At 40.4% G+C, this 72089-nt stretch overlaps 1 protein-coding gene across 2 annotated transcripts; it reads left to right on the forward strand.

The window, feature by feature from the left end:
• The first annotated feature begins 14753 nt into the window (after positions 1-14753).
• Positions 14754-48414, forward strand: SLAMF1 (signaling lymphocytic activation molecule family member 1). Of its 2 annotated transcripts, XM_029226787.1 has the most exons (7): positions 14754-14941; positions 22810-23151; positions 25120-25404; positions 35838-35936; positions 40683-40756; positions 45330-45422; positions 46838-47511. In XM_029226787.1, exons 1-7 carry the CDS (start codon positions 14866-14868, stop codon positions 46886-46888), a joined length of 1020 nt encoding a protein of 339 aa, XP_029082620.1. In that variant the 5' UTR covers positions 14754-14865; the 3' UTR covers positions 46889-47511. The 2 variants fall into 2 exon arrangements, with proteins under 2 accessions (XP_029082620.1, XP_029082622.1); XM_029226789.1 differs by lacking the exons at positions 40683-40756; positions 45330-45422 and having other exon boundaries at positions 14817-14941; positions 46838-48414.
• Positions 48415-72089: the final 23675 nt, after the last annotated feature.

Raw genomic sequence — 72089 nt, forward strand, 5'->3', positions numbered from 1 at the left:
TCGCAGACCTGGACCAGTGGCCAGAAATGTCCTGGGAGATGGAGAGCTCAAAGGGCTAATGGGAGTGGGACAGAGGGAGGGGGAGAAAGAGGGAGCCTAAGGTCAAAATGGAGGCAGTTCCTAAGAAAAGGACAGGAAGTACTAAGGAAGTCAAGAGTCATAGATACTTATGGATAAATATATAGAATACAGGGTACAGAGTCCAGAAAGAATGTGATAGAATGACGGCATAGGGTCATAGCCGTTCTCTTCCCCTGATCTCTCCTTATGTGGCCTTCTTGTCCCTAGACATTAAGGGCTTTGATAATGGCTTTGCTAGGAAGCATGTATTCCAAGCCAGTGTGGCAGGAGGTGGTAGAACTTATATTCAAGTGCTATACTTGTCACTTATTTACTGTGTGACCTCAAGCAAGTTATTTAACTCTCTAAGCTTCAATTTCCTCATCTGTCAATTGGGGATAATAATTGTAATGTCTAGGCCTGGTGCAGAGCTCATGGGAGAAATAAGCTGTTTCTATTTTAGAATTCTCATATTCTTCCACGCCCATGACCTAACACACCTGTGTGGACAAACCAAATTTAGAACCCAGGCTCTTAAAGTAGATTCTTGCATTTTAAAGAGTTCAGTAAACAACACAGGAAGCAATATGATTGCCTGTCTTTCTCCCAGCCTTCTGTCCCAGTGTGGGTCTCCCCAAGGGGGAAGAGTGGACACTTTGGGATTCAGGGGGGAACATTTGCAGAAGTTCCTGCTGTCGGCTCTAGCTGGTGGGAAATTTGAGAAGGACAGCCGGAGCTCAAGTTGCCATCTGAGCAAGTAGGACTTAATATCTCAGCCACTTGAGGCCCAATGAGACTAAGATTCAGCATTTTAATGTCTGTTTCCCTGCTCTGTCATCAGAACTGGGAGCTATGAGCCATGCTTCAAGTTTAGAAACAGAAAAACTAAAGAAGGCAACCTCTGTCTTCGGGTACAGTCTGTACTTCTTTTACCCCATAGAATGCCTTCCAAAACCTAACAATTTAAACAATCCTTTGCTCTTCCTTTGCTCTCTTTTCAAGGCAAGATAATTAACATGAAATTCTTTAAGAAGTCTCTGTTCACAAACTAAGCAACACATATAAAAATACATTTTATGTATTATGTTAAATTAAAAAAACACAAAACTGTTTGCACACCAGTCGTTTTAGTTACATATGTGCTTATAGAATAAGTAGTCCACTGAGGCAAGAAAGTACTTGACTTAAGTCACTGCACAGTAAGGAGTATTCCTTCCACTGTCTCCACCCTGTCTTGATTGTAATTATTTGGAAGTAGCCCAACTATCAGACGTTTACTTGTGATGATACCCAAAGGCATTTTTGACTTGAAATTGCTTAATACAGCAAAAGAATAAATTGAGCTGACCAACCCACACTACAATGAGAACCCTATAGGTATTTTATACAGTTACAGTTAAAATAAAAAATAAATGCAATTATTATACTGTGTGATTTTGATACTGACTTCAAATCCTCCCACACATGAATTTTGCAAAACTGAATCAGGTGTGGCTATGGGTTCAGTTCATATTTTCATTCTGCTTTACATTTTCAGTTCTGATTCATATTTTATTTTATTGTTCTTATTCTGTTTTATACACTGATATTTTTCTTTATCAAATGTGATGGTCTGTGCTGAGAATTTTCAACTGTTTTATAACAGGGCTTTTAAATACTGATTGCAGAAGATCTACACTTCTGTCTTCAATTGCTAAAAGTTCTTAATGGTCCATGATGTGCTTTGTCTCTAATTTATGCTGCAGATTTACCATTGGTCTTATGAAGAAACCCAGGAATGACATCCCTTTCTGGGGTGCCTGAGGCATTCTGTTCCAGGTGTCTGAGTATTGCCCTTGATCTTGACCACAAATAGTACTTCCTGTGCATCACCTGCTGCAGCTACATGAGGTTTGTCATTTAATCACTTATGCCTACTTTCCAGAAATAATGAAAATGACAGATGCCAAATGCAGTATGGCCACCATACTCCAGACACTGCACTGAACACCTTACTTGCATTAGTGTCATTTAGTTCTCCCAACAGCCCTATGAGATGGTTCATCTTAACTCTGTTACTGCTGAAGAAAGAAAGGCTTAGAGAGATTAAACAGCTTGCCAAGGTCACATGATCTATAACTAACAGACTGGGGACTTAACCCCAGGTCTCCCTGACCACAGAGCCAGAGTTCTGAACCAGTCACTCTAGTACCTTATAAACAAAGATTTACATGAGATTTGCAAACTTGAAAACAGTTGTGACAAGATTGGAAAACTATGGAAGATTTTATTTTCTTTCTTTTAAAATTTTCTTCACTGCTGTGAAGAATTTTCTTCACTGCTTCTTCATTTGCAATTTTTAAAAGAGGAGACAGAACCCTAATATTTAAAAATCCCATATTCTAAATGTCCTGCTCTTAACTAGAAATGATATCTGATAAAGTAATTTGAGTGGTGGATAATTAAATGTGTTAGTCCTTGTATGATTACATCATTAAAGGATGTTTGGAGTCATTATGTTTTAAGCCAACGGAATGGTTTTCTCAGGGTAGTGTTGGGGCAGGCAAGTGGATGGAGAAAAGGAAGTTACTGGACACTTCCTCTACCATGTTTCATCTGGGGCTGTCCCCACAATTCATTGCACTCTCCAGTGATCCCAGCTAGAGTTCTTCACTGAAGCTTATTAGTCTATAGCTTGTTTTGTTTTTGTTTGTTTGTTTTTTTGCCTTTAAGAGCCCTTCTTTTATTGGGAAATAAATACAGAGTCAAATAGGTGGGCCAGCCAACATCTGTATTTCTGGGGGCTAAGAGGAAGGAGTCTGACTTCCTCAGAACTCAGTATCCTAGTTTCCCTATCCCTCTTGCCTGGACTCACTTCAAGTCAGCCCCCTTCTTTGGCATGGCAGCACAGGAATCCCTGTTCTGGGCTGCATACATGACCCATGAGCATCTCAGAGGATCATTGAATGACTTCGTGGAGCATGCAGCCCTCATTCCCCAGCTGTCTCTGTCTCCCAGGGAAGGCTTGGTTGGTTGGGGACTGGAACTATTCAGAGACAAAGGAGAATCCAGCTCTGTGCCAGCCTTTTCAGGAAGAGTGTTCAGTGGATATACCAAAGAGTCTTCTAGAATGGCCAAAGATGCAGCCTTGGTTTGAGCTTTGTACAGAGGGAAGAACAAGGCTGAATGTGGTTAGTTAGGGTTTCTAGGGTACTTTGCAAATTATTGCCATATTTACCACTCTTGTCTAAGAAGGTAGATCAGAGTTACGGGAGGTAGTTTATGGTACACAGAAATGGTTTGAGGTTGGTGACTCAACAGTCATGGTTACTGGTCCCTAAATGCTGTTCCTTCCTAGAAGGTGTGGAATGGTAAGGACACTTCCCTCTCTCAAGTGGCTTATGGCAGCAGAAAGCAAGCTAGCAAACTATGTGGCTTGCCATGTAGGGTAATTTGAGGGACATTAAAAAGTACCCCCAACCCTACCAAGAATGTTTCTCAAAGAGCTGTGGAGACTGTGGGGACATGAGAAGTTCAGGGTCAAGTCCCAGGAAGGCCCCAGAAGGGGAGAGATTCCACATATTGGCTCTGGGGTCTGGAAGGATGGCAGGAGCATCAGGAAAGTGACAAGGGTTCGGGGAGAAAATCCTCAGATTACAGATGCTCATGAATCTCTCTCCTCAACCTCCAAACTCCAGTGCTCTGAACCAGATCTGAACCCTGGAGGAGGCACTGATGTGGGAAACCTGGTAAAAGCCTTGGAGTGGGCTTTCTGAGTAGTACAGATTGGGTAAGGTCTGGAAGGCACTGCCAGTGGGCATCATCACAGGCCATACTGGGCTATGTCCCCAGCTCCCTTCCTTGAGCCTGGGCACAGCTATCTGCTCAGGAAGGTGACTTCCTGAATTCTCAGGGGAAAGATGCTGGATAAAACCTGGGCCTAGATCTGAGAGAGAGCCACCTCGTAGTCTCATTTTCGCCCCCATCTCCTCTCAACCTTACAACCCCAGCCCACGGCAGGGCTGTTTGGTACACTCGTCTGCTCAGCCTCCATATCAGACACCTGTCCCCATGGGCTTCCTCATCTCACCCAGCAGGGCTGACCCCAGGGTATTTTTCCTAGTGCTTTCCCCAGGCCAGTTTCAGACCCTGCAATCAGATCTCCTAGGAGATGTTTCAGAGTTTGGGGGAATTTTATACTTTCATTTTGTTTTTGTGGGGTTTTTGTTTTTTGATTTTCTTGTACTTATCCAGATAAGTGTGCTCATCATGGGCTCCACGTGGCCAGGTGGTCTGTGCTGCTTCTCAGTGACCCTTCACTGTGGGGCTGGCTTATATTATAGGGACCTCTGGTCGGAGACCGTGATGAGAACCGTCATTGGCTGGGAAGGTGGGATGCTCAGGGGCAGCCCAGACCCAGGCACCTTCAGGCAGGTCACTTTGCCATCCTAGGCTTTAAAATGTCAGAAGAGAGAGCAACAAGTCTCAGGGGGATATTTAGACTCTCTTGTTCAAGAACAGGAGGTGACCTCATTGTGCAGCTCACCTGAGATTGTTTAGGGAGGGGTTTTTCCCACAGACACATGTCCTCTTTGCTCTCAGGAAGGGGTTCCACATAGCCAAAGGGAAGGAAGTGGTGCTTTGTCACAAGTGATGAAGGTGTAGGTCAGGAAATAGTGCTCACCCGGGATGCTCTTGTTGCCTATACATTTCTCTGTGCCAGATGGAATGTTCCACGGATAATGGGTTATTGACCAACACAAGTTTGAAGATTGGTTAAGGTTCTTGCCAGTGTAATAAGTGGTATGGTGAGTGGATAGAGCACTAACTCTGGAGTCAAATTAGGATTAAATCCAATCCTCCCATTTTTTGGGCTATGAGCCATTAGATAAATTATTTAGCAGCTCTGTTCCTCAATCTGTAAAATAGTGATAAATATGCCTGCTTTTTACTATCACAAAGATTAATGGAATAATGTATGTGGAGGCCCTGGACATTTAGGAAGTTGAGTTAGCAGAAGTTTCCTCTTCCTACCCTCTTGAATATTCAGGGGGGAAATTAGTACACTCCAGGGGAAGAGAAAGACGTTCTTGACCCAGAGTCAGGATTCCCAAGTTTGGTTCAGACCCTGCCTTATACCACCACCAGCACTGCCTCCTTCATTGGGCTGCTGTAAAGATCAAATAAGCCTTTGAAAACAGCTTTGTAAATTCAAGGCATTGTCACCTGTGTATCTTTTGCTGTTGGTCTGCCAAAGTCTGTTCTTTATAGCTGATGAAGCAGCTTGATGTACCAAGTATAATAACTGCAAACCTCAGGTTAGTCACCTTGCCTCTTAGGTCCTGTAACTGTTCCCTGTGGCTGCGATAACAAATTACCACAAACTTGATGGCTTAACTGTAGGATTTTGTGGATATTCTTTATCAAATTGAGAAGTTCCCCACTATTTCTAGCTGGTCAAGAGTTTTTATCAAGAAAAACTGTTCAGTTGGTAAATGATCTACCTGGGTGCTCTGGAAGTTTAATCTTCTGTGATCTCTAAGAGTAAAGGAGAAAAAAGAGCTTCTAGATTTGTGCAGGAGGACCTTCAAGATGGCGGAGGAGTAAGACAGGGAGATCACTTCCTCCCCACAAATACATCAAAAATACATCGACATGTGGAACAACTCCTACAGAACACCTACTGAATGCTGGCAGAAGACCTCAGACTTCCCAAAAGGCAAGAAACGGCCCACGTACCTGGCCATGTGGCTGACAGGGTCTTGGTGCTCCAGCCGGGTGTGAGGCATGAGCCTCAGAGGTGGGAAAGCTGAGATAAGGACATTGGTTCACCAGAGACCTCCCGGCACCATGTAATATCATCGGTGAGAGCTCTCCTGGAGATCTCCATCTCAATGCTAAGACCCAGCTCAACTCAATGACCAGCAAGTTACAGTGCTGGACACCCCATGAGACAGGAACACAACCACACCATTAGCAGAGAGGCTGCCTAAAATCATAACAAGGTCACAGGCACCCCAAAACACACCACCAGATGCAGTCCGGCCCACCAGAAAGACAAGATCCAGACTCATCCACCAGAACACAGGTACCAGTCCCCTCCACCAGGAAGCCTATACAATCCACTGAACCAACCTTAGCCATTGGGGGCAGACACAAAAAACAACGGGAACTATGAACCTGCAGCCTGCAAAAAGGAGACCCCAAACACAGTAAGTTAAGCAAAATGAGAAGACAGAAAAACGCAGCAGGTGAAGGAGCAAAGTAAAAACCCACCAGACCAAACAAATGAAGAGGAAGTAGGAAGTCTACCTGAAAAAGAATTAAGAGTAATGATAGTAAAGATGATCCAAAATCTTGGAAATAGAATGCAGAAAATACAAGAAACGTTTAACAAGGACCTAGAAGAACTAAAGAGCAAACAAACAATGATGAACAGCACAGTAAATGAAATTAAAAATTCTCTAGAACGAAAAAATAGCAGAAAAATTGAGGCAGAAGAATGGAGAAGTGACCTGGAAGATAAAATAGTGGAAATAACTACCAAAGAGCAGAAAAAAGAATGAAAAGAATTGAGAACAGTCTCAGAGGCTTCTGGGACAACATTAAATGCACCAACATATGAATTATAGGGGGCCCAGAAGAAGAAGAGAAAAAAAAAGAGATTGAGAAAATATTTGAAGAGTATATAGTTGAAAACTTCCCTATTATGGGAAAGGAAATAGTCAGTCAAGTCCAGGAAGCACAGAGAGTCCCATACAAGATAAATCCAAGGAGAAACATGCCAACACACAAATTAATCAAACTATCAAAAATTAAATACAAAGAAAAAGTATTAAAAGCAGCAAGGGAAAAGCAACAAATAACATGCAAGAGAATCTCCATAAGGTTAAGAGCTGATCTTTCAGCAGAAACTCTGCAAGCCAGAAGGGACTGGCAGGACATATTTAAACTGATGAAAGGGAAAAACCTACAACCAAGTTTACTCTACCCAGCAAGGATCTCATTCAGATTTGACAGATACATTAAAATCTTTACAGAGAAGCAAAAACTAAGAGAATTCAGCACCGCTAAACCAGCTTTACAACAAATGCTAAAGGAACTTCTCTAGGCAGGAAACACAAGAGAAGGAAAAGACCTACAAAAACAAACCCCAAACAAGAAACTGATAATAGGAACATACGTATCGATAATTACCTTAAATGTAAATGAATTAAATGCTCCAACCAAAAGACATAGAATAGCTGAATGGTACAAAAACAAGACCCGTATATATGCTGTCTACAAGAGACCCACTCCAGACCTAGGGACACAAACACACTGAAAGTGAGGGGATGGAAAAAGATATTCCATGCAAATGGAAATCAAAGAAAGCTGGAGTAGCAATTCTCATATCAGACAAAATAGACTTTAAAATAAAGACTATTACAAGAGACAAAGAAGGACACTACATAATGATCAAGGGATAAACCCAAGAAGAAAATATAACAATTGTAAATATTTATTCACCCAACACAGGGGCACCTCAATACATAAGGCAACTGCTAACAGCCATAAGAGGGTAAATCAACAGTAACACAATCATAGTAGGGGACTTTAACACCCCACTTTTACCAATGGAGAGATCAACCAAAATGAAAATAAATAAGGAACCACAAGCTTTAAATGACACATTAAACAAGAAGGACTTAATTGATATTTATAGGACATGCCATCCAAAAACAACAGAATACACTTTCTTCTCAAGTGCTCATGGAACATTCTCCAGGATAGATCATATCTTGGGTCACAAATCAAGCGTTGGTAAATTTAAGAAAATTGAAAGTATATCAGTTATCTTTTCAGACCACAATGCTAGGAGACTAGATATCAATTACAGGAGAAGAAAACTGTAAAAAATACAAACGCATGGAGGTTAAACAATAGCTAAAAATAACCAAGACATCACTGAAGAAATCAAGAGGAAATCAAAAAATACCTAGAAACAAATGACAATGAAAACACGATGGCCCAAAACCTATGGGATGCAGCAAAAACGGTTATAAGAGGGAAGTTTATAGCAATAAAATCCTACCTCAAGAAACATCTCAAACAAACAACCTAAGCTTACACCTAAAGCAATTAGAGAAAGAAGAACAAAAAACCGCAAAGTTAGCAGAAGGAAAGAAATCATAAAGATCAGATCAGAAATAAATGAAAAAGAAATGAAGGAAACAGTAGCAAAGATCAATAAAACTAAAAGCTGGTTCTTTGAAAGATAAACAAAATTGATAAACCGTTAGCCAGACTCACCAGGAAAAAAGGGAGAAGACTCAAATGTACAGAGTTAGAAATGAAAAAGAAGTAACAACTGACACTGTAGAAATACAAAGGATCATGAGAGATTACTACAAGCAACTATATGCCAATAATATGGACAACCTGGAAGAAATGGACAAATTTTTAGAAAAGCACCACCTTCAGGCACTGAACCAGGAAGAAATAGAAAATATAAACAGACCAATCACAATCACTGAAATTGAAACTGTGATTAAAAATCTTCCAACAAACAAAAGCCCAGGACCAGATGGCTTCACAGGCGAATTCTATCAAACATTTAGAGAAGAGCTAACACCTATCTTCTCAAACTCTTCCAAAATCCAGCAGAGGGAGGAACACTCCTAAACTCATTCTACGAGGCCACCATCATCCTGATACCGAAACCAGACAAAGATGTCACAAAGAAAGAAAACTACAGGCCAATATCACTGATGAACATAGGTGCAAAAATCCTCAGCAAAGTACTAGCAAACAGAATCCAGCAGCACATTAAAAGGACCATACAACATGATCACGGGGGGTTTATTCCAGGAATACAAGGATTCTTCAATATATGCAAATCAATCAATGTGATACACCATATTAACAAATTGAAGGAGAAAAACCATATGATAATCTCAGTAGATGCAGAAAAAGCTTCAGACAGAATTCAACACCCATTTATGATAAAAACGCTCCAGAAAGTAGGCATAGAGGGAACTTACCTCAACATAATAAAGGCCACGTATGACAAACCCACAGTCAACATCATTTTCAATGGTGAAAAACTGAAACCATTTCCACTAAGATCAGGAACAAGACAAGGATGTCCACTCCCACCAATATTATTCAACATAGCTTTAGAAGGTTTAGCCACAGCAATCAGAGATAAAAAAGAAATAAAAGGAGTCCAAATCAGAAAAGAAGTAAAGCTGTCACTGTTTGCAGATGACATGATACTATACATAGAGAATCCTAAAGATGCTACCAGAAAACTACTAGAGCTAATCAATGAATTTGGTAAAGTAGCAGGATACAAAATTAATGCACAGAAATCTCTTGCATTCCGGTACACTATTGATGAAAAATCTGAAAGAGAAATTAAGGAAACACTCCCATTTACCATTGCAACAAAAAGAATAAAATACCTAGGAATAAACCTACCCAGGGAGACAAAAGACCTGTATACAGAAAACTATAAGACACTGATGAAAGAAATTAAAGATGATACAAACAGATGGAGAGATATACCATGTTCTTGGATTGGAAGAATCAACATTGTGAAAATGACTCTACTACCCAAAGCAATCTACAGATTCAATGCAATCCCTATCAAACTACCAATGGCATTTTTCAAAGACCTAGAACAAAGAATTTCACGATTTGTATGGAAACACAAAACACCCCGAATAGCTAACGCAATCTTGAGAAAAGAAAAACGGAGCTAGAGGAATCACGCTCTCTGATTCAGACTATACTACAAAGCTACAGTAATCAAGAAAGTGTGGTACTGGCACAAAAACAGAAATATAGATCAATGGAACAGGATAGAAAGCCCAGAGATAAACCCACGCACGTATGGTCATCTTATCTTTGATAAAGGAGGCAAGAATATAGAATGGAGCAAAGACATCCTCTTCAATAAGTGATGCTGGGAAAACTGGACAGCTACATGTAAAAGAATGAAATTGGAACACTTCCTAACACCAAACACAAAAATAAACTCAAAATGGATTAAATACCTAAATGTAAGGCCAGGCACTATAAAACTCTTAGAGGAAAACATAGGCAGAACACTCCATGACATAAATCACAGCAAGATCCTTTTTGACCCACCTCCTAGAGTAATGGAAATAAAAACAAAAATAAACAAATGGGACGTAATGAAACTTCAAAGCTTTTACAATGCAAAGGAAACCATAAACAAGACGAAAAGACAATCCTCAGAATGGGAGAAATATTTGCAAATGAAGCAACTGACAAAGTATTAATCTCCAAAATTTCCAAGCAGCTCATGCAGCTCAATATCAAAAAAACAAACAACCCAATCCAAAAATGGGCAGAAGACTTAAATAGACATTTCTCCAAAGAAGATATACAGATTGCCAACAGATACATGAAAGGATGCTCAACATCACTAATCATTAGAGAAATGCAAATCAAATCTACATTGAGGTATCACCTCACAGTGGTCAGAATGGCCATCATCAAAAATTGCAAACAATAGAGTAAGCTGTGACAAAGTGAGAGAGTGGCATGGACATATATACACTACCAAACGTAAAATAGATAGCTGGTGGGAAGCAGCCACATAGCACAGGGAGATCAACTCGGTGCTTTGTGACCACCTAGAGGGGTGGGATAGGGAGGGTGGGAGGGAGGGAGACGCAAGAGGGAAGAGATATGGGAACATATGTATATATGTAACTGATTCACTTTGTTATAAAGCAGAAACTAACACACCATTGTAAAGCAATTATACTGCAATAAAGATGTAAAAAAAATTACAAACAATAAATGCTGGAGAGGGTGGGTAGAAAAGGGAAACCTCTTGCACTGTTGGTGGGAATGTAAACTGATACAGCCACTATGGAGAACAATATGGAGGTTCCTTTAAAAAGTAAAGTTAGAACTCCCATATGACCCAGCAATCCCACTACTGGGCATATACCCTGAGAAAACCATATTTCAAAAAGAGTCATGTACCACAATGTTCATTGCAGCACTATTTACAATAGCCAGGACATGGAAGCAACCTAAGTGTCCATTGACAGATGAATGGATAAAGAAGATGTGGCACAGATATACAATGGAATGTTACTCAGCCATAAAAGGAAATGAAATTGAATTATTTGTAGTGAGGCCGATGGACCTAGAGACTGTCATACAGAGTGAAGAAAGTCAGAAAGAGAAAAACAAATACTGTATGCTAACACTTATATATGGAATAAAAAAAAATGGTTCTGAGGAACCTAAGGGCAGGACAGGAATAAAGACGCAAACATAGAGAATGGACTTGAGGACACGGGGTGGGGGAAGGGTATGATGGGACGAAGTGAGAGAGTGGAATGGACATATATACACTACCAAATATAAAATAGATAGCTAGTGGGAAGCAGCTGCATAGCACAGGGAGATCAGCTTGGTGCTTTGTGTCCACCTAGAGAGGTGGGATAGGGAGAGTGGGAGGGAGACGCAAGAGGGAGGGGATATGGGGATATATGTATTCATATAGCTGATTCATTTTGTTATACCGCAGAAACTAACACAATAATGTAAAGCAATTATACTCCAATAAAGATGTTAAAAAAAATAAAAGATTTGTGTAGAGGGAAGAAAAAATCTGTTCAGTTTTGTCAAATTATTTTTCTGTGTCTATTAATGTGATCATGTGATTCTTCTTCTTTAGCCTGTTGGTATGATGGATTGTTTTTCAAATGTTAAACCAGTCTTGCATACCTGAGATAAATCCCACTTTGTTGTAGTATATAATTCTTTTTGTACATTGTTGGATTGGAGTTGCTAATGTTTTGTTGAAGAGTTTTCTGCCTATGCACATGAGAGTTATTTGTCCGTGGGGTTTCTTTCCTTGTATAGTCTTTGTCTGGTTTTGTTATTAGAATGAGTTAGAATATGGAAAATAATGAGTTCAGAAGAATTCCCTTTACTTCTATCTTCTGAAAGAGATTCTAGAGAACTGGTATGATTTCTTCCATTAAATGTTTGGTAGAATTCACCAGTAAGCCCATCTGGAACTGATGCTTTCTGCTTTGGAAGGTAATTAATTATTGATTCAATATATTTAATAGATGTAGACCTATTCAGATTGTCTATTTCATCCTGTGTGAGTTTTGGCAGGTTGTGTCTTTCAAGGAGTTGGTCCATTTCATTTAGATTTTCAAATTTGTGGGCATAGAGATGTTCATAGCATTTCTTTATTATCCTTTTAATGTTTATGAGGTTGGTAGTGATGTCCCCTCTTTCATTTCTAATATTAGTAATTTGCATCCTCTTTTTTTCCTTATTTAGCCTGGCTACAGATTTATAGATTTTGCTGACCTTTTCAGAGAACCACATTTTGGTTTCATTGATTTTCTCTATTGATTTCCTGTTTTCAATTTCATTTCTTACTGTTCTAATATTATTATTTCTCTTCTTCTGCTAACTTTGGATTTAATATGCTCTTCTTTTTCTAGTTTGATGAACTGGAAGCTTCAGTTACTGACTTTAGTCCTTTATTCTTTTCTAATACATGCATTCAATGCTATAAATTTCTTTCTAAGCACTACTATTGCTATATCCCCCACATTTTGATAAGTAGTGTTTTCATTTTGTTCAAAATATTCAAAAATTTCTCTTGAGATTTCCTCTTTAATCTATCTTATTTAGAAGTGTGTTGTCTAATCTCCATATATATTGAAGTTTTCCATTTTTTTCTGTTGATTTCCAGTTTTATTCCATTGTGGTCTAAGAGCAGACATTGTATGACTTGTATTCTTTTAAATTTGTTAAGGTGTGTTTTATGGCCCCAAAGGTGGTCTACGTTGGTGAATGTTCCATGTGAGCTTGAGAAGAATGTGTGTTCTGCTGTCGTTGGATGAAGTAATCTATAGATGTACATTTATACAGTTGATTGGTGGTGGAATTGAGGTCAATGATGTCCTTATTGATTTTCTGCCTGTTGGATTCGTCTGTTTCTGCTAGAGGGGTGTTGAAGTCTCCAATTATGACAGAGGATTTATCTCTTCCTCCTTGTAGTTCAAACAGCTTTGCCACACATATTTGAAGCTCTGTTGTTAGGCACATACATGTTAAGGGTTGTTATGTCTTCTTGGAGAATTGACCCCTTTGTCATTATGTAACATCTTTCTTTATCCTGATAACTTTCCTTGCTTTGATGTCGGTAGATCTGAGTTTCTGACCTTTATTATTTTCCTTCTCTATAAAGAACTTCTTTTAACATTTCTTACAAGTCAGAACTACTGGCAACAAATTCCCTCCATTTTTGTTTGTCTGAAAAAGTCCTTATGTCTCCTTCACTTTTGAAGGGTAATTTCACAGGGTACAGAAAATTATAGGTTGGTGGTTTTTCCCTCAACACTTTAAATATTTTACTCCACTCTCAATTCTTGCTTGCAGTTCATTTTTTTAAGTTAAATAAATGTGGAGACATTTTGAAGACATATATCGTGACCTCACTTGCTCTTCAGCGACACTACTGACTTTACGCTGAATAAGATGACAGTTTTTAAGTGCTAGAAAATATTTCCTCAATTTTTTGTGCATTTCACAGTGACCTGATATCTTATTTCCACCACAGAGATACAATAGATGTAAATGTTCTCAAGAGCATAGAGAATAGTAAAATGTAAAATAATTAAGAAGTAATGAGTTTTTATTCCCTTAGTTTTTGATATAATTTATTTAATTGTAAGTTTATATAACTCAATTTTTAATAATGTAATATTTATCAATAACCAGCTCATAAGGTTTCTGAAAATTTAACAATTGGCTCTCATGAGTTGGTAGGTGCTGGCTCCAGCACACCGCTGGGTAGTGCTGTGGGGAGGGTAGTTGGGTGTCAGGTGTTTGAGTGTGTGTGTGGGGGGTGATGAGAATAAAGAGCTCTTTCGCATATATCACCAGTTCTTATTACCCTTGTCCTCTTAGGGAGGCCCATTGGAAAGTGCTTTTGACCTGTTAAAATGGACTTTCAGTTTCCTTGTGAGCCAATAATAGCATCTTTCCCATGTTTCATATTTATAGCTTAACTTATGGAAAAGCACAAGATCTCTCTTCTGTCAACTCTAGTCCCTTCTCCTCAACAAAAAATTAGTTACAAATTCTAAAATAAGGCAGCCCCTCCAAACACAGCACAGGGCTCACTAAATTCTACCACAATATACCCAGCAGGGAAACTGGGTTTCTGCCAGCTGACCCACCCTTGCCCACCCCCATCTCTCTGTGACTTTGGCACCAGGACCTGACTGCATGGAGAGGTGTTCTCTGAAATTATGGAACAAATCAGAAGTAAAAGGTCCATCAGCTCATTAAAGGTCAGTCATCCAAGTTCAACTTTGAACTAACACATCCAAATTTGGGGTGGCCTGACATGACTACATCTTTTTCTTTGTATAATAAGAGTTACCAGACAGAACCGCCCAGAGAGTCTTAACATCCCTTTCCAGAAGACAGCTAAGAAAGGGAGTGGGGAGCACATTTCTGCCCAAGGCTGGGGTTTGACCACAGCCTTGGGTGATTACACAGCTCCCTTCTCGGCTCTTGCAGTCTAAGCACCTGATTTTGACTTCTTGGGAACAGCAGAGTGACTTAAAGCCTGAAAGGAGATGAGCAATCCTCGAGGCACAGGCAGAAAAAGTCCCAGTGAGACAGGAAGCCTACTGGTTCCTGATGCATAAACTAGAAAGTAGAGGCAGCACTGGCCCGACAAAGAGCTCACTCTGTCGTGGCGTCTGCGAGCAGCTGCCGGGCTCCTCACCGGGCTCCCTTCCCTCTCCTCACTGGCTGATGGATCCCAAGGGGCTCCTCTCCTTGAACGTCCTGCTGTTTCTCTCCCTAGCTTTTGAGCTGAGCTGCAGAACAGGTGAGTGCTCATCTGTCTGAGGGCTTGGGTCCCATGATTACCTGCCAGGAATCAGCTGTAGCCCATGGATGGAGAGAAGATGCAGGGGTGGCGGGTTGTTTTTCGGCTGCCTCTTCCTCAGAGACTGACTCTGAGTTCTTCCTGCCTCTTTTAAAGAGGAAGGAACATTGTGAGTTACTGGGGTCCTGGCTTCTGAGGCTAAGCCCCACCAGTCCTAGTTTCCAAGGAAACCAGGAGCTCTAAGCCAAAGGCACTGGTCACATTCTAGACCAGCCTCTCTGGGTGAGAGGCTCCAGTCAAAGTCCTGGCTGAGTGGTTGGTTTTGCATGAGTATCCTTCTGGCAAAGACCCAGGCTAAGGGAATGAGCTGTAGGGATGGAGCTCTGGGAGAATATTACTCCTACAACCCTGTCCTGGATGGGGATCCTCACACATGCAAGCAGACAAACGAAAAACATGATCCACCTACATGAAAAGGCTGTAGTGCGAAGAGAGGGTAGAAGTGAAAACACCAGGCACTGGTTGAGAACAGATAGTGGCCACAGTGTTGTCATAATGGTGGCTACTTTCCTGGAAGAGAAGGCTCCAAGGCAGCAAGAGGGGGAGAGGCCAGGATTTTTGGAGCCCAGGGCTGATTACAGTAAGTGAGAAATGCAAATCAGAAATGCTCAGGGTCAGGGCAGCTCCAGTGTAGGGCCAGACACAAGACAAAGTGTTTGGAGCTGGGCTCTACTCCTGTCTTTCTGGTTTGCTGGTATTCTCTGTTTAGTAATAGCTGAGCTATGAGAAAAGGTGTTTGAGAAAGAAAAAGCCAAGCAAGGGGCAGACTTTGGGCTCACTGTGGAGTGGGTGAGAATCTCCTTTCTGCTTAAATGCCTTGGGACTGTGGGAAGCAGTCTGGAGTAGAAGCGGCATTAAGGAAGGGGGGACGTCCTGAGGCTCCGGATGTTCTGTTCTTGGGGTTTTCAAGACCACAAATCCATTATGGACTTTTCCAGGAGAAGCCCAGAGATATGCTAGGATTGTCAGAGGGGCTGCACTTGGGATCTGTCTTTTGTCAGATTCCCAGATGAATAGGCCTTCCTTGGCCCCACTTTTCCTCAGAATCAGGCAGACCCATGGCTCTTGCTACCCAAGGTCTCAGAGAGCAATAATTGAACTGAGGGCTCAGAAAGCCAAACGAAACCACTTTAAGCCATCACAGGGAGAGTCAAACTTTCCTGGGTGCACCCCATTTGTGACTCCACCATTTTTGGAATTCTTCTTAGTGACTATCAGGCGTGATGGGTTTGAACAGTGAGCTGGACTTTTCTATCTCTGTGCTGGCTTGCCTCCTGGCCAGTCTGGCCCTGGCATTTCAGGTTCTGCTGACAGCTGCTGCACGGAAAGCTTTGGAGGTCACTGGTCAGTGAGAAACAGCCCAGCCCCACAGGCATGGCTACCCAATCAGTAGTGTCTCCCTTCCTTGCCTTTGTCTTCTCTGAAATATGTACAAAAATTTTAGTGTTTTTATTTTAAAATATGCACCCTTTTGTGAAACCCCAATAAAACCCAGAAGGAAATGCTTTGCAAATGGGACAGGTCATTCATGACAGATTCACCCAACCAAGAAGCCCCATTCTTGTAAAATCAGTACCTACTCCCTTTCCCATCTCTACTCAGCTCGGCTTCCAATTCCCAGTCAAAACTATAAAAATCAAGAAGTCCACATGTCCCTCCCCCAAGTAAAGTGAATTTTCCATTTCCCCCAATGATACATTTTTTAATAGACTTCAGTTTTTTAGAGCTGTTTTGGGTTCACAGCAAAAGTGAGCAGAAGGTACAGAGATTTCCAACTACCTCCACACATGCACAGCCCCCCCCATTAACAACATCCCCCACCAGAGTGGTGCATCTCTTACAACTGATGAATCTACCCCAGTGGGATTTTTTATTCCTTCATTCAGGTCCTCCTCACATCCTTCACACACATGAGGGGAGAGGTGAGGGACAAGTGGGGGCATCCTAGATTTGGCCCAACCTTGTTGTTCACTGGCCCATTGTACCCCAAGATGCAGATCTAGGCACTTCCATCTCTCAAAAGCTTTAATACTGTGATATAATGCCACTACCTTCACTGTCTCCAGTGTTGGACTGGAAATCAGAACCTCAATGCTATTTGGTTTTATCCATAGATTGCCTTTGAACAATGCCATTCAGCAACGGTCTACTAAGGACACACGATGTGGCTAGCACTATGTGAGGTGTGGGGGAAGTAAAATGAACAACCACAGCCTCTGCCTAGCACTTGACACAGTATCTGTGAGAGCCCTTCCATGAATGTTTGTTGAATGAATAATAATAGTATGTACAGCATCCTTGCTGTATACCAAGCACTGTTGTAAGTGCTTTGTGTCTGTTATTCATTTAATTATCATACCAACCCTATGAGATATGTGTAGTTATTGTTACATTATGATTTTATAAAAGAGGAAAAAGAGTCACTGAGCAGTTAGCAATTTCTCTTTAATCACCCAGCCTGACTCCCGAGGCCTGAATGAATGAAACTAGATAAGCTTATGTTTAGGGAGGAGGAGAATCCTAAAATTTGTTTCCAGGTCCCATGGTAAAAATTAGAATATGCTGTCTATAATTGAAGGATATGAGTTGATTTTAATTGAACTGAAATGAAGTATAGGAATTTTCAAAAGGTGAGAGAGGTTGACAAAACCAAAGAAGGAAGTGCAAGGCATATGGAGGTATTTGATATGGAATTTGAAAAGTGGATAGAAACATCTTTCATCATGTAGCTTTCATTTAATTTTTTGTTAACTAGTTTGTTTATTGGAAGAGTATCACATGTATGTCTATAAAACTTCAACAGTGTAAAAGGGTACAGAATTGAGACAAATCTCCCTTCTATACCCCTCCCTACTGTTACCAGTTTCTTGCATGTCCTTTTTAATGTATACATCAGGTAGGTTGGATTTTTATATAATTTGAAAAGAGTACTCTAGATGAAGGCACAGATGCAGAGGTAAAGTGCTGTGACTTTTCAGGGGGAACTGTAAGTGGCCTGCTGCACCTGAAACAGAGGTTTCATAGCTAAGGCACTTCTAGCTCCTCACCTGGCAAATAGGGATAAGGGTCCCCTTCATCTCCCTACATAAACAACTCTTATGGATGTTATAAAGATAAAGGAGAGTACATTCAGATTTTGGAGAGAGAAGAAATTAGACTCTGCTTTGTCATTTGTTCATTCATTCATTCATCTCATTCAGTTTTTTCATTCTCTCGGGCAAAAAGGATTTATTGAGTTCCTACCATGTCCCAGGTGGGTATTAAGATTACAGCAGTGAACAAAACAGACACAGTCCCTACTCTTGGAAACTTATAACTGAATAAGGATGACAAGCATTGAACGAGAGTTAAAAATGTGTTGAGTGATATGAAAGGAGAGACGCAAAGTGAACTGGAAGCATATGGCAGAGAAACCGAATCTAAGCCGAGGGTCAAGGGCAGAGGCCTGAAGGACAGAAGGAGTTAACCTGGCAAATAAAGAGCAGTGACAGGCTTTCAGGCTGGGGAACAGTGAGTGCAAATATTCTAAGATAGAAAGACCCAGCAGCGTCAAGGAATGGGACTAGGAGGACAGCTGGTAGGACTTCTCTTTAAAAATGAGACTTATTAAAGACACATTATCTTTTCTTTGTAAGCCTAGATTTCCCATAAGAACTGTGAAGGCTCTGAGTCCTACCTGAAAGAAATGTTGTAGCAAGATGCCCAGTAACAGGGCTGGGCCAAAAAAAATGTTATCATTAGGTAGAATTCCATTTTGTGAAAAGTTTGGCTAAATGCTACTGATTTCAGGAAAATATCCACGGGCCCATGTGAATCACTCTACTTTCTAAGTAGAATTGCCCTGGAAGGAAAGTGAGTTGGTGTTAACAGCTACAAATGTTTCCTCCAGACTCTCTTAGTAACCAGGGGCTGACTGAATCACAGACTTGCTGGAAAACACTCATCAAGCAGTAGGATGTTTCAGGAGCTGGGACTCTACTTGAAGTGTTTTATGAACCACTTTAAAGTCCCCACTTACTTTTCCACTCTTGCTTAGGTGACAATGAGTTCACGTACCCCCTGCAGACCTGACCACGGACACGCTTAGTCGTTACAGCATCATTCTTTATGTGGGTTGTAACGTGTGAGGGTCTCTTCCTGATGAAGTTTTGATTCCACTCCCCATGACTGAGTCTGCCTAAACCACTCAGCCTTTTCTTCTCATCTGCCCTCTCTTTCTTTCCCTCTTTACCCTCTTCTTTTCTTTTTTCAAAAATTTTTTTCTTTGATTTTTTTTTTTTTGACTACTTTCTGCCCCATCCTTTATTTCCTCTTCCCCCGACTCCCTTCCAATTCCAAGTTCTGAAAACAGCCATGGTGTAAAGAGTTTGTTGAGTTACAGGGACAGAAGGGGCACACAGGAGACATGGCAGGGTGGAGACTTATGGTCTATAAATGGGTATAATTTCCATTTCTTTTTTCTCTATATTAAAACTGATCCAAAAAAATCAACAGTATGATGGCAATTCTCAACCTTGATTTGAAGCCCAGACTCCTTTGAGAGATGACATTTATGGCTATGCTCCCAGAAAAATGTACATATGCTTATTTATTCCGCTTTTGTACACAATTTCAGGGGGCCTATGTACCACATGATGTTTCTCCTTGCATGGATGGTTCTAGTTTTCTGTCATCCCTTTATTGGTAGAAGTTTAAGTTCAGGATTCAAGAGGTTACTCTCTTGGGTACTGTACCTACCACATTATCTGGGCAGTCAGGCATCCATAAGTGTGGCTGGAAGGAATTCCAACATGCCCTGCAGTTTATCTTTATAAAAACAGCAACACCAGCACCATGAACAGCAGGCCTTATTGAATCAATTGAGCAACAAGGGAGAGCACTCTGTTTCAAGAGTTGATGTATTGGCAATAGGTAAAAGAGCAAATGCCTAATTGTCTTTCTCACTATTCCTTAATAATTATAAGTGTCAGGAATTCTCTGGCAGTCCAGTGGTTAGAACTCGGGGCTTTCATTACCGGGGCCCAGAGTTCAATACCTGTTTGGGGGACTAAGATCCTGCAAGCTACATGGCATGGAAAAAGAAAAAAAATGTGTCCACCACTCAAATCCTGATTTTTCTTTTTTCCCAACCTCTGAATCTCTAGTCTGATATCAGCTGGGCCCTTTACAGGATCTCAGAGCATGTTGGTATCAAGAACATCTGAATCAGTTTGCCCAAATTTCCAACATCCATCTTAACCACGAGTTATTGTGTCTTTTCTAGATGGCTGCGCTACTCAGGCAGACAGTTTTATTGTACTCTTCTGACTTTCTTATCAACTAGAACAATTTGTGCTCTCTCTGACTCATGGGCTCCTTCTTTTACAAACATTAGCTTATGGTTAAGTTCAATTATTAAGTTCAGTCACATATTGGGCAGAGCTAAATAAGAGAGGTTTTAGTCAGGTAGCATGGCTTTCAGCATTCATAAATTGAACAGATATTTATTTAAAGCCTACTATGTGCCAACCACAATTGTGAGTCCTAGGGACAAAACAGTGAACAAGATCAAATTCTTCCTCTTGAGAAGTTGGCATTCTAGTGTTAAAAAATAAAATGAATAATATATACAGTATAACGTCAGACAGTGATAAGCACAACAAGAAGGGATAGGATAGGTTAGGTAGGGTAGTCAGAGCAGGTCTCTCAGAGAAGATGATTTTTTGAGCAGAAATCTAAAATAAAATGAGGGAATGAGCTCTTCAGATATGTACGGGAAGAGATTGCCAGAAAGAGAGAGAGAGAACAGCAAATGCAAAAGCTCTGAGATGAGAATGTTCTGGATGAGTTACAGACCAGCCGGAGCCAGTGTGGCCATAGTGCAGTGAGGACAGAAGAAGGAGTTGGAGAGGTACCAGGGATTGGGTTATTCAGTCTTTGAAGCAATAACAGGGACTATGGATTTTATTCTATGGGTGCTTAGAAAGCCCTGGAAGATTAAAAGCAGGAGAGAGACAAAATCTGATATAGTTTTAAAAGGTTACACTGTCCATTGCATGGATGCAGGGAGATTAGTTGGAAGACAATGGCAGGGCCAGGCTGGTGATGATGGTTGTTGAAAGTCCTGAGATGCCAGATATATTTTTAGGGCAGAGTCAACAGGATTGCTGATAGATTGAATGTGGAGTATCAGAGGAAGAAAGGAGTCAAAGATGATACCAGTGTTTTGGCCTAGGAATTGTAATGTTGTTTGCAGAAGGGGCTATAGAATCAAGAGTTCATTTGCTAAGTTTGAGATGCCCTTTAGACCTCCAAATACCAATACCAATCAGTGTAGGCAATTTGCAGTACTGTGAAGGGTTTGGGTAAGAGATATATCTCTGTAAGCATTCCAGAAACATGTAAAACTATGCGACTAGATGAGTGTGACTGAGAAAGAGAAGAGGCCTGAGTACTGAGTCCTGGGATGCTCCAGTCTTTAAGAGCAGAAAGTTTCAGGCAAGGAGACTGAGAAAGGGCAGCCAGTGAAATAGGAAGAAAACCAGGAGAGTGTGTTGTTCCCCAGGCTAAATGAAGGCAGTGTTTCAAAGGGGGAATGTGAACAATGCCAAGTGAAAGCAAGATGAGAAAGCAAGGATGAAGATGGAGAAGTGACTTAGTATCATGGAATATACGGTGACCTTGACAAGAGTGGTTCCAATGAGTAGTAAGGAGAAGGCCTGTCTGGAGTGGGTACAAGGAAAAATAAGTCAGGAAATGGGGACAGAAGGTATAAACACATATTAAGGGACTTTGGGATAAAAGAAAACAGAGAAATGGGGAGGTGTCTGGGGATGGACCTGGCACCAGGGGAGGGGTTTTTAAGATGAGGGAAATTACATGTTGGTATGTTGTGTGTTAGTAAAAATAACCCACAACATACCACAACAATAACAAAGTTGATGACACAAGGGGTGGGGGAAGTTGCAGAAGCAAAGCCTTGAAGTGAGTGAGTGCTCCGTGAAGGAAGAGGTTAGCCTTATCTGGGAGCAGAGACCATCCATCCAAGTAGGTAGGTTGACTTGGTGGTAGAAACAAATGGAAGTCCTCTTTTGTTTCTTCTCCTTTTTCAGTGAAATGAGAAGCAGGGTCATCAACTGAGGTTGTGGGTTTTTGTTTTTTTTTTTGGTTGTTGTTGCCTCAGCTTTTTTGAAAAAGAGAAGTAAAATAATTTCTCACCCTTGACATTGTTAAATATCTTAGCTTTTTGGGGAGTTAGGATTCCACAGTTTGAATATGAGGCTCATCTCCTCCTGGACTCCACATCCCTCAGACTTTTCTCTTTCCTCCTCATCTGAAATGATGCTTCTTAACCTTGGTCTCTTGGGCTCACAAGCTCAGAATTAGTTTCAGTTACTCCCCATTCTTCATGCTATATATACAATGGTGATGGGAAGTCTGGCTGAGGAATTAATCCAGTTACTAGTTATATGACTTTAGGCAAGTCATTTAACTTCTCTATGCCTTAGGTGCCTTAACTATAAATCTGAGTTGATAGAATTCCCTCCTAGATCAAAGAAACCCAGAGTCCTAATTAGTCTATACAGCTCTATCATAAGTGATTTTAAGATTTCCACTGCAATTTTTGAATACTGAGAATATAGTGGGAAATACTGAGAATATAGTGGGATCCTCATGACAGTCCTTATAAACTACTAAGGACCTGGCAACCCCAGGGACTGGCCAAGAGGAAGAGGGAGATCATCCAGTCTATTATTCCTGATCCACAGACAGGATGTGAGTCTCAAAGGCTTCCATAATAAGGGACTTCGTTCTCCTTCCTCCTGCAGGTGAGGGCTCAACGAATTGCCCAGTGATGATCCTTGGGCGGCTGGGAAGCAGTGTGCTGCTGCCCCTGACATCTGACGGGATAAGTAAGAGCATGAATAAGAGTATTCACATCCTTGTCACAATGGCAGAATCACCCGGAGACACCATCAAGAAGAAAATAGTGTCTCTGGATCTGCGGAAAGGTGACTCTCCACGCCATCTGGAGAATGGCTATGAGTTTCATCCAGAAAACCTGAGCCTGAGGATCCTGAAAAGCAGGAAGGAGGATGAGGGCTGGTACTTTATGAGCCTGGAGGAAAACATTTCAGTCCAGCAATTTTGCCTGCAGCTGAAGCTCTATGGTAATGACGGTGGCTTCCCCAGTCCCCACTGGAGGGATGAGATAGTTCCTTGCCTAAGAATTTAGGCCTCTCTCAAAAGCAAAGGGTATTCAGAGTTGGAAGCAACTTGAAAGACATCTCAGTCCAGGGGCAAACCGTCCTTCAGGAAGAAGTTTTAGAAGTTCACAAATCTTTTTTTCGTCCAAATTGCACGTTAGTGATAGCTGATTAGCACAAGTTACCTTTAACCCCATTTTCTTGGGGCTCCAGGCCCTCTTGCCTACAGCCCCTCTGCCTGTTGACAAGAGGGCCTGGAGCCCCAAGAGTCTCAATTTACAAATAAGATTTTATTTGAAAAAAGGTGTTTTTTTAATTTAAAAAAATTTTGAATACCACTGATCAAGCTCAATCTCGCTTTCATAGATGAGGACACTGAAATCTAGAGATAAGTGGTTTGCACGTTCCTACTCACATCTGCGTAGGTGGGTTCGCTGCACTAGGAGTCCTGGGAGAAGGAGGGCTGAAATTCAGCCCACACATCACTCACCAAGCCCCGCATCCTGACAGAGGATTGCATCTACCTGGTGGAAGAGGCATATTTTTCTCATTTAAACAAATGCTCTGATTATAAAATTGCTGAGTTGCAGAACTTAAACTAGAACGTAGGTCCACCTAAATCTAAGGCCAGTGCATTTTTGAGCCGCTTTAACTGCCAGCCCCTCTTGAACACACCCAGAGTTTGTCTCTTAAGTCCCAAGGCTCCCTTGAATTCCCAGGGATCCTGGCAGCCATGCGGGCTACCCTGCTTCTTCAACAGTGAGTTTCTTATCTCTGAGGATGGGACAGGAGCCCCAAACAGCCAACATTTCTTTAAAATCCTCAGGTACCGACAAGAGAGACAGAAATACCCTCCCTGCCCTTCCCCTGCCCCTAGCATTCCCTTCCCTCCAAACAGTGTATGCAGAATTCCCACAGCCCTCCACCAGGTATCAGGGTGTCCTGATCATTCCAATAGTGTTCCCGGGGCAAGGCTGCCATGAGCACAAAGATTACATATGCATTTTCTAGAACAGTTCACTGCCTTTGTCACATCTTGTCTTTTATGATCAAATTCTTACCTTAGAAAATATGGTTCCTGCAACCATGGTGTTCTTCTCAAGTCAAAGAAAGAGACTGGATCTTGGAGTCAGAAAGACGTAGTTTCAGATCTCAGTTTGGCTGTTAGAAGCTGAGTGGCATTATGTAAGACACTCCACCTCTCTGGGTCTCAGTTTCCTCATTTATAAAATGGGAATAATTATAACTAGGTTCATAATTGTTGAGAAAGTTGTTGAAAAGATTAAAAAATATTACAAATGTGAAATTCTAGCGTTATGCTTGTCCTATAGTATGTACTGAATAAATAAGGCTTTCCCTTTTACTTTGTCTATTTCACAGCATTAGAGTGAGATAAGTTGGTGAGGCCTGTGGCTATCCCAATTTCAGACACCGTAAAGCACTTGCTATAACACACACACACACACACACACACACACACACACACACACATACAGAGTATAGATGAAATCTCACCAGTAAAAAGTCATTCTTTTCGATCTGGAAGGTAATAATTTAGCCAAGGACAGTTAAAACCCATAGGGGAGTTAGCTGACAGCAAACTCCACGGGTAGAATACAGAAGAGCAACCTAGATGAGGAACAACAGAAAGGCAAGGGGAGCCCTAACAGTACTGGTTGGGGGGAACTAAAAGACAATTTTTTCTTCTCTATTTTATCCCAAGGTGATCCTGGAAAGAAGTATGGGGGAGGGGCATATGAGAGAGGGATGGTGCGAAGCGGTAGGTCCCCACAGAAATAAATCACACTACAGATCCACGGCGGGGTGGGGGGAAAGATGCCATTAGGTTGCATTTTCTTCTAACAAGAAGGTTAAGTCAGCATTCCAGAGGATTCATTTCAGTGATGGCTGCCTTCCTCCTCCTCCTGACAGAGCAGGTCTCCACTCCGGAAATTAAGGTGTTGAACTCCAGCCAGGAGAACGGGAACTGTAGCCTGATGCTGGCCTGCATGGTGGAGAAGGGAGACCATGTAGCTTACAACTGGAGTGAGGAGGCGGGCGGCGCCCTGCTGAGCCCCACCAAGAACTCCCAGCTCCTGTATCTCACCCTTGGCCCTCAGGATGCCAACAACATCTACATCTGCACCGTGAGCAACCCCATCAGCAATGGCTCTCAGGCCTTCATCCCGTGGTCCAGATGCAGCCTCGGTTCCTCAGGTGAGTGCCCTTGTGGTGGCTAGTGTGCCACATTAACGATACGGGCTCAGTCCCCACCTGGACCAATTGCTCTTCTTCCATAGCCATGGTCTTCACCTTGGGAACAACACTTTATATTTTCTCTATAGTTTGTAAAAGCCTCCCATGTGCATTCAGTGAGTGGTTACTGTTCATAATGACCAGGGTGGCATTATGCTCAGTTCAGAGTTGAAGAAACCAATGAGAAACGATGGAGCCAGACCCGGAGCCCAGGTCTCAAGTTATGATCCTTCCTCTCCCCTCCTGCCGTGGCACCAACCTGAAAGGCTGGCCGGGTGAGGGAGTGCAGGTGGCAGGTCCTGACTCCCAAGTCCATGCTCTACCAATGGTGGGATGGTTCTACACCATCAATAAGAATTTATCAATCTATTTATCTATTTATCAATTTATCAATCACCTATGCTGTAGAAAATTGGGAATAGATATAACATGCTGCTCTCCGTCAACATGTTATAAAGATAAGACATGAAACATGTGCTCAATAATGAAAAGCAGGATGTAATAAAGGGCCACATTTCATGAAATGTACTGTGAATCCCATAGCAGGTCAGAGGGCCAGGGTAGTCAGTTCTCTGACTAAGACCTAGACTGTGAAGTCTGGGAAAATGATAAGTCATAGAGCACTTTATTATTGGCAAAGCGCTTTCAACTGTATGATCTCCTTTGATCCTCACAATGGTCTTATCAGATAAATGTTGTCATCATCTTCATTTCACAAATTAGGAAGTTTAAGCTCATAGCATGTAAGTACCCTCCTCAAGTTTCTTCAGCATATAGATGGTAGAGTCAGCACCTAAACCTAGATCTTCTGACTGATCTTTCTCTGGAAAGATAAAGCATCGTCATTCTGTTATCAAAAGGAACGAAGGGCTGATTAAGTAAGCTCAACTAACCACTTGAGATTGGAAACAGGATAGACCACTGAGCCTTTTCATTAATCGATCTTGTGTCCATGCCTCAGGTAGGCTCAGGGACAGAAGAACCAGGGTGCTGGCCCTGCAAGGTATTACCTGTGCTCTGACATTCTTCCCTCTGCAACCAGAGGGAAGAATTGCTGGGGGGAAACAAGAGTCATTCCAAGGGGACTCCTGCCCACAGTAGACTTGGTGTATATGTGGAGGGCTTTTCCAGATGACCAAGGATCCAGGGACAGGGGAATGCAGCCAGGTCATGCCCTTCAGCATAGCACGTCCAGTCAGCGACTCCCCTGAGGTATTCCAGAGGGACTGCTGGGAAAATCTACCTGGTCTCTTCATCTGAGAGCTCGTTGGTGAGCCTAACCAACTGCCTGTTTCCTCCCCCAGCCATTCATGGCAGAGTTGGCCACCTGTCCACCCACTCAGTGTGTCTGTCTGCTTGCCCACCTTGCACACAAGCCACATTCACAGGCTCCTCCCCCAGTTCAGACCTCTCTCTCTGCCCACAGCTATTCAGAATGTGCCGGTGGGATCAAGAAAGCAGTCTTGCATGAGTGCAGAGTTTAAAGAATGTGGCCCCAGTTGTCCTAGATCCAATATTACCCTTTTTACTCACAAGGATAAGCCACTTAACCTGTCTAAGACTTAGATTCTTCATCTAAAATACTAACAGCTGAAAGGTCTTAATTGTTTACTATGTGTCAGTATGTGGCATCTCATTTAATCCTCCCAGCAACCAAATAGTATTAGTATCCCCACCTTACAGATGAGGAAACAAAGATATGGAAAGGTCACACACAGTGCAAGGGGCAGAGCTGAGCTGTCTGATTCTGAGATCCTCATAGGTACTAGTGGAACAGATAATACACTTTTTAAATGCCTTATAAATCATAATAAAAATGTGTGTATTTCCCTCAGGGCTGAAGAAGTAGTAGCCCTTACCCCTGCACAGCCTTCTCTGGTCATAGCAACCCTCTTAGAGTAAAGACAGGGCACCAAATGTTTTACCCTGACCCGCCTCAGAAAAGAGGAATAATTCTCTTCATGCTCCTCAATATAGTTTAATGAGAATTTAATCAATGTTTTCCAAAGTCTTGGCCATAAAGCTTCGCCTAGGGGCACTTAGCTCAGGACATTCTTAAGAAACATATAGGGACTCCCTGGTGGCGCAGTGGTTAAGAATCTGCCTGCTAACAGGCAGGTGACACGGGTTCAAGCCCTGGTCTGGGAAGATCCCACATGCTGCGGAGCAACTAAGCCCATGCGCCACAACTACTGAAACCCACGTGCCTAGAGCCCGTGCTCCGCAACAAGAGAAGTCACCGCAATGAGAAGCCCGCGCACCGCAACAAAGAGTAGCCCCCGCTCGCCACAACTAGAGAAAACCTGCGCATAGCAACGAAGACCCAACGCAGTCAAAAATAAATAAATTAATAAATTAATTTTTTTCAAAAAGAAAGAAACATGTAAAGGTACTTCCCTGGTGGTCCAGTGGTTAAGACTCTGTACTTCCACTGCAGGAGGCGCGAGTTCGATCCCTGATCAGGGAACTAAGATCCCGCATGCCGTGCAGTGCAGCCAAAACTAAAAAAAAAAAAAAAATTGCTCTTACGCATCTAAGCCACTTTGAGGACCAAGTATGCCCTAGTGTGACCAGATTTACTGGGTATGGAGCAGGCTTTTGTGAGATGGGGAAGGAAAAGAAGAAGCGGAAACATGGCACCATGGGAAAGCCCTGTCAGGACCTCAGCTCAGGCATTAAGACAAATACCCAGCAGCCACTGCACTTTCTTGTGCCTCTGTTTCATTACATGTGAGATGAAAATGGTGAGCTAGTGACATTCTTTCCAGAGTAAATATTCTATGATTCAGTGTGTATGCACCTGAATAAGAAATGCTAATAAAGCGCTACCAAGGTATATTAGTTTGCTAGGGGTGTTGTAAAAAGATTCCATAAACTGAGTGGCTTATATAACCAAAATTTATTGTCTCACAGTTCTGGAGGCTAGAAGTCCAAAAGTAAGGTGTCGGCAGGGTTGGTTCCTTCTGAGGGCTGTGAGGGAAGGATCTGTTCTAAGCCTCTCTCCTTGGCTTGGAGATAGCTGTCTTCTCCTTATGTCTCTTCACGTTGTCTTCCCTCTATGTGTATATCTCACCCGTAGTGTCTCTTTGCGTGTCCAGATTTCTTCTTCTTATAAGTACACCAGTAAGACTAAATTTGGGTTCACCCTAATGTCCTCATTTTAACTTGATTACCTCTGTAAAGACCCAGTCTCCAAATAAGGTCACATTCTAAGGACTTCAACATATGAATTTTGGGGGAAACACATTCAACCCGTAACACAAGTAAAGATCCCCTCCCCTGCCTCCAGGGATGGGGAACCACAGCATGTCAGAAACAAATCACACAGCTAGTTTGTGGCATGCCGTTCACAGTAAACCAGGTTGCCTAAATATGGAAAACAGAGTTTTGTTAGTTCATTGATTCGTGTTTGCAAATGAATGTCACTAATTTTTAAAATACTGTGCTTAGTTAGACAAAACATTTACTGAGGTTCTACTATGTTCCAACATTGTGTTAGGTGCTGAGAACACAAAGACAAAAAAAGACACAGTCCTTGCCCTTAAGGAAGGAATAGTTCTAAAAATAACTAATTATCCCAGGTCTGGTAATGCAACAGGTGCAAAACAGAAGTACGTGCAAGTTAAGCAAGAGGAGGGAATGATTGACACTGTCTCAGGGAATCAGAAAGAGCATCACAGAGGATGTGACATAAACAAAGTTTTGAAGAACAAGTAGGAATTACCCAAGCAGATAAAAGAAAGACATTCCAGGAAAAGGAAAAGGCAGATATAACTGGGTCTTGTTCTGTATTATCCTATAGTATCCTGATGGGAACTAATAGATAGTTTTATGTAGAGGAGTAACACGATCAGCTTTGCATTTCAGAGAGAAAATTCAGTGGTGTGGAGAATAGATTGGGGTGGGGAAGAGGCAGAAGAAAGAGAAACTAGTTATGAGGCGGGCCCATTATTGCAGTCACCCATCAAGGGATGATGAGACCTGAACCAGAGCAGTGGCTGTTTGTTTAACAAAGACTCCATTCAAGGGAAAACCCAGCCTTGGGCTGAAGTGGTGGGGTGTGAGGGTTTATTAGAGGTCACTTCACCATCTATAATGAGGACAGTGATTTTAAGATATTTTTCACTTTCATTAATGAAAAACTCAAAGTGGTTAATGATGTGATGAGAGCAAATGAGACATGATGTCAGCACTGCTTCTCATCAGGACTCAAAATGAACAGCAAAAGAACATATTCGTTTCTCAAAATCTTTTCTTTCTTTTTAAAGGTAAATCTCTTTTTATTTTATTTATTTATTCATTCATTTTTTGGCCACACTGCATGGCTTGTGGGATCCTAGTTCTCCAACAAGGGATGGAACTAGGGCCCCCTGCAGTGGAAGCGTGGAATCTTAACAACTGGACTGCCAGGGAATTCCCTGTTCCTCAAAATCTTTTCTTTCTAACAACTGTCTAGGCTCTCCATCATATACAAATCTTTATTCCAACTGTTATCTCAGTGTTTTACAGCAAGAAACACCTTCATGTCTATTGTTATGATGCCTCTTTACTGCAAAGTCCATTTCCAAGGGTGCTACCAAGCATTCTCCTAGGTCATGCAGCGCATGTCGATGTGGGTCGGCACTGGACAGTGTGTGACATGCTGCCGTCCTTCATGACCATGTTCTGAAATAGTTCTCTCTGTGCAAGAATGAGTAATACTAAACCTTAAATAGCCCAACTCAAAGGGAATACCCCTGGAAGCTCATCTTGAAAAGAGGACCCCTTTCTGCAGATTAGCAAAAAGTTGGCTCAGCAAGTCTGGGTTAGCTCAGTGGAAGGAAAGAAAAGCTGACACCTGCCAGTATGTTCTGGGGGCTCCCCCTTTCTAACAAGGCCATTTCATCAAAAGGGAGCTCCCATTGTTACAGAGTCACCTAGCTGTTCCATGCACAGAGCAGGTCCTTCTCCCTGGTACTCCCAATCCAGGAAGCATGGCAACAATCTTGGAAGGATGGAACCTGGACACTTCTCATGGACCAGAGCCTTGTCACGTGGCCACACCTGCTACACAGGATGCTGAGAAATGTAATCCTTAGTTGGGCAGCCATGTGACTGGACAAGACTTGCATTGTCGTGGGAGAATGAAAATGCCCCTGGAGGCACAACTAGTAGCCCCTGCAACACAGTGCTGGGTAGGATAGGCAGTTGTAAGGGATTTTTCTGGAAGCTGTGAACTCTGTAATAATTTTTACCTCGATGGTCCCAGATCTTAAATTAGTGTATGGTATGGTTTAGGACCACCCTTCCCCCACTAACAATTCTGAGAGGAAACTTCCACCAACAAAAAGATGTCTCTCGAAGATGGTTGACTCTTCAAGTTGATGTGCTCCAGGCAGGCGGCCTTTCTGACAGAACCACATGAAAGGCAGGAAAGAGATCTGGCACTCTCAGACGGTTACGTTAGCATCTCAGTAACTCCTGGGGTGAGCTACATTTGTTTCTCAGATTCTTTTTATTTTCTTCTTTACCTGCCTTAAAGAATAAAGGTTTGGGAACTTGAGAGAGAGGAGCTTTTGTGTTTCTGTGGCAGCAGACTTTCAGAGATAAAAAAGGCCCTTCAGCATTTTCCTTGGATGCATGTCTATGTGCCAAGTTATCAGGTTTAAACCACAGCCAATCTAATAGAAGACCAGGGGTGGAGACTTGTGCAAAGAACTCTTCATAAAATGTACTGGAGTTCTCAACCAGCCTGCTCAGCTACCTCTAAGAGGCTCCAGGGGAGAAAAAGTCCCAAACCTCCTGTTTAAGAATGTTAAGATAACATTTTTTTGTGGACGAAGAATGGGACCTGTGGACTCCAGAACAATATTGGCCTGATTTTCGAGCATTGCCATCCTGAGGGGCCTCACTACATGACTGAGCAAAAAGAAGGAGAGCTGGAGATTCTGCCACAGGAAATGATGGTTTGAAATAGGAGCACAGATGGTGCTGAGAGCAGAGTTGCACACCTTCTTCCTGGTTCCATTTTGTTATAATAAAACACATGCCAAATAGGTCATTGCTTGTTCCCTTCTACTCCTGCCTTGGGCCATTCAGAAGGTGACTCTGCATTCCTTCCCAGACTTTCTCATACTTAGTGCTCTGATAATTCTCAACAAAAGGGGCATGACAGAATTCTCCAAGCTTCATTCTACTGCCTCTAAATTAACTTAGTTCATCACAGTTATATTGAGTGCCCTCCTGCCCTACCCTGTGTCATGTGGAAAGGGTAATGCATATGAAGCATAAGGTACAGCATCTACCTTCAAGGAGTTTACAATCTAGATAGGACTCAGAAGCTACTAGCTAGAAAAACATGATCATATTAAGGAAACTGCTACTAGAATTCCTCTTTGGAAGGCAACAGAGTTTGTTTAGGATAGTAGCTTCACAAATGCTAGACTGCAGAAGGTGAGACCCCTCCCCCTAAGAATCCAGCTGTAGGTTAGATAGTTCTGTATTATAATGGGGGGAAATGTTGCTTGTGCAGATACAGGAAGAGAAAGAGAGGGTCTGAGCCTGTCAGAGGGTGGGAAGCTGCCTGGTTCATGATGGAATCTGCTCCTTGTGACCTTTCAAATCTACACTAGAGGATTTGAACCCACAAAACTCTTAGTGTAGGTTTTTTGGTTTGGTTTTGTTTTGTTTTTTGTAGAAACTGATGAAGGCACTGTACCTTGCACCCAGGACAGCTGAGACTAGAACAAGTAGAGCTGCAGGAGAGAAAACCCAGAGGACCACGAGGAAGTTATTCCCAGAAATTACAGGAATCATGGGCAGCCTGACCCCACCAAGCTGTAAAAGTAGCATTTTGTCCATATTTACCCAAATTCCTGACAGCCTAGAGTCTCTGACATTTAGTTTCCATTTACATATCATAATTGAATAAGAGCACCAAAAAGATGATCACCAAGTGTAGAAATAGTTGGACCTGGTAGACAGATAGAGAAATTAAGTCATAAGCAAATGACACGATGGTACTGAAGCATCCATCCTTTACTGATGCTCAGGGACCCCTCTGGACTTGAGATCAAACCTATCTCCTGTCCTTATAATCAACCAGCAAGAATTTACCAAGGACCTCTATGTGTCAAGTAGTAAGAGAGCTGCAAAAGAGGTAAAGAGGTGGTCTCTGGCCTCCAAGACCCCAGCAGCTGGTTAGAGAACTGAGGCAAGTGGAGTTGACATTTATTCACCACATGCTGGATTGCAGGCACTGCTCTGAGCACTTTCCATACATTATTTCATTGGTTCATCAGAACAACTCTGTGAACTGAATACTTTTATGTTCATTTTGGAGATGAGGAAACAGGGGCCCCAGAGAGTAGGAGCAGCCTATCTGAGGTCGCAGAGCTATCAAGTGCTAGACCCAGAATTTGAATCCATCTGTCTGGCTCCAAATGCTCTCACTGAGAATAGTCTCCACAGCAGACATAATTCTAAGATGTAGGACATAAACCAAGGTGCTTCAGAGTCCAAGGCGGAGGGAAGAACGGGAGCTGGAATGGTCAGGAAAAGTCACACAGAGGAAGTAAGATTGGCCTGGGGGGTCAGGACTCGGCAGTGGCGGCAGGGGGACCGCTGAAGGTGCAGCGGGAGGGAGAATAGAGGACCGAGCATATGCACGGGTGTTGGATGGAAGATGGTGAAGGGACTAGTTGGCACCTCAGAGGGCCTTTGACTCACGAGGTCTCCCAGGCAACCCAGCCTTCTGCTGCTTTCCATGTGGAGGCCTCACCACCACAGGCTAAAACACAAACTATAAATTCTGTAGGTCTTATGTCACCTGGCTCGACCATCACCTTCTTCTGTGACTCTAGGTACACTTGTCTGAGTCTCAGTTTCCTCAACATAAAATTAGTGAGCTGGGTGAGATAAGCACTACAGTTCCTTTAAGGTTACAAAAGCCTATGGTCCTGTAACTTAAATCCTCCAGTAGATTCATATTACTTTGTATCCAAAGACTAGGAGAAAACTTGGACTTCTGAAATATCTTTCAGGACTGTGGCCAGGTTGCCTCTCAGATCTGGCTGGACTGGCCGAAGCTGGTCATGTACGTCATAGGACAAGTGGAACACATAGCTTTCATCCTCCTGAGACCCTGAAAAGAAAGAGAGGGCTGGTGTCATTGTGTCCCCTGGGCCAGTTATATGTCCCCATCGTTTTTAGTTTATGTGAGTAGGTGGGCAGCTGAGCTGTCAGCACCAGGAAAAAGTCTCACTTGGCAGAAGTGTTACAGATGCACTTATGTCATCTGCTATTTCCTAATTTTATTTTATGTATGTATCTATGTATTTATTTATTTTGCTATTTTCTAGTTTTAGATGCACCACCTTGTTGGTTTTACTTTATTTTTATCTGAATGAAATTTGAGAGAACTAGTATTTTTTAAAATGACTTAAATAGTTGCAGTGTTTGTTCTTAACCGTTGTTTTAGAAGGTCTCAAAATACATGAAGGAAGAAAAAAGAGGAAACAGTCTTGAAATACTAAGTGCTACTATAACTATTTCCTGGGTCACTTCCATGGGCTGATGAAACCTGGTGGTACTTAGGCTTCTGGCTCTGCTTCTTTATCTCAGGATCTGAAAGCGTTCTCCATGGGTTTCTGGTGTTGGCAACATCAATCTGAATAAACAGTCTCTCGCTGTTTCTTGGACAAAACACACACACGCACACACACACACCTGTGAAGTGAGTTCTCAGCAAGCATAAGCCATTCAGAGTGGTTACTCAGGGTACAGCTGCTCACAGGGCAATTCTAGCCTCAGCAGTGATTTTGTGCTCATATTTCATTCTTTATATAAATCCAGGAGTCTTACTACAGCTCTCTGCTTGCCCCCTAGCTTTTTTGATCAGGGGTCAAATGACTGCTGAAGTTGGTGTCTGGCAGGGTTAAAACATGTTTAATTCTGGGAAGAGACTCTTTCATCAAGATCTTTACAAAACCAGTTCAGTGAGATTCCCTGGGATGACGATGTGTGAAAAGCCTAGAAAGAAAAAGAGAATATCTTCAAACCCAGGAGGCAACCTCTGGTTATCTGTCAGGCTGAAGGCCCACTTGGATCTTGGTGGGGTGCGTTTTCATCAATTTGTTGAGACTTCAGTCTGTATCTTTGGTTAACCCTGTAAACATCTGAATTGTGTCTGCAAGCACTCTACCCCTTTGTACCCTACCTATTTCTTCCTTTCAGTTTCTTCCCAGCAAATCCATCATAAGTTCAACAACAAGCAGGCTGATTCCACAACCATCCTTATGAGTTACCTTTACACATTAATGTTACCTCCTGGTATTTAGAAGGTACATGCTATTACTTAGAACCCTAGTGGTGCTTCGGGTTGTCCCTCACCGTTAATTATCCTGGTGTATCTTACCCCAAGCCCATAAGTCTCCCTGACTCTCCAAGAAGTCTGTCTTCAGTATTCAGCCATGCTTCTACTCCTAGACCAACCTCTAGTTCTTGAGGATCTCTGTGCCAGCTTCCTTATCCATAAAATGGGAGTAAGAAGAGTATCTACCTCATAGGATTTTTGTGAGGATTAAATACACTACTAAACAAGATACACTAAAAAAAAAAAATGCCTGGCCCATTGTAAATGCTCAATAGTTGTCTGTTATTATCTTATTGAGCTAAACGTCTTATTTACTGGGGTAAGAGGTCTCGTCCACTGTTTTCCAAAGTGCTGCTCCTGGTTCAGAAGGATTTGGTAAAGGGAGCAAAGAAGAAAAAATGAAAATTGACTCTCTGATTTTTAGCCTGGGTGATGTACTCTAGTGCTAATATTAAACACAGGACTGATTCAGAGTAAAACTACATGCCTTTCTTTCAGTTCAGGTCTAGTGGGTTCAATACAGTTATTTGCATGGAAGGACAATAATAGCGCTATTATGTTTATTTTAAAAAAAAACATAAGTAGATCCTCCTTCCTCCCAGTGTCTCATGAGAATGGTGTGGGAGTATGGGGACAGCACATGCAGCCATCATGCTCTTTCTACCAAAATGGATACAGAACACATTAGAAATTTAAAAACAGAGAAACTGAGCAGAGAAGTTGACTTAGAAAAAACAAAGATAAGTTTAATTTTAGTCATGTGGTAGACTGTCTAAAGTGAAGTGAAAAATAAAACATTTGAATAGAAGAATCTTTAAAGAAATTAGGAGTATGAAAGTCAAAAGTAGTGAGAGAAATCGGGATAAGAAAACAGATCTGGAACTCTTCAGTGGTCTAAAGCTGATCTCTAAAACCATAAGATCGAATGTCTCCCTTGAGGAAGAATGTAGACAGAAAACATGAGGCTAGGTCTCCCCACTTCTGCATGGGATGTTTTTAAACTCACAGCACTTTTGAGACTGCCCTTTGACTTTTTTTTCAGAATCAAGACAATGGGCACTGTATGCTGGGCTCTTCTTAGGGGTCATCGTTGGTGTCATCATGATTCTGCAAGTGGTAATACTACTGTTGAGAAGAAGAGGTAGGTGACAATAGATTCTTATCAGACTCCCTGTGGCAAGCAGGGGACCTCTCCCCACAAGCCCTTGCTCTCACCACTGTGGCTTTCTGCAGGCAACGTCTTTGCAAAAACACTACATAAACATATCCTGGGACCTTGTTCAATTCAGTTTCATTCAACATGTCTTGCTTGATCCCGCCACACTAGGCTGTGGGGATAAAAAGATAGATGAACCACAGGTATTTCATATGGGAGACATGACACAGATAATTTAAATTCAGTATATATGACTAACACTGCAGCAGAGGTGCGTACAGGATGCTGAAGGGATCCAGATAAGAAGCTTAAAATATTCACTAGGAGCAGAATACAGAGGACCCTTGAATCTTGTTCAACAGAAAAGTTATAACTACTGACTAATAATAAAAAGGATGCTTTTACCCAAGGGTTGAAACCTTTCTATAATTTCTTTTTTTTAATTAATTATTTTATTTATTTTTGGCTCCATTGGGTCTTCGTTGCTGTGCACACGGGCTTTCTCTAGTTGCGGCGAGCGGGGGTTACTCTTCGTTGCGATGTGCGGGCTCCTCATTGCGGTGGCTTTTCTTGTTGTGGAGCACAGGCTCTAGGCGTGTGGACTTCAGTAGTTGTGGCTCACGGGCTGTAGAGTGCAGGCTCAATAGTTGTGGCATGCAGCCTTAGTTGCTCCACGACATGTGGGATCTTCCCAGACCAGGGCTCGAACCCATGTCCCCTGCCTTGGCGGACGGATTCTTAACCCCTGTGCCACCAGGGAAGTTCCTATAATTTCTTTTTATGCTTACAATATCCCTCTGAGAAAAGGAGGGTATAGTTGTTTCTATGTGACTTAGCAATGGGGTAACCAAGGCACAGAGAGGCTGACTCCTGCAAAGTCACCCAGCTGATTGGTGAGGGAATCAGAACTGCAACTATGTGTCCCAACTACCAGGGCGTGTTCCTCTAGGAAGGCCCACAGCTTATCAGAAGACAGCAGAGAGAACACACTTTACTACCATTTTAGCACAAATTCTGACTCACCTTGGACAAGTGTGCAATTCATGAGGTCACTTAAAGCCAAACTAAATAGTTATGGAAAGTTACCCAGGGTAGACTGAAACCATTAGGGCCCAATTACTCCCTTGCAGTTTCAATGCCTAGAGTTAGTATCTCCTGGCCTCCCCTCCAAGTTGTCCTATGATTCAATATCCTGGGCAGTGTGCTCCCCTCAGCCACACTACCCACCACCCACTCACATTAGCATCAGAAGGTCCTGCCCCACGATCAGGACAGATCCCTGGGCTGGTCTTCCCATGGGGAGAATAGAGCTTGATCCTCACACCACAGATCTGATGGCCGATCTCATTCTCAAGTAGATCAGTGTTCTCCACATATAACCTTCTTGGAAAAGCCCTGTCTCAGCACTCTGATGTTGGTTTTGCTTATGTAAAAAAATCTAGGTCATAACAAGCCGCCTACTTTGTCTCGTTTCCTCCATTTAAGAGGTAGCTGGGGAGGAGTGGGGGGAGTGCGGCAATGCAGACAGAAATCACGATGAGAGTCTATGGGGATGGGCCAGGGCAGCCACATTTGTCTTAGACAATAAGGAAGCAGTGAAATACCAGCGATGAGAAAACTGAGATTAACATACCTGCATTAACCCGGCTAGTGAAGGTCCTGGGATCCTAACCTGCACTCTTTCCTCGACTACATCCTGCTCATCACATGGTTGTCTCTGAAGGGAATAGCGCTCCCCACCCCACTACAATTCTTTACTACTTTTCCCAAACACGTACCCATCCTTGTTTCTAATCACCGTGTATTCCTTGTAAGCCAGGAACATATAGAACCCTGCCTTAAGTCTGTGGGAAAAGCTTATACTTAATTGCTGTACCCCCATAAGACTTTGCTCAAGAGATTCTGTTGCCAACTTCTATTGGTGTCACCTCCAGAATGCAGCCTGACTCTGAAGGTTTTCAGATGGACTCTCTGGAAATTTCGTGTCCAGGAGACACACTAGATAAGAACATAGATTTTTAGCATTCAAATGCGGACTTTGCCACTGACAAGCTCTGTGATCAAACGAAAGGCAAACAAATCTGCAAAATGGGGATAATATTATGTACTTCATGGTATTGATGTGGGGATCCATAAGTCAATATACTGAAAGCACTGAACACGATGGCTTCCATGGATAGATGATGGATGAGAGATGGATAAATAGATGGATACACACACACACACACACACACACACACACACACACACACACATACACACACACAGAAAGACTAATCTCTTAATGTAAGCATCAATATTTAATCTCTATTGCCAGCAGAGGGCAGCGCTGGAAGGATCTGGGAAGAGCACCTAGAACAGATTTAAAGTACTTGAGGTTAGGGTAACATAAGACAACTTTATGCCTCAGATGACAGCTGAAAAGGATATTAGACCGACTATGCCTTCATTTTACAGTTATGGTAAGAGAAGAGACCCATTGAGATGACATGTTGTCCAATGACGCACAGCTAATGAGGGCTAGAAGGTGGATGCCCCAATTCTAAGGTCAAGACCTTTTTCATTAGATCTTAAGGCCTCAGTGACTAGAGTTGAGCTGGCTCCTGAAAACCTGTTTCTGCATTGGGGAAGAAAAGCATGAGACTGAATTATCTTGGTCCAGTGGTCTTTTTGAGAAGCAACGTTCAGCCTCGCCTTTTCCATCTCTTTGACCCTTTAGGACTTTCCTCTCAATTGTAATTTTCAGCTTGAGCTGACCTGAAAGACTGAAAGTCCTTAAGGCCCGAGGTCTGTTCTCTACACTATTTGTTCCCCTACAACACCTAGGACAGTGCTGAGTGGGGGCTTCTAACTGTGCAAACATTCATGGTTTTGAACCGAAGGATGTATGTCACAGAACTAACTTGTGCCCCCTCTGTTATCTCCTCTGATTACCCCAAACCCTATCCTCCCTCCCTATCCCCCCCCCACACGTATCCTCAGCCAGTTATCAACCCTGACCAAAAAAGTGAAGTTGGAACCACCAGGCAGGTACTCCATGCCCACACATGCACAGGAAAACCATACGTTGGCTTCTTTGAATTCTTTGAGCTTCCCAGCAGCTGCCCATCATTTCCTTCCCAAGTGTCACACCCTCATGCAGCACCTTCCACCACCTTCATCACGTACATACATACAAGGCCTTTCCCTTCCAAATAAAAATATACCTCTCCTAAGTGCTATTCCCTCAGAGACATGCTCCTAGATTTTTAAGAGAATAAATTAATTGGTGTTAAAATAAGTCTACCCTAAAGACTTCACGTAATTTCCTCTGAATCAAGTCTCCATTGTTTTTGCCTGGACTTTGCAATAGTCCCAAAACAGGCCTCCCTGTTCCCATCTGTTTTTTACCCTCCATCCTTCTCACTGCTACATGATATATCCAAAGAATACCACAAAACATTAGAAAGAATGAGATAGGTCTACTGCACTAGCATGGAAAATGTCCTCAACACATTTTAAGTGAAAGGGTCAAGTTACAGAGAAGTGTATGGAATGACTGCATTTGCAGAAGAAATATCTGTATAAGTATAGCAAGTGTCCAGAACTGCACCGTCTAATACGGTAGTCATCAGCCACGTGTGGCTGTTTAAATTTAAATTCATTAGAATTAAACACAATTTTAAATAATTTTATTGAAGTATAGTTGATGTACCATGTTGTGTTAATTTCTGCTGTACAGCAAAGTGATTCAGTTATACATATATATACATTCTTCTTCATAGAATTAAAAACAATTTAAAATTCAGTTTCTCGGTTGCATTAGCCACAGTTCAAGTGCTCAGTAGTGACTTGTGGCTTGCAGCTACCATAGTAGACTGCAAATATGGAACATTTCCATCATCGAAGATGACGTTCTATTGTACAGAGCTGATCTGGAAGGATATACATGAAACTGTTAAAAGCAATTACTTCTGAGAATGAAATTGTACTGGTTAATGGGGGAAGGAGGACATACTTTTTACTCTCTATTATTTAAATTTTTGTAACAAGAATGAATTATTCCTATAATTTAAAAAGAAAAAATTTAAAAACTGGTTAAAAATTTAAATGTTCTGCAACATATTAATTTCCAGAGACCCTAGGCTCTGAGCAAAAAAAGATGGTAGGCATTAGAATGACATTGCAGCTTTATTCCAAATAGTCCCAGGCAGATCATCCCTCTTACACCCCTTCTACCTACACATACACCATCCCCCAGAAACAGGGAGGTGAGAAAGCTGTGAATGAGACAACATGCTATGAGCTGAAGAATTCAAAAGAGGTATAAATAACTTGCCCTGCCCCTAAAGAACTTAGAATTCTATTAGGAGATCAGATATATACATTAAACAATAGAGATCAAAATAATTGAATGGCATATCAATTACACCTAACAATTGCACCTAACACTATGTGCCAGGCACTGTTCTATACACTTTACAAGTAATATCTCATGTAATCATCACAACAGCCCTGTGAGGCAGGTATTTCAATCCCATTTTACACATAGGGAAATAGGCCAAGAGAGATCAAGTAACTAACCTAATGTCATATGACAAATGTACACGGGGTTTGGGACTCAGTGCTTTGTTCCTGTGGTACTTCTGGGGAAGGTGGGTGTGCAATGGGGGGTAAAGACCAGACAGGTCTGAGCAGAGGGTTCATGCTGGGGACCAGAGGGAGATAACCACTATGGTTTCTTTTCCCCAGGTAAAACAGACAATTACCAGCCAACAATGGAAGCAAAAAGCCTTACTATCTATGCCCAAGTCCAGAAATCAGGTGTAAGTCCTATACTGTCTTTGTCTGGGGTGGACCTGTCATGTTTCCCATGGAATCCCTGGCCATTCAGTTCACTTTGCATGTCTGACATTCATGGTTCTACGTGGGTTCTGAAGCAGAGGAAATTAAGAAAGCAGAAGTCAAGAACAAGAGCTCTCTAAAAGGACATTAACTTAGGTGTTAGATGGGACTATTTATTATTTGAAATAATGGGAACCACTGGGTAATTTTCTGGTCATCTGTTTCTTCGTAGGAAAAATTGAGGAAGCTAGAAACACATGATGTATGACTCCTTCCAGCTCTGGCATTCTAGGAGTCTATGGTTCTCTGTTATCAAACTCTTTCCTTCTCTATGGAAGAGGGTGCCAGCTTGAGGAGAGAGGGGAAGATTGAGAAAGGCTATTGTGTGACATGTTGGTCTGATCCAAGCTTAAGAGTTTGCAAACATCAAAGAGACAAGGAAGGAAGATCTTGAGGATTCTGCCTAGAGAGTGGTTGGTGAGATGGAAGATGATATGTAGGCAGCAGATGAAAGCAAAACTGTGACGGAGTGATGGTTGGGCTGAAACAGAAGAGATGGATTTAAAAAACTAGAGTCATGATGAAGTTGAGGAGCAGATAAGTTAGAAGTAAGAGGGAGGCTAAAGAATGATGGCTAGATATGAAGATATTATAGTTTTTCAGACATGAAGGCAATTCTAGGTGATGTATAGGCCAGAATACGGCCATTCAGGGTGTAGGGGAAGGCAAATTCTCGAGTAAAAGATGTGAAGGTAAAGACAGCTTTGATTAGCACCTTGAAAAATTGCATCAGATGACAGTAAATGCATTTCTGATAACCAGAGATAAACTCTTGGACGAAGCGCTTCTTTTTGCTGTCCCCTAGTGGCCTGGAGGGTGTATTACACAGGCCATGACCACCGTTGAGAACCAAACTCCATTTAAATATATTGAGTCCCAAGAGCAACCTCTTTTGCATATACGTATTTAGGTAATCAGGTTCAACTTAACCATGGTGCCTTCCCTATCTATTCTATCCCATGTTGCTAGCACCCCTCTTTTTACTGTAAAGTATGACATCCCTACCAAAAAGTGCACAATGTATAAATGTCAGCTCAATGAATTACCCCATCTTGATACCTAGTAAAGCAAGTCCCCCCAGCTTGTTTTTCTTCAAGAGCTTTTGGCTATTATGTCCCCTTGTACTTGCATATGTATTTTCGAATCAGCTTCTCAAGTATCACAGAAAGGGGAAAAATCCTATTAGGATTACATTGAATCTGCAGATCTATTTGAGGAGAAATTATATCTTTCAGTATTGAGTCTTCTAGGACCATAAAACTACCACCCAGATCAAGGAACAAAACATTGTCCCCACCCCCAGAGACCTCCTGGTGTGCCTCATAATCACTATCTTCTCTCTCCTCCCCAGAGATTCCCTATCCTTACTTTCTGAAAATATAGTTTACTCTTTTTTTTTCCCCCCTTTGGACTTTATAAAAATGGACTCTTATAGCATTTTTCCTCCTGTGTACATTTTATTTTGCTCGATATTACCTTTTATGAGATTCAAGCATTTCTTTGAGCTTAGATATAATGCATTCATATTCATTGCTTTATGGAATATCAATGTATACACATACAAGAGTTTATTTTTCCAGTTGACTACTGATGGACATTTGTGTTATTTCCAGTCTGAAGCTATTATGAAAATTGCAGCCATTCATACTCATATGTGTGCTTCTTGGTAGATATGTGCACATATTTTTGTTGGGGATATATCTAAATGTAGAATTGCTAAGTCATAGAGTATGCATATCCTCAAATTGATTAGATAAGGCCAAACTGTTTTTCAAAGTGGGTGTACCAATTTACTTTTTTGCAACTACATACAAGAGTTTCAGTTGCTACACATTCTAATCAAAATTTGGTGTTATTGGTCTTTTAAATTTTAGTCATTCTTTTGGATGTGTCTTTTTATAGTTCTATTTTGCATTCCTCTAATTATTAAGAAAGTTGAACAATATTTCATATGTTTATTGGCTGTATAAATATCCTCTTTCTTAAAGTGACTGTTAAATCTCTTGCCAATTTTCCCTTGCATTTCAGTCTGTTTTGGGTGGGATTATTATAAGGCCTTTAAACATTTTTAGCAGTTATATTTTAGCAAATACCTTCACCCATCTTGTGGCTTGCCTCTGCAATTTCTCAAAGATACATTCTGATAAAGGAAAGTTCTCAATTTTAGTGTAGAACAATTTCATCATCTCTTCCTTTGTGTTATAAAAAGATAACACTTTTTGTATTCCAGTTAAGAAATCTTTCTTTACTCCCAGGTATGAAGATATTCTTCTATCATCTTCTAAAAACTGTATGGTTTATCTTTTCAACTTATATCTGCTATGCACCTGAAAATGATTTTTTGAGTGTGGTGTGAGATGGGTCAAGTTTTATTTTTTCCCATATGGATATCCTATCGACTATTTATATTTAAAAACTGTCCTTGCCTCACTGCAGTGCCACCTCATTATAAATCAAGGGTCCATCTGTGTGTGGATCTATTTTGAAGTTCTCTATTCTGTTCCATTGGTTTATTTCTTTACAATTGCACCAGAACCATACTGTCTTAACAAATCTGTGATTGCAGATTTATTACAAGTTTGATATCTGGTAAAACAAATCTTTTTACTTGTTCTTGTTCTTCAAGTTCTTGGCCATTTTTGATCCTTTGCATTTTCATCTATATATTTTAGATTCAGTTTGTAAAAATCCTGCTGGAATTTTAATTAGAACGGCATTGATCAATTTCAGAAGACCATATATGTTTTCCTATTGAGTCTTTCAATTCACAAAATGATATATCCTTTATTTAGATCTTCTTTAATTTTATCCTATCACTCCTTGAATTATCTTCTGCTACATTACTTCCAAAGTGCTGGCTAGCTCCTTTTTACTAAAAGGACCTTTTTACTAAAAGAGCCTTTTTACTAAAAGGACCTTTTATTAAAAGCATTACCTGGGACCTAATTAGAAATGCAAAAAGTCAGGCCCCACCTCAGATCTTCTGAAATAGAACCAGACTTCTAACAAGATTTTCAGGTAATTCATATGCACATTAAAGTGTGAGAAGCCCTGCTCTACCCCAAGCACTTCCAGTAATGGGAAATTCACTGCCTCTCAAGGTAATTCATCCCACATTTGAGCACTTCTTACTATTAGAAAGATCTTATTATATTGAACCAAAATATTACCCTAAAAATTCCAACCTTGGTTTAAAGCTGACAGACTGTACAGAACAAATGTAATTCCTCTTCTGCATGGCAACCCATCAGATATATGAAGAGAAAGATCATGTCCCACCTTGAATCTTCTTTCCTCCAGTAAAGTTTTCCAATTCCTTATCTCTTCCATCAGATGACAAGATTCCAAGTTCTCTCCCATTATAACCCATGTGCTTCTGTTTTAAGGCTTGTTCTATGTCCAGGAAAGACAGAGAATAGCATTATCCTACACCAGTGCCCCCAAGTATGTTGAAAAGATGACTTTCCAGGCATAAGATATGTCGTCTCCATCTTAGAGGGACGGGGTCTCAATTTATGCCTACACTGACTTCGTCCTGGTATTGTGGATTTAATTCATTCTAAGTAACATTAACAAACATCAGCTGAAGGTTTTTATGTGCCTAGCACTGTTACATGGGGAATGCAAAGAAAAAATAGGCTATTTCTCAAGGAATTGATGGTCTGTTTGGAGAAGCGATGTGTAAATATATCAGAGTGTCTTAAATACAGTGTACAGTTAAGTGCCGTAATGTGTGAACTAGACTTTAGGTACCTGAGGAATTTAGGTAAAGGAGAGGTCATTATAAGTTGGGGTAACAAAAGAAGAACAGTATAATGGAAAATACATGCGCTTTAAGTTAAAAGATATTTTAAGTTAAAATCCTGGCTTTGATACTTCTTGCATGTTCACATTAAGAAAGTACTAAATCTTTCTGGGCTTTAGCCTCTTCGTCTGTAAAATGTGAGTAACAGTCTTTAACATAAAGAGTGGTTGTGAGACAAATGGGAAGATATATGTGAAGGACTTGGTAAACTTATACACACTCGCACATGTGTGGTTATTATGAAGTTCAATGTTTGGACAGGAAAGAGAGTTGATGAGAAACCATATTAGAGTGAGTAATACCAGGACTTCCATGTTGTGGGTGATATGAGTGAGACTAAAATACTATAAAAATCGCGTTCCCTTCAGCTGCCTATGTAAGAACCACACCAATTTCAGTTCACTGTGAGGAAGATGTTTAAAACATCTGGGAAGCGATGGTGATGAATCAGGCTGCTTCACAAGGCTGTGAGCTCCAAGATGTCACTTGGGGAGTCTGAGCAAAACCCAGAGAATTGAGTTCCAGGGAACTTGGGGGAGAATTTTCACCTGGGAAGGAGGCTGGACCAAATGACTCCAAGGAGCTTTCTAACTCAAAATTTCTTGACGCTACGCTTCTCCATGGGGAAAGTTGAATGGGAAATAACTTGCTGCTCAGCTAACCTCCTGCTGTCTTTGCTTCCCCTGTAGTCTGTTCAGAAGAAACCTGACTCTCTGCCAGCTCAGGACCCCTGCACCACCATTTACGTTGCTGCCACAGAGCCTGTGCCAGAGCCTGTCCAGGTGAGGCATTGCTCTGTGCCTCCTCTCTGTAGAGAGGGAATAGGTGGAGGAGGGGAAAGGGTGGAACCTGTGTAGAGCTGAAATGGAGGACGTAGGCCCTTGCAAGCAGGTAGCAAGGAGCCTCTGCAGCCTCAGTTGCAGGGCTTCCGGGAAACCCCTCGTGGCTGCTTACATGGGGTCTCTGCTCACCAGGCTTTCTCTGAGAGCTGTCACGTCAGAATCAACTGGCATATTTGTTAAAAATAAAGGCTCCCGGGACCTTCTACCTAGGATTCTGTTCAATCAGAATGTCTATGGTGGGTAACCAGGCATCTTACACGTTAAAAAACAACATCCTCCTGGTGATCCTGATGCACATTTAAGTTCAGGAATCGCACCTTGAGTCCAGGAGTTCTCCAGTCCAGCTGCATAACAGAATTGCCAGGGAAGCTTTGTAAAAATGCTCATGCCTAGTCTCCATTCATCCCTGTTTAATCAGAACATTTAGGAGTAGAACTCTGCATAGGTGTAAAGCCTAGAAGAGAGTATGACACATGGCCCGCCTGTTCTACCCCATTGCAAGATCAGCATGGATGAAGTTTACTTGACAGGAATCTTTCCTTTTACTAAACAAACAGAAGTAAATTCTGGGCTAAAATCTTGGCTTTAGTTGGACCCTATTAAATAAAGCATTTTAGGAGACAATGGAGGATCCAAAGGCCACAGAAATGCCTACATTTACCCATTTTCCTCAAAGCTCCTACTGAACACATACTCAGCAGTGCTTGGGAGGATGCCTCACCTTTATCTTGAGGTGTATTCACAGACCACTCTCCTATCCAAAGGGAAGTAAAAACATAAATCTGACTTTAAAAGCTTTAAATCATGTAGATTTTTAATGATGTTTTCTTGGGGAAGAAACACAGCACTCGGTATATTTCACATTTTACAGCAAAACCACCTAAATTCCCTCATTCCTGTCTCTTTCTGTCTCAGACTCTTGAATCTCCTCTCCCTGTGAGAAGTCTTTGCCCACAATCTTCATCTCTTCCCCATCCCTCTCTTGCAGGAACCACTTCTTTCTTCTCCCTTTGGGTCTCATTAATCCCCCCCTTTTTAGAGCTCAGTAATTTAGAACTCTTTTGGCTTCTCTAAACTGAGTGCAGGTCCTCAGATGACTGGGACAGGTCTCCTAGTCTCCCTGATGACATGCGTATGCTTGAAGGGAGCTGTAACCCATCTTGTGGGCGAGCAGGCAGTCTGGGAAGCTGAGTGTTACCTCTAGCAATACCCAGCTGTGGCAGACCCTGAGCAAGCTGCAATGCTACATGATTCTTGAGATGCTTTCCTTTTTCTAAGCATCACTGCTTCCATTTGTAGCCTGTGAACCTAGTGCTGGTCCCTCCACCCACAGACTTGTTCTCTTTCGCCCCCAGGAATCAAGCTCCATCACAGTATATGCCAGCGTGACACTTCCAGAGAGCTGACACCACAGATCCAGTGAAGGGACTTTCTGAAGGAATACGGAGGAGCCAAAATAAACACTGAACTTGGTCCCAAGTCCCAAGTTTCTTGTGACATTTACACATCTGTACTCTTCTCGGATCGACTCCCTGGTGATGTTTCTCCCACATCTACCCGCGAAAAAGATAAGGAAGTGAGGCTTCCCAAGCACTTAGCCTGCTCTGTGGGAGACACAGGCTCAGAACAGAGAGCTGCTTGGAATAGCTTTCCATCTCTGTGGTGTAGCAGATGAAATGGATAATGCCAGTCCAGTGAGGTGTCTCGCTCTTTGCTGCAATTGGGTAATAAAAGCCAAAGGCAGAAAGTCAGGACAGGACATCTAGTACCTATCTCAGACAGCTGACCACCAGCCACAAAGTCTGGAACAGCGTACACTTGGGCTGCCTGTCCTTGGTCTGGGAGCTGCTCCCGATCACCATGCAGACTTGATCAAGACTCTGGGCCTCAGTTTCTCTCTCGAGATAGACAATGAGATTATTGTCTCAATGAGATTAATAAACACTCTGAGATTATTCCATAAAAGAAGCTAATAAAGTATTTTATTTGTAAAACCTGGAAGCTAAGAGTCAATAAACTGAAAATATGACTTTGAGGTCTCTGAGCTTTGAATAATGGAATGAAAAAAAATCTAAGATTCTTAAAAGTACAGTTTTGTGCAAATGATGTTCAGATTTAAAGAAAAGTGGTAGGGCTTCCCTGGTGGCGCAGTGGTTGGGAGTCCGCCTGCCGATGCAGGGGACACGGGTTCTGTGCCCCGGTCCGGGAAGATCCCATATGCCGCGGAGCGGCTGGGCCCGTGAGCCATGGCCGCTGAGCCTGTGCATCCGGAGCCTGTGCTCCGCAGTGGGAGAGGCCATAGCAGTGAGAGGCCCGCGTACCGCCAAAAAAAAAAAAAAAAAAAAGTGATAAGTGTTTGGTGATACTGTTACAAAGGAATTTGGGATAATCAGAACTTGTCCCAGAGTGACTTTTCACTTCCCAAAATGATTTTTAAATCCTAGTTCTCTGCTTACTCCGTTGAACAACAAACGTGGAGCCTCAACTAAGACTCTTCAAACTGATTCTGAGTCCATTTTACATCCATGGCCTCACATCCTCAGGGCCTCTACCAGACACTTCTTAATCCTTGCATACCTCTCCCCGTCACTAAATGTATCTTGAAGTAGACAATAACATATATTGGCCCAACAGTTTCAAGTAATTGAATGCTTAATAACTTAAATTATTGGCTGCAGACAGAAAGAGCCTCTTCCATTAAAGTCCTATTTCCCTTCTATTCTCGCTTTCATATAGGCCTTCTTCAATTTAAGCACTTCTGTCTGATAGGGTCTTGTGTGACCCTAGTGAGCACTTTAAGAAATCACCATAAAGAAGATGTGGCACATATATACAATGGAATATTACTCAGCCATAAAAAGAAACAAAATTGAGCTATTTGTAATGAGGTAGATAGACCTAGAGTCTGTCATACAGAGTGAAGTAAGTCAGAAAGAAAAAGGCAAATATAGTATGCTGACACATATATATGGAATTTAAGAAAAAAAATGTCATGAAGAACCTAGGGGTAAGACAGGAATAAAGACACAGACGTACTGGAGAATGGACTTGAGGATATGGGGAGGGGGAAGTGTGAGCTGTGACAGGGCGAGAGAGAGTCATGGACATATACACACTAACAAACGTAAGGTAGATAGCTAGTGGGAAGCAGCCGCATGGCACAGGGATATCGGCTCGGTGCTTTGTGACCACCTGGAGGGGTGGGATAGGGAGGGTGGGAGGGAGGGAGACGTAAGAGAGAAGAGACATGGGAACATATGTATATGTATAACTGATTCACTTTGTTATAAAGCAGAAACTAACACACCATTGTAAAGCAATTATACCCCAATAAAGATGTTAAAAAAAAAAAAAAGAAATCACCAACTGTCTTACACCCATATAATAAGAGTCACCAACTTTCCAGCTCAAAACTCTGAGCTCCTTATAGCCTTGTACTTTATCCCCTCTATTCAATCAGTTCACATTTTAGCTCTGTTGTTTGGAGCATCCCACTTCCTGGAACCAATGCAGTAGTATTCTTTTTTGTGAAGACAGAAACTGACTCTGCATTTTTCTATGTAGAAAAGGAATCTACGGAAAAGATACTGGTTGGTTCAGATAACTGCTAGGACGTTCTGTAAAATGATGGTTTGAAAATGAGCAAACAAGGGGAGACTTGGACTGTGAGTAGGGCCACAGCCCAAATCACAAACCCAGCCCAGGGATGACAATGCTGGGCACCAGTTGTTTTGCTATTGTCCTCCCAGCACTAGACCCAGACTCCATCATTCCCTCCCTGCCTCAGCTGGACTTGAAAACTCCAAATTGCTGTTGTACTATCTGTACCAAAGTGACATCTCCAGGGTCCATTCTTCAGCTTTTCATCTCTAGTTTCTAAATCAGAGTCCAGGACCAAGCGGCCAATCCTAGCTATACATATCCCATCCATGTTCTACCTCCAGGGGAGGCTGGGAATTGAATGCATGGCATTTTCCATGTTCATAGCAGTGGTGGTGGTGGGGTCTGTCTCTTATGAATTAGGGAATTCCCCAAACACAAGCAGTGAGATTCCATGCTGGACAGGCACACACACACACACACACACAATGTCCACTATACCACCCTTGTATAATCTTAAGCTCATTAGCTGTCTATACTAAAAAAACCAAGGAGCTACTAACCAGGATTTGTAAACCCTGGGGTTATGAGCGATCATTCTTTTACTATAACTCAGATTGTTTTAACAGCTCAGTTCCCACCATTTGGGTTTTTCCTGTGGCTGAATTCTACCTGATGGAAGGGCAGAAACAAAGGGGGGAAAGAAGAGCCTCTCCCCTCAAAATTCCCTGACAAGACTCGATAGCTCACTGGGAGGATGGCTGTGATTAGGAGTCTTTGGAGCCATTCTTCAAACAACATTTGACATATGTCCTGCATCACCAGGTCCCAGGTTCAAGTGGGAAAGCAGAGAACCCCTCAGATTATTCTCTTACCATTCTCCAATTTTCCCCTAAGGCACTGTGCATGAGCTGAAGTTTTCTTCTTCCTCAGGCTTAAAATAAAACTGATACTTCAATTTCTGGTTTCCCCGTGTTTCTTCTCTGATGTTTTCTTTTGACTGAGCATATCTGAATTCTGGAGAACTCAGGAGGAACAGGCCCATTCTCAGTATTAATGGGTTGGGGTTCTGAAATACAGCTGGACATAACCTTGAGCTTCCTCAGGACACTAACTCTAGTCACACGACCAGGGTGTGATTGGTAAAGTGTCCATATGCTGACTGAGAACCCACTTATTACAGTAAGTTACTTCTCTTCCTGAAGATTTTCTTTCTACCTCCTGGAAATGAGTAAAATATGGACAGTCCATCCAAGAAATTGCACTTTTGTTTTTGTGTTGCCCAGAGAATGCATAACATAGCGGTGTGGCAAAACATGTTTCATGACCTTGTGTCTCTATAGCTATGGTGTGAAGCACTGCAGGTGGCTGATTTGATTTGATGAAGTACGAGGTTGTCCTTATCCTAGGGGGAAGGTCAGAAGTCATACTCCACGTGGAGAGGATAACTTGTTTTTAAAGGATTGTTTAATTTTTGTCACTGCCAGGGTAATTGCCTTCCCTGAATTTCTCCAAATTCCCCTTGTGGAACAAATCTAGACTGAGTTTCTCAACTGCAGCACTGTTGACATTTTGGTCCAGATAATTGCTTGACATGGGGGGGTGTTCTGTACATCATATGATGTTTATCAGCATCCCTGGCCTCCGCCCACTAGATGCCAGTAGCACATCCCCTGTCCCTGGTCAGTACAATCAAAAATGCTTCCTGACATTGACGGATATTCCTTACTGGGCAAAATCTTCCCACTGATTGAGAACCCCTAAATTGAGAGCTGATGATCTAGAAATATACTGGCTCCCTAGTCATCTTTGCATAGACTAAGTATACATCAATATACCAAGTAGTAGATCTATCAAAAATCATATTTTGAAAGTGGCCACCTAGTCACTTAAGCATGACCCACATCTGCCAATATTACCAAGGTTATCTAAATATTAGAGCTCCCTGCCCAAACCCTACCTCAAACACAAATAAAATCTGGGTGAAGATCTATAGCAGAAGTCCCCAACATTTTAGGCAGCAGGGACCAGTTTTGTGGTCCTGGGATGGGAGGGGTGGGAGGTAGGTGGGGGGGAGGTGTTCAGGCAGTAATGCGAGCGATGGGGAGCGGCAGATGAAGCTTCGCTCACTCGCCTGCTGCTCACCGCCTGTTGTGCGACCCAGTTCCTAACAGGCTGCGGACCAGAACCGGTAGGTGGACCGGGGGTTGTGGACCCCGATCTATAGAACCACGAACTTAGAGGCTATGGTTATAACCAGAGGATTTTGTGAAGAGTTCCACACAACAACCACAAGAGGGAGATGTAGCAATATAGTCCATCCCACACCAGCATATCCAACACCACTTCGCTTGCATCTAAAGGATGTGGACTTAGTCATAGACTTGCTGAAATGGTGGCTGGATTCTCATCAATTCACAGCACTTACAGGCTGGAAGGAAAGTTGACCCCTCCCCCTAGAGATAAGGAGGCCCAATGTGAGTTGATAACAGACTGTAATCAAAGTTAACTGCAATAAGTTTCTTTCACAGAAGACTCCTAATTCTACTCAGTGCTTCACTCATTTAACAAATAGTTATTAAGTTCCCACTAAGCATTAGGGGTTGTCATCCAGCAGGAGATACAAAAAATACAGGCAATTAAAATACTACAATATCCGATATCTGGAGAAAACCATAATCCGAAAAGATACATGCATCCCAATGTTCATTGCAGCACTATTTACAATAGCCAGGACACGGAAGCAACTAAACGTCTGTCAACAGAGGAATGGATAAAGAAGATGCGGTACATATATACAATGGAATACTACTCAACCATAAAAATGAACAAAATAATGTCATTTACAGAAACATGGATGGACCTAGAGATTATCATACTAAATGAAGTAAGTCAGACAGAGAAAGACAAATGTCATATGATATCATTCATATGTAGAATCTAATTTTTAAAAAAGATACAAATGAACTTATTTACAAAATAGAAACAGGCTTAAAGATATCAAAAACAAACTTATGGTTACCAAAGGGGAAATGTGGGGGGAGGGATAAATCGGAAGCTTGGGATGAACACACACAAACTACTATATATAAGATAGATAACCAACAAGGACCTACTGTATAGCACAGAGAACTATACTCAGTATTCTCTGATACCCTATATAAGAAAAGAATCTAAAAAAAGAATGAATATATGTGTAACTGAATCACTTTGCTGTACACCTGAAACTAACGCAACATTGTAAATCAACTATGCTCCAGTGAAATTAAAATAAATAAATAAAATACTACGGTAGGTAGACAACCATATGCTCTACTGGGACTGCTTGAAAGTAAAAGGAGGTGCTGTTAATAATTATACTGTGGCAATGGCTAGGCAAATCAGAATGTGTAGTCCCCCTAATGACAGAGAGGGTAAGGGATATTCAGTAAGCACAGAGGAGGTGCACAAAACTCAGACTTCAGGAGTGAGGAGAGTAAGCTTATTTAAGTTAAAATGTTTTAAGTAACAATGGAAACGAAGACCTCCTTCTCCTAAGATTCTATTGTGTCTAAGTCACCTTTTTTTTCAATTATCTCTTACACGACACACGCCCCTTACATGTCCCTGTCCTGACTGCTCTCCTCTGAACACAGTCCAGTTCGTCAATGCCTCTTAAAATTTACTGCTCAAGATTGAACTCTGCTTCAGATGTACCAATGCAGACAAGAATGGAACTGTTATCTTCCATGATATGGGCAATATACAGTCATTTTGGTTTTTAAGTTGGACTCAGGTCTACAGAAATGGATGAATACATTTAAGCATATTCCTCAGTTCATGGTATATGATAATCACTGGCCCATGTACCACACCTCCTTTATCTCATTTTAATTTTATTCTTATTTTTCCCCCTTCATACCACATCCCTGTTCTCTTTCCCACCTCCATGTCCCTGAATAGAATTTATCTAATGTGTGCCCTTTTAGTTCATTATCTATATATTTATTTATGTGTGTGTTTATAAGTATACATGAATATCTAGAATTGTTTTCAAGTTACATATATAGACATCTCATTCTGCTTCTCAGCTTCATTTTGGTTTTGTTGCTCAATGTTGTGATTTTTAGATCTTTCTAGGCTGAAACATGTAGCTTTAGGTAAACCTTTTTCAATACTGTATAGTATTACATCCTCCAGACACGCTACATTTTCACCTATCCATTTCCCTATTGATAGACATTGAAGTTTTTCTAACTCTGTTATTTCAAACAATGCTATTATGAATGACCGTATATCCATCATTTTATACCTCTTTTGCCACCCATATAAGTGATTTTCTGGGTAGTAACGGGTGGAATTGCTGGGTAGTAAATTATGCAAATACTCAGCTCTCTAGATATGTGCAATTGTTCTGAAAAATTTATACTCTCGCTGAGAGTACATTAGAGTTTCTCCTTTCCCCCTTCCTCAACAGCACTTGATATTATCTGTTTTGTTTGTTTGTTTGTTTTGGCCACTCAAGTATGTGATATAGCATAGTTGTTTTAACTTTCACTCCTCTGATCCCTATTGAGGGGTATTACATCTCTCCATATGCTTGTTTGCTGATCTAGTTTCCACTTTTTTGAATTGCCTATGCATATTATGGACTCAGTATCATGAGATATTCTGTTCTGTTCTTGATAATATGCAGGTTATTCCTATATGTTTGGGATATTAAGTCTCAGTTGGTTATGTATACCTCTCTTTTAACACTGTGCATAGTGTCTTTCTCTAACTATAAAACTTAAATTGATGTAGTTATAAATTTTCACTTTTTTGTTGGTGTAACTTGATTTACAATGTTGTGTCAGTTTCGGGTGTACAGCAAAGTGAATCAGTTATACAGATACATATATCCACTCTTTTTGAGATTCTTTTCCCATATAGGCCATTATAGAGTACTGAGTAGAGGTCCCGGTGCTATACAGTAGGTCCTTATTAGTTATCTATTTTATATAAAGTAACGGGTATATGTCAATCCCAATCTTCCAATTTATCCCTACCCACTCCTTATCTCCTGGTAACCATACGTTTTCTTTCTACAACTACAATTCCATTTATGTTTTGTAGATAAGCTCATTTGTAAGTTTTTTTTTAGATTCCACATATAAGTGATATCATATGATATTTGTCTTTCTCTGTCTGACTTAGTTCACTCAGTAAGACAATCTCTATGTCAATCCATGTTGCTGCAAATGGCATTATTTTGTTCTTCTTATGGCTGAGTAATATCCCACTGTATATATGTACCACATCTTCTTTACCTATTCCTTTATTGATAGAGATCAGTGGAACAGGATAGAAAGTCCAGAGATAAAATCAAGCACCTATAGTCACCTAATCTATGACAAAAGAGGCAAGAATGTACAATGGAGAAAAGATAGTCTCTTCAATAAGTGGTGTTGGGAAAACTGGACAGCTACATGTAAAAGAATGAAATTAGAACATTTCCTAACACCATACACAAAAATAAACTCAAAATGGTTTAAAGACCTAAATGTAAGGCAAGATGCTATAAAACTCTAAGAGGAAAACATAGGCAGAACACTCTTTGACGTTAATTGCAACAAGATCTTTTTTGATTCATCTCCTAGAGTAATAAAAATAAAAACAAAAATAAACAAATGGGACCTAATGAAACTTAAAAGCTTTTGCACAGCAAAGGAAACTATCAACAAAATGAAAAGACAACCCTCAGAATGGGAGAAAATATTTGCAAATGAAGCAACTGACAAGGTACTAATCTCCAAAATATACAAACAGCTCATGCAGCTCAATATCAAAAAAACAAACAACCCAATCAAAAAATAGGTGGAAGATCTAAATAGACATTTCTCCAAAAGAGACTTACAGATGGCTAAAAAGTGCATGAAAAGATGATCAATGTCATTAATTATTAGAGAAATGTAAATCAAAACTACAATGATGTATCACCTCACAACAGTCAGAATGACAATCATCAAAAAAATCTTCAAACAATAAATGCTGGAGAGGGTGTGGAGAAAAGGCAACCCTCCTACATTATTGGTGGGAATGTAAACTGGTACAACCACTATGGAGGACAGTATGGAAGTTCCTTAAAAAAACAAAGCTACCATATGACCCAGGAATCTCACTCCTGGGCATATATCTGGAGAAAACCATTCAAAAAGATACATGCACCCCAATGTTCATTGCAGCACTATTTACAATAGCCAGGACATGGAAGCAATCTAAATGTCCATCAACAGAGGAATGAATAAAGAAGATGTGGTACATATATACAATGGAATATTACTCAGTCATAAAAAAAGAACAAAATTTTCACTTTAATATTTGCGTTTTTTATATCTCGGTTAAAAAATTTCCTCACTCTCAAGGTTATAAAGATATTCTTCTATTTCATCATCTAATAGGTTTAGTATGTCAAATTAATTTTTTAATAGACTCAAATTCTCTGTTGAAATTCTCCATCTTTTCATCTATTGTGTACATCTTTTCCTCTATTTTCTTCAAAATATTAATCATAGTTATTTTAAAATATTTATTTAATCTATATCTGTAGGTCTGCTTCTAATGTCTATTTTCTCTCTTTATTATCAATCATAGTTTTGTCTGCATAGAATTTTTTCAATATAATACCATATATTATGTATAAAAGAACCAAAGAAGCTTCAAATTTTGTTATCTTTCAACAGAAAACATTCCCTTTTTTTTTCTGTTAGGCAGATAGGGTAAGAGGCTGATCACCTCAGTGCAATCAGAGAGTTTGCTTGATTGGGCTGGGCTTCAATTTAAACAAGACTTAATTTATCTCTGCTTTACTCTGTCCTTTGGGTGTGGCTCTCATGGGCCTTTGATTAAGGCATCCACCTCTTCAGATCTGAAAGACAGTGGAAGATCTAACTCTTCAGCCTCCATCCCACACAACTTCAAAGTCTAGCAATGAATTAAGGGAAGGACCATCATGGTAGGTCTCTTTCACAGGGCTGCAGGACTGTGAAAGATTTCACTCTTCTATTAGAAGATGTCAGTCTAGCTCGTTGCCCTCCTTTGTACTCCTGGAACCAAGCAAATGTCTGCTCAGAAAATCAGCCATGTGTTAGAGACTGCCTCAGGTTTCCAATTTTCCCTCTAGATTTTCACAGCCAAAAACCCTTGTTGTCTCTCCCTTACTCAGCCTGGACCAAGTTCAATATTCAGCTAATGAATAGAGTAAACGAATCTCCCCTACCTCCAAGTGTAAAAATGGCTGGTGATTGTTAGCTTACCTCAGAAAAGTTCTGCCTCTCTGGAATTTTAAGTCATGGGTTCCCATCCTTTCCACAGTCCTCTGATGCCTTTAAAAATAAGACTTTTGTAATTCATCTGGCCTTTTAAAATTTGTTTAAAATGTTTTCAGCATTGACCTGGTGCAAACTGTTACATCCCACTTGGAAGTGGAAAAGTTATGCTTTGCAATATCTTGACTTCTGCAAAGAATTTCTGAATCAAATTCTTAACTTTTATTGTTCACATTTTTATTCTGTACTGGATTTGAATGAAATTAATAAGGCTTATAATTTTGTAGCACTTAAATTTAGCAAAATAACCAAAGAATTATAATTAGATATAATTTATTTGACAAACATTGTATCATAAATAATATTTATAAAAGAAAATATTTTGAATGGAGGTACTAATATGGAATTTGAAAATATTTGGGCTAAAATGTTCACGGGTTTTCATATAAAAATTTAGAATTCAGAGTATCCACTTAGCAGAATTTTCTCTGAGTTTACCATGAACCTCAGCACCTATGGAGGGATCAGCTTCTTAACTAAAAATATTGTATTTCTAGAAAAGTCATTTGAAGGTGCCAACAATTCAAAATAATAATAAAATGTAAATTTTAGGAAGCTTACAGGTCATTTTATAAGAGAATTAGCCTAATATGAAAAGATAAATGTTAGCTTAAAACACATTTTTCTTAAAAATTCCAGAGACCTGTCCTTAAAAATCTAAAGATAGAACCAGCATGACCCAGCAATCCCACTCCTAGGCATATATCCAGAGAAAGCCATACTTTGAAAAGATACATGCACCCCAGTGTTCATTACAGCACTATTTACAATAGCCAGGACATGGAAGCAACCTAAATGTCCATCAACAGGGGAATAGATAAAGAAGATGTGGTACATATATACAATGGAATATTATTCAGCCACAAAAAAGAATAAAATATGCCATTTGCAGCAACATGGATGGACCTAGATATTGTCATACTGAGTGAAGTAAGTCAGACACAGAAAGACAAATATCATATGATATGGCTTATACGTGGAATCTAAAAAAGTGGTACAAACGAACTTATTTACAAAACAGAAAAAGAGTCACAGATGTAGAAGACAAACTTATGGTTACCAGGGGATAAGGGGTGGGGGGAAGGATAAATTGGGAGATTGTGATTGACATACACACTACTCTATATAAAATAGATAACTAATAAGAACCTACTGTATAGCACAGGGAACTCTACTTAATATTCTGTAATGGCCTATATGGGAAAAGAATCTAAAATAAGAGTGGATATATGTATCTGTATAACTGATTCACTTTGCTGTACACCTGAAACTAATACAACATTGTAAATCTACTATATTCCAATAAAAATTTTTTTCAATGATAAAAAATTCCAGTGACCTGATATTAGAGATAGATACAACTGAAAAACTAATGAAACTCTGTGACTATGTTCCAGGAATAATTATTCTATTTATGTTATTTAAAAATTTTATTTTATGTTATTTTTGATGTTCAGATGACCAATAATATAAATATAATTTAATGTATAAATAGTAATAAAGTTTTTATTTTACTTCAATAAACATAAACATGTCTTTTTAGAAAAAAATTTCACTTTGAAAGTATTCTTACAAACCTATTTTACCAGTTCACCATTATAATAAAAATCAATTTGTCATCCAAAATACTAATATTTCACATAATTGAATAGTATTAAAGTGCCCCTTTAAATCTCAAACATCTGGTTTCGATGATAAATTATACAATTATTTTAAAAAGAAGAGAACAAAGAATCAACCCATACAGTTCACAATGTGGAGGTTACAGATTAACTTGACAGGAAGAGTTTTAGTGGAGTCGAGATTTATTGGAGAGGGCTGAAATAAGAAAGTAAAGTAAGGGCATGAAGACAATGACAATATTTTCATAGTTCAATAAGTCTTGCTTTTAATAGGAGGAAAGAAAATGAGATGGTATATGGTAGAGCAGTGGCCCCCAACCTTTTTGGCACCAGGGACCAGTTTCGTGGAAGACAATTTTTCCACAGACTAGGGTGGGGGTTATTGTTTTGGGATGATTCAAGCACATTACATTTATTGTGCACTTTATTTCTATTATTATTACATTGTAATATATAATGAAATAATTATACAACTCACCATAATGCAGAGTCAGTGGGAGCCCTGACCTTGTTTTCACTTGCCACTTACTGATAGGGTTTTGATAGGAGTCTGCAAGCAATTGATTCATTAGGGTCTCTGTGCAGTCAAACCTCTCTGCTAATGATAATCTGTATTTGCAGCCACTCCGCATTGCTAGCAACACTGCCTCAGCTCCACCTCAGATCATCAGGCATTAGATTCTCATAAGGAGTGTGCAACCTAGATCCCTCACATGTGCAGTCACAGCAGGGTTCAGGCTCCTATTAAGAATCTAATGCTGCTGCTGATCTGACAGGAGGTGGAGCTCAGGCGGTAATGCGAGTGATGGGGAGCGGCTGTAGATACAGATGAAGCTTCACTCACTCACCCACCACTCACTTCCTGCTGTGCGGCCTGGTTCCTAACAGGTCACGGACCAATATCGGTCCATGGCCTGGGGGTTGGGGACCCCTGTGGTAGAAGATGTGAGGTTAGGATATGATACTGTGGGGATTAGTTTATAAAGCATGTTTGTGTATTTACATTGCTGTCCAGTGATGAGGTAGAAATTGGTGATGCAGGATGGAGAGAGGGAAAAGGGTAAAGTCCAAATAACAAGGAGGAAGATTAACCTTTCACTCAGAGCCACCATACTGTCCCTTCTGAAAAGCATATTTGTTTTCTCTTCTTTATTCCACTTAATTTCCATGATTATTTGTCTTTTTTTAAAGTCACATAAATAGAATAACATAAATAGAATAATTATCCCTGGTACATAGTCACAGAATTTTTCTAGCTTTTCATTTGTATCTGTCTCTAATTCCAGGTTACTGGAATTTTTTAGAAGAATATATTTTTTAAACTAACATTGATCTTTCTGTTTTTAAGTTAGTTCTCTTACCTTCTCTTCAAGTAATTTTTGATAAAAAAGTGGGAGAGAAATAAGAGAGATGAGGAGAGAGGAAGAAAAAAATGAGTTGTATTTAAAAACTGAACCTCTCCCTATGCACAGAAGATATGAATTAGATGTTAATAATGGACTCTGAGCAAATAACTTAAGGAAGATATGCACTTGAGCATGTGTGTGTGTGTGTGTGTGTGTGTGTGTTGTGTGTTGTGTGTGTGTGTGTGTGTGTGTGTGTGTGTGTGTGTGTGTGTGTGTAGGGGGCTTACTGTTCTTCACATGATTTTTTCTCCAAACAACTGGAGAGAGAGCACTAGTAAGCTTCAGGTGTTTCACACTGCCTCTGATTAACAATTAAACATAAGCATCTTTGTTTTTCATGGCCCCAAAATAGATTTCCATATGTTGATATAAAAAGTGATTGGTTTTAGTTTGCATGCTGAGAATATCAAAATTGTTGCAGAATTTATCCCTTCCTCCACTGACATTTATCATTTTAGGTTACCCACAAGCTGCTGATGGTATTTTAAGCCAGCTAGAAAAACAAAATCTATTAAATAAACAACCTCTAAGTTCATGGCCCCACACACTAGGTAGCTAGGGAGGATTTCATAAGAATAAAACACAGAATTTAAAAAATTTTGTTTGGGTACATTCAAGATTCAACTACAAAATGAGACATTCCCACAGCAGCATCTGCTTACTAGAGGTCCAGGGGAATGACTACACTTGTTGGTGGAGGCAGGAGGACCAGCAGGAAACCTTATGTTGAACTGAAGTCTGCTTCCTGGAACAAGATCCATGGTGACTAGTTCTGCCTTATGGAGACACCTTGATGTCATCATCCAAACAACAGTGTTTCAAATATCTGGCCATGGTTATTACACTGTTTCACTCCCTGCCTTAATCCCAGCCCCCTCACCAGATTTTCTCTTTTCCAAGCTAATCAACCCCAATTCCTTCAAATATTTCTCATCTGGAATTGTTTAACATAGTCCTGGAAACAAACTCAGCAATCAATAAAAGATAATTATGTCTTTCTTATTGTTGTCAGTGCCTAATGTTTCACCATCAGTTGCCCTCTGGTGGACAGTTTCTTGATCATTAATGTTGTTCAAATGATATGCTATTTATTATTCATTTCTTAGTAATGATAATATTAAGAACTAACACTTATTGAAAGCTCACAATGTGCCAAACACTTTGCTAAGTGTCTACAGACATTCTCTTTGAAACTGCAAAACAAACTTAGGGTACTATTATGGTTTGTCCTTATTTTACAAATCAGGAAACCAAGGCCTAGAATGGTTAAAAAAACCTGATGGGGTAATATAGCAAAGGGGTGGGGACTGTAGTCTTCTGCGTTTTCTCTCATGTTTTCAACTATTTGTACAACATTGTCATCTTATAACTTTCCCCTTGTTTTTCACTTAAATTGTGGTATCCTCCTTTCTCTTCCCTCTTGACAGCTTTTTTGGGGATTTTTTTGTTAAGCTCAAAGCTATGGCCATACAGGTAAATGGACTTGGTGCCTTTTTATGCCACTTGGTTATTTGGTTTATTTCTTTCTCAGAGCCTAAATTTTGCTTACATTATTTTAAAAATTGCACATACTCTTTCATTTCTCATTCAATTATCTGCAGAATTAAAAATGCCTCAACATTCCTTTCTTATTTAAACCCTTCTTTGTTTGAATTTTATGACATTACCTCTCCTGTTTTCCTCTGACCACTTTAACAATTCTTTCACAGTTTCCTTCTCTTCCAGTCATAGTTGTTTCTTACAGGGTTTTGTCGTTATGTTGTTTTTTTTTTTTAGTATACACTTTTTCTAGTGTAGAGAATTCCCAAACATGGAATTAAAGATAATCATAAATCAAGAGTCAGGTGCAAATGGAGGCTAAGAAAAGACTCTTAGAAATCAATTTACATTACCAAAATTTAAAACTCAAGCAAAAAACTGAAGAGCAGTATGAATATGGTTGAAATCTGTGTTTGGAAGATGTTCTATAAGATGTCTATAAGGAATTATATCAGAATGTAAAACAGAAAGGCAAAGAGAAAACTGGGAGAGGTTAATTCATCCATATGGAGGATAGCTTCAGATATTTTAATAGGAATTTCAGGAATAAAAAGTAGAGAGGCCAGAAAAGAAGTAATAATCAAGGAAACAGAAGAAAATTGCCCTTTACTGAAGAAAAAAAATCAGTGCCATACAGGAATATATTGAAGGAAAAAAAACCACACTTGAACACATCCTGGTGAAATCTAGAAATCCAAGTGTAACCAAGCAGGACCCTATGGGCCCTTCCCAGAACACCCCTCCTCCCAATATCCTCTGCTTGCCTTTTCTCTGTAGAAAACTTTTAATCAAAGAACAAAATGAATCAAAGAAGTGAGAGAACACAGAAAAAAAGGAAACCAGTCAAGCAAGACAAAATAATACTTCAGCCATTAATCAAAGTCAAGGGCTTTTAGTTCCTCCTGAAGAACTATAGATAATATTCTGAGCCCTGTCCTTTGAGCTGTTTTGTAGATGCTGAAACCCCCACTAGGTGGGAGAAGTTAACTGTATGCTGCCCACAAGCATGTAGACCCCAGACCAGTTGGAACCAGAAGGTTGATGGTGTTGCCTCCTCATTACCTCACCACCAGCCAATCAAAAGAATGTCCATGAGCTGATCACATACCCCACAACCCTCTCCTTCACCCTATCTTTAAAAACATTTCACTGAAAACCTTCCGGGAGTTCAGGCCTTTTAAGCACTAGCTACCTGGACTCCCTGCTTGGTGTCCTGTAATAAACAAGCTGTGGCGCTGCTTCACCACAACCTGATGTCAGTAGATTGGCTTTACTGTGCACAGGCAAGTGGACCCAAGTTTTGTTTGGTAACAATGTTGGCACCCCAGCTGGGATGGAAGTCCCAAGTGGGTGTTTTGCTCATGGCACATCAGCGCCTGGATGAAGGTGGCTCTTGAATCCTGTTCAGTGGCTGCCTGAGCACCTTTGTCTTGGGGACAGCCCCAAGTGCTTGCGATTGACCAGACATTATTGGCTCACAGTGCTTTCAATTCTGTGATGAAGGAAAAAAGCTCTGTTTTTTATTTTTTCTCTACTAATGAACAGACATTTGGGAGTTGACAGACTCAGTGTAGGAGGGTACGATGCTTTCGTGTGTAAAACCAAAAATTCCTTTCCTCTCTACCCTGGGCTTTTCCTCCCCAGAATAAGCCTGTTTGTTTCATGTTGGTGTGGGGTACCTTGCTGGAAAGAGGAATAGTTGTTGGACTTCTACCCTATTTGTGAACTGGTTCTTTGTTTATTTGGACGCTAACATTTGGTTTGGGGGTCACCATTTGTGTTTTGTTTCTCTTGTCTGGGGAACATTCCCTCTGGGGCATATTTTGGAAAAATGATCTTATTATAGCTATGAACATATGACTAAGGAAAAAATGATTTAAAACTCTGTGGCCACAATATTGTTTAGACTCTGGAGAAAACTGGTTAAGATGAAACTCTTTTGAAATTCCAAAGCTGGTTCTTTTTGCACAGGTAGTTAGAAAAAGCTGGCTTGATAAAATACTTCAGAATTCTGACCCTGAGAAAACAAAAATATTCCTAGGAAAAAGCTTGAAGTTTTAACTCTTATCATGTCCTTGAAATACAAACACAGCTCACCTTTGCCTGAGACTTTGGCCTTGGGTTAATTAATAGAACTTCAAACCAAGGTAAAAAGTATAAAGAGACTTTTTAAGCTCAAGTAAGTAAACTTAACTTATTCCTAATGTTATTTTTTTGATTTTGCATTTGCCAGGTAAATTGCCATGACACGTGTGGTCATTATTCCCTATCTTTCCATTTACAGGTTGTTTGTTGTTAAAAAGAGGGATCCTTGTTTGAAAAACTTTGAGAAAATTGTTGGACTTCACCCTTTTGTTTTTGTCACACAGGAATTAGATTTTGTTCTTTGTGTGTATGTTTGCATTTTATCTTGTGTGTAAGTGTGTCAGCTGTGGGAAACTCAAATTTGTTTCCCAGATGCAGCCTCTTGAGGTGCATTCTCCAGAATTGGAGAATTTCATTTATAAGCCAGTGATATATAAAAAGACGATTTTCCCTTGTAATATGGCCTAGCGGTAATACTCCTAAGATTCAGGGGAAAAAGTGACCCACAAGTAGATCCCTGAACTATGCGACTTATGCAATTACAGCTGTTTTACAATAGAGAGGGAAGTAGGTAAAATTTATAAACTAATAAGTTTTATATGAAAATATCTGATTCATGACTAAATTTTAAGATGAGGCTATGAGATCTCTGTCTGGATATATGTATGTCTCAATATGATTATATGTCTTTGTCTTTGGATAATATTGTTGAGGTTAATTTGTAAATGAGCTCTATTTAATTAGCTTAAAGAAAAGTAAATGTTTACAAATCAATCATTTAAAAATACAACTGAAGAGACCTTCAAGTTGGCAGAGGAGTAAGACTTGGAGATCACCTTCCTCCCAACAAATACATCAGAAATACACCTACAAGTGGAACAACTCCTAGAGAACACCTACCGAATGCTGGCAGAAAACCTCAGATTTCCCAAAAGGCAAGAAACTCCCCACGTACCTGGGTAGGGCAAAAAGAAAAAAGAAAAAACAGAGACAAAAGAATAGGGATGGGACCTGCACTTCTGGGAGGGAGCTGTGAAGGAGGAAAAGTTTCCACACACTAGGAAGCCCCTTCACTGGCAGAGTCGGGGGGTGGTGGGGAGAAAACTTCAGAGCCACGGAGGAGAAAGCAGCAATAAGTGTACAGAGGGCAAAGCAGAGAGATTCCCGCACAGAGGATCAGCACCGACCAGCACTCACCAGCCTGAGAGGCTTGTCTGCTCACCCACTGGGGCGGGTGGAGGCTAGGAGCTGAGGCTCGGGCTTTGGAGATCAGATCCCAGGGAAAGGACTGGGGCTGGCTGCATGAACACAGCCTGAAGGGGGCTAGTGCACCACAGCTAGCCAGGAGGGAGTCTGGGAAAAAATCTGGAACTGCCTAAGAGGCAAGAGACCATTATTTCAGGGTGCTCAAGGAGAGGGGATTCAGAGCACCCCGAAAACAAGCTCGAGAGGTGGGCACCAGCTGCAGCTATCAGCGCGGACACCAGAGATGGGCATGAGACACTAAGGCTGCTGCTGCAGCCACTAAGAAGCCTGTGTGCAAGCACGGGTCACTATCCACACTTCCCCTCCGGGGAGTCTGTGAAGCCTGCCATGGCCAGGGTCCCGTGATCCAGGGACAACTTCCCCAGGAGAACACACGGCGCGCCTCAGGCTGTTGCAACGTCACACTGGCCTCTGCAGCTGCAGGCTTGCCCCGCATTCCGTCCCCCTCCCTTCCCCCAACCTGAGTGAGCTAGAGCCCCTGAATCAGCTGCTACTTTAACCCCGTCCTGTCTGAGTGAAGAAGAGATGCCCTCAGGAAACCGACATGCAAAGGTGGGGCCAAATCCAAAGCTGAACCCCAGGAGCAGGGCGAACAAAGAAGAGAAAGGGAAATTTCTCCCAGCAGCCTCAGGAGCAGCGGATTAAATCTCCACAATCAACTTGATGTACCCGGAATCTCTGGAATACTTGAATAGACAATGAATCATCCCAAAATTGAGGCAGTGGACTTATGGAGCAACTGTAGACTTGGGGTTTGCTTTCTGCATCCAATTTGTTTCTAATTTTATTTTTATCTTATTTTAGTATTTAGAGTTTATTATCATTGGTAGATTTGCTTATTGATTTGGTTGCTCTCGTCGTTTTTTAAATATATATATATTTTTTCCTTTTTCTACTTTTGTGAATGTGTGTGTGTATGCTTCTTTGTGTGATTTTGTCATATAGCTTTGCTTTAACCATTTGTCCTGGGGTTCTGTCTGTTTTTTAAATTATTTTTTAATTATTTAAAAAATTTTAATAATTTTTTCTATTTTAATAATTTTATTTCTCTTTCTTTCTTTCTTTCTTTATCCCTTTTGTTTTGAGCCATGTGGCAGACAGGGTCTCAGTGCTCCAGTCGTATGTCAGGTCTATGCTTTTGAAGTGAGAGAGCTGAGCTCAGGACATTGGTCCACCAGAGACCTCCCAGCTCCATGTAATATCAAATGGTGAAAGATTTCCCAGAGATCTCCATCTCAAAGATAAGACCCAGCTCCACTCAACGACCAGAAAGCTACAGTGCTGGACTCCCTATGCCAACAAACTAGCAAGACAGGAACACAACCCCACCCATTAGCAGAGAGGCTGCCTAAAATCATAATAAGGTCACAGACATCCCAAAAGACACCACTGGATGTGATCCTGCCCACCAGAAAGACAAGATCCAGCCTCATTTACCAGAACACAGGCACTAGTCCCTAGATCATGAGAGATTACTACAAGCAACTCTATGCCAATAAAATGGACAAATTGGAAGAAATGGACAAATTCTTAGAAATGCACAACCTGCCAAGACTGAATCAGGAAGAAATAGAAAATATGAACAGACCAATCACAATCACTGAAATTGAGACTGTGATTAAAAATCTTCCAACAAACAAAAGCCCAGGACCAGATGGCTTCGCAGGCGAATTCTATCAAACATTTAGAGAAGAGATAACACCTATCCTTCTCAAACTCTTCCAAAATATAGCAGAGGAGGAACACTCCCAAACTCAGTCTATGAGGTCACCACCACCCTGATATCAAAACCAGACAAAGATGTCACAAAGAAATAAAAGTACAGGCCAATGTCACTGATGAACATAGATGCAAAAGCCCTCAACAAAATACTAGCAAACAGAATCCAACAGCACATTAAAAGGATCGTACACCATGATCAAGTGGGGTCTATCCCAGGAATGCAAGGATTCTTCAATATATGCAAATCAATCAATGCGATAAACCATATTAATAAATTGAAGGAGAAAACCATATGATCATTTCAATAGATGCAGAAAAACTTCAACAAAATTCAACACCCATTTATGATAAAAACCCTCCAGAAAGTAGACATAGAGGGAACTTACCTCAACATAATAAAGGCCATATATGACAAACCCACAGCAAACATCATTCTCAGTGGTGAAAAAATGAAACCATTTCCTCTAAGATCAGGAACAAGGTAAGGTGATTCAGTCTCACCACTATTATTTAAAATAATTTTGGAAGTTTTAGTCACAGCAATCAGAGAAGAAAAAGAAATAAAGGAATCCAAATTGGAAAAGAAGAAGTAAAGCTGTCACTGTTTACAGATGACATGATACTATCTATACATAGAGAATCCTAATGATGCTACCAAAAAACTTCTAGGGCGAATGAATGAATTTGCTAAAGGAGTAGGCTACAAAATTAATGCACAGAAATCTCTTGCATTCCTATACACTAATGATGAAAATCTGAAAGAGAAATTAAGGAAAAACTCCCATTTACCATTGCAACAAAAAGAATAAAATACCTAGGAATAAACCTACCTAAGGAGACAAAAGACCTTTATGCAGAAAGCTATAAGACAGTGATGAAAGAAATCAAAGATGATACAAACAGATGGAGAGATATACCATGTTCTTGGATTGGGATAATCAACATTGTGAAAATGACTATACTACCCAATGCAATCTACAGATTCAATGCAATCTCTATCAAACTACGAATGGCATTTTTCACAGAACTGGGAAAAAAAATTTCACAATTTTTATGGAAACACAAAAGACCCTGAATAGCCAAAGCAATCTTGAGAAAGAAAAATGGAGTTGGAAGAATCGGGCTCCCGGATTTCAGACAATACTACAAAGCTACAGTAATCAAGACAGTATGGTACTGGCACAAAAACAGAAATATAGGTCAATGGAACAGGATAGAAAACCCAGAGATAAACACACACACATATGGTTACCTTATTTTTGATAAAGGAGGCAAAAATATAGAGTGGAGCAAGACACCCCCTTCAATAAGTGGTGCTGGGAAAACTGGACAGTTACATGTAAAAGAATGAAGTTAGAACAGTCCCTAACACCATACACAAAAATAAACTCAAAATGGATTAAAGATCTAAATGTAAGGCCAGACACTATAAAGCTCTTAGAGGAAAATATAGGCAGAATACTCTATGACATAAATCACAGCAAGATCCTTTTGATCCACCTCCTAGAAAAATGGAAATAAAAACAAAAATAAACAATTGGGACCTAATGAAACTTAAAAGCTTTTGCACAGCAAAGGAAACCATAAAGAAGATGAAAAGACAACTCTCAGAATGGGAGAAAATATTTGCAAATGAAGTAAATGAGAAAGGATTAACCTCCAAAATTTCCAAGCAGCTCATGCAACTCAATATCAAAAGAAGAAACAACCCAATCCAAAAATGGGCAGAAGACCTAAATAGACATTTTTCCAAAGAAGATATACAGATGGCCAACAATAGCACATGAAAGAAGGCTCAACACCAGTAATCATTAGAGAAATGCAAATCAAAACTACAATGAGGTATCACCTCACACCACTCAGAATGGCCATCATCGAAAAATCTACAAACAGTAAATGCTGGAGAGGGTGTGGAGCAAAGGGAACCCTCTTGCACTGTTGGTGGGAATGTAAATTGATTCAGCCACTATGGAGAACAATATGGAGGTTCCTTAAAAAACTAAAAATAGAACTACCATATGACCCAGCAATCCCACTATTGGGCAGATACCCTGAGAAAACCATAATTCAAAAAGAGTCATGTACCAAAATGTTCACTGCAGCTCTATTTACAATAGCCAGGACATGGATGCAACCTAAGTGTCCATCAACAGATGAATGGATAAAGAAGATGTGCACATAAATACAATGCAATAATACTCAGCCATGAAAGGAAATGAAATTGAGTTATTTGTAGTGAGGTGGTTGGACCTAGAGTCTGTCATACAGAGTGAAATAAGTCAGAAAGAGAAAAACAAATATTGTATGCTAACACATATATATGGAATCTTAAAAAAAAAATGTTCTGAAGAACCTACAGGCAGGACAGGAATAAAGATGCAGACGTAGAGAATGGACTTGAGGACACAGGGGTGGGAAGGGTAAGCTGGGAACAAGCGAGAGAGTGGCATGGACATATATACACTACCAAACGTAAAATAGATAGCTAGTGGGAAGCAGCCGCATAGCATAGGGAGATCAGCTCAGTGCTTTGTGACCACCTAGAGGTTTGGGATAGGGAGGGTGGGAGGGAGACGCAAGAAGGAGATCTTATTGGGATATATGTATATGTATAGCTGATTCACTTTGTTATAAAGCAGAAACTAACACACCATTGCAAAGCAATTATACTCCAATAAAGATGTTAAAAAAATTTTTTTAATAAATAAATAAATAAAATACAACAGAAAATAATCCAAATGACTTTCAGCTTCACGTGATCTGGGAAATATTCAGTATTAAACTAATATTTAGTATTAAATTTTGGTTAAGTTTATTAATTAATACAGACATGTCTTTAGAGTCATCAACATTAAGTATAATACTTTTTTACTCTACCTAGCTATCCTGAAAGTCAATAGTTCATATTATATTTATTACAAAATTTTTCAGCAATAAAATTATCTTCATATGATATTGTCATAACTAATGAAAAAGAGGTAAATGGTAAAGATGTCTTACATGAAATCTTTAGAAATAATTATGTTTTAGTTTTTATAGATTCTTAGTAACTTGAAACTTTAGGGTTTTGCTAAGTTAACTTCAATGATAAAAATTCATTGAAAGTCTAGGTCATTTTAATTAAGATAAGATACTAGGACATTGTTTGCTAGACAAGCCATTTTATTAAGAGAAAAAAACTTAAAGATATTTGGGTTTATTAGGTACATGTTTTGTACCACATTAAAAATTATGCTATAAAAATGTGTGTTTTTAGAGGTTATGGTATATGTTGTTAAGTTCTTTGCTATTCAGGAAATACTGGTATGACATACGGTTCACAATTGCTTGTTTCTTGATTTTCATTTGAGATTAAGGTTTTAATGGTTAAAAATGGTAATATATGTAATTCACTCTACTAAAAATGACAAAGGAAGCATTTCAGTGTGTAAAGAATGTAGGAAATAGGTTGTCAGTGATATAAAATATGAAAACTAGATATACATTTGTTGGAGAAAAAAGAAGAATAATTTTTTCTTCGAGTTGATTATTTCTGGATGGAAAAATGGGACAAATTAATATGGATTCAGAAAACTATGAAAAAAATGTAGAAAAAGAACCTTGAAAAAAGAGTTTTGTACATGGTCAGGATTGATTAAGATTTTAGTGAATTTAATTAGTTAAATGAATTTTGTTATTAACAGTAAACTAATTTAAGGCTGGAATCTGATTCTCTCTCTCTGTTAAGAGAACAAAGTTTCCTTAGAATGCTGCTTTTGATAACAGGCTAAAGCTTTTTCTCTAGCTAACTTTAGGATGCTTTACAGGGCCCCTGAAGCATCTCAGAAAAATATTTAACTAGGATTATTTGGTAGATTGGATTACAGGGGAAGCATTGTCAAATAAAAGGTAATGTTAAGCCTTCTTATGTTATGTCTATATAAATATATATTATAGGTGTTCCAGAAGTTATATGAAGTTCCTGGAAATCATATATGTCCTAACATAAAATGTTATCTGTCATCAAAACTGAGGCTCACTCTAAGGGGACTGAACCCGAGTATTAAGGAAATGCGCTAGCTGACTTTCATGTAAAGGCAACAACAACAGAATCTATAAAGATTAGGGCACATATAGATAAAGTCCATTCTACTTCTACAAAAAATTAACCCCGCATGTCAGATTTTTGTCTTGTGTCATGGCAACAGTCTGCTCCTAAATCAGAGAAATTAAGATGGGTAAACAATAGTTGTGAAATAAATAATCAGGGCTATGGGAAACCTAATACAGCCAATTGGCTCTTCCCGGCTCCCTGGAAAACCCCATTTTTCTACTTGGTGGGTTAAAGCCTTCCCTTGATGCAACGCTGATGCTCTCACAATAAAAAAAAAGAAATGGTTAAAAATGTATTTTCTACTTGGGGTATACTTTCTACAATCTCCAGTGATCGAGGCATCCACTTCACTGGACAACATATACAAGCCTTAAAAAAATCCCACAAACTTGTTGAAATTATCACTGTCACTATCATTCTTAATCATCAGGCAAGGTCAACAAAACTAATGGAAAAAATGGACTCAAACAGAACAAAAATTAATTACATGGGACTGAATGAACTGAAAAATATGATTATAATTTTTATGACTTTTTGTCTGACATATTACTGGCTTTCAATCTTTGTTTTTCAGCTGTAAGGGAACCTTTCCCCTTAAGCTGATTATGATTTATAACAATTTGGTAAATTATACCTTATAAATTGAAATATTTATCTTTTCTCTCTACCTGATCTCTCCAGAAATTAGAAACTCTCAGGTTCCCAGAAGCCTAATCAGATGAATAAGGAAGGCCACCTCTTAACAAGTTCAAGAATCTCAAGGGAGTTCCCTGGTGGCCTAGCGTTTAGGATTCAGTGCTGTCACTGCTGTGGCATATATGTGTGTGTGTGTGTGTGTGTGTGTGTATATGTGTGCGCGCGCATGTAAAATCTCAAGCTATTTTGGGGACCTTGAGAAGAGAACAATTCACCCAAATCTATAGATATTGCAGGCAGAATCTGTGACAACACTTGGTGTGGCTTTACTGGCCTTGAGATTCCTTTTAAAAGTTCAGTCTGAGATCCCTTATGAAAAGTTTAAGCACAGCCAATTTTTTAAAAGCCTATGTGATCAATGAATCAGACTTATTTTACAAACAAATTAATCTTAATTTGGCTATATTTGGTAAAAATGAGGGTAATTTTAGAGAGAAAAAGATTGTGTTTTGTTATATATTAAATTCTAGTTTTGTTAATTGACATCAGTATTTACTGTCTAAAACTCATTTCCCAAATAGCTCTTTGTTGCTATGTTACATTATTGTAAAGCTTAATTGAGTTATTAAGAAGATATTCTAAGCTTGTTTCTGATCACTGTAATCTATTTTTGGATGAAGATCAGATGTACCATGATCTATAACCAGGGGATTATGCATACAGGAAAAAGCATCATTTAAAGGACTATCTCCAAACTAGATGAAAGACTACTTATCAGGTATTCTTAAGTACATCATGGACAAAGAAACTGAAGTGAATTAACTCAGATTCATATTTCTTACTTAAGAAAGGCCTCTGTATTGGACTGGTCTATAGAAAGGACTGCTGACTCCAAACAATATTAATACCAGAATGAGAAGAAGACAACAGCAGTGGTAGGCAGTTGAACCAGACTGGACCTGTAAGGCCTATCATACAAATCTAATGGAACTGTTTACCAAATGTTTGTCTCCCTATCAACATCGAAAGTTACTGTTTTACTTTTAACGACACTGTTGCCCTCAGTGTTTAGGATAGGAATATAATTCTCTAATGGAGCTTTCACAGAGTATAACTACTCATGATGTAAAACTGCTGGCTTAAACCTATTGCTGAAAGCACATGTACAATGCTTATGTGACAATTGATTTTTGTGACAATTATTGATAAAATGTATAGCCTATAAAATGTTTCCCCATTAACATACCTCTGAGCCTGTTCACAATATCTGATTAGTTTCCCTCAATGTGCAT

Source organism: Monodon monoceros, unplaced genomic scaffold (genome assembly GCF_005190385.1).
Source record: "Monodon monoceros isolate NGI ecotype Baffin Bay Population unplaced genomic scaffold, NGI_Narwhal_1 Super_Scaffold_18, whole genome shotgun sequence".
Taxonomy (NCBI): Eukaryota; Metazoa; Chordata; class Mammalia; order Artiodactyla; family Monodontidae; genus Monodon; species Monodon monoceros.

Bases quoted from the DNA above. Each gene is read 5' to 3' on its own strand.
- SLAMF1 (XM_029226787.1), top strand. From the start codon at position 14,866: ATGGATCCCAAGGGGCTCCTCTCCTTGAACGTCCTGCTGTTTCTCTCC. The intron at 23,152-25,119 runs GTAATGACGGTG...TCCTCCTGACAG, and splicing joins CCTGCAGCTGAAGCTCTATG to AGCAGGTCTCCACTCCGGAA. The intron at 45,423-46,837 runs GTGAGGCATTGC...TTTCGCCCCCAG, and splicing joins CTGTGCCAGAGCCTGTCCAG to GAATCAAGCTCCATCACAGT.